General features: G+C 52.0%; 7 protein-coding genes across 16 annotated transcripts in view; 1 reads left to right on the top strand and 6 right to left on the bottom strand.

Annotated features, from left to right (window-relative positions):
* The first annotated feature begins 11,573 nt into the window (after nucleotides 1-11,573).
* On the top strand, nucleotides 11,574-22,122 carry LOC100382372 (uncharacterized). 5 transcript variants are annotated; one of them, XR_004851803.1, is made up of 16 exons: nucleotides 11,574-11,904; nucleotides 12,011-12,277; nucleotides 12,423-12,467; nucleotides 12,609-12,657; nucleotides 12,753-12,862; nucleotides 13,097-13,173; nucleotides 13,279-13,329; nucleotides 13,411-13,475; nucleotides 13,843-13,997; nucleotides 14,106-14,146; nucleotides 14,217-14,271; nucleotides 14,434-14,490; nucleotides 14,823-15,019; nucleotides 18,815-18,992; nucleotides 21,200-21,343; nucleotides 21,419-22,122. XR_004851803.1 is itself a non-coding variant. In NM_001175117.1 (13 exons), the coding sequence occupies exons 1-13, from the start codon at nucleotides 11,800-11,802 to the stop codon at nucleotides 14,967-14,969; spliced, it is 1,224 nt and encodes a 407-aa protein (NP_001168588.1). In that variant the 5' UTR covers nucleotides 11,731-11,799; the 3' UTR covers nucleotides 14,970-15,162. The 5 variants fall into 5 exon arrangements, 1 of the variants encoding a protein (NP_001168588.1); XR_004851801.1 differs by lacking the exons at nucleotides 18,815-18,992; nucleotides 21,200-21,343; nucleotides 21,419-22,122 and adding an exon at nucleotides 16,297-18,030; XR_004851802.1 differs by lacking the exons at nucleotides 18,815-18,992; nucleotides 21,200-21,343; nucleotides 21,419-22,122 and adding an exon at nucleotides 17,701-18,023.
* On the bottom strand, nucleotides 16,392-20,745 carry LOC103635937 (uncharacterized). The gene is made up of 5 exons (XM_008658307.2): nucleotides 18,860-20,745; nucleotides 18,017-18,240; nucleotides 17,725-17,914; nucleotides 17,223-17,614; nucleotides 16,392-17,037 (listed from the first exon to the last, which is right to left on the bottom strand). Exons 1-5 carry the CDS (start codon nucleotides 18,978-18,980, stop codon nucleotides 16,648-16,650), a joined length of 1,317 nt encoding a protein of 438 aa, XP_008656529.1. The 5' UTR covers nucleotides 18,981-20,745; the 3' UTR covers nucleotides 16,392-16,647.
* Nucleotides 21,998-24,828, bottom strand: LOC100281576 (uncharacterized). The gene has a single exon (NM_001154495.2). It carries the CDS (start codon nucleotides 24,514-24,516, stop codon nucleotides 22,243-22,245), a length of 2,274 nt encoding a protein of 757 aa, NP_001147967.2. The 5' UTR covers nucleotides 24,517-24,828; the 3' UTR covers nucleotides 21,998-22,242.
* Nucleotides 24,829-25,024: 196 nt separating this feature from the next.
* Nucleotides 25,025-30,749, bottom strand: LOC118473142 (disease resistance protein RGA4-like). The gene has a single exon (XM_035961812.1). It carries the CDS (start codon nucleotides 30,567-30,569, stop codon nucleotides 27,282-27,284), a length of 3,288 nt encoding a protein of 1,095 aa, XP_035817705.1. The 5' UTR covers nucleotides 30,570-30,749; the 3' UTR covers nucleotides 25,025-27,281.
* Nucleotides 30,750-35,135: 4,386 nt separating this feature from the next.
* On the bottom strand, nucleotides 35,136-36,002 carry LOC100501334 (disease resistance protein Pik-2). Its single transcript, XM_020542283.3, has one exon. It carries the CDS (start codon nucleotides 35,614-35,616, stop codon nucleotides 35,176-35,178), a length of 441 nt encoding a protein of 146 aa, XP_020397872.2. The 5' UTR covers nucleotides 35,617-36,002; the 3' UTR covers nucleotides 35,136-35,175.
* A 1,890-nt stretch (nucleotides 36,003-37,892) lies between these two features.
* LOC103635938 (lipid phosphate phosphatase delta) lies at nucleotides 37,893-38,756 on the bottom strand. The gene is made up of 3 exons (XM_020542341.1): nucleotides 38,419-38,756; nucleotides 38,157-38,252; nucleotides 37,893-38,041 (listed from the first exon to the last, which is right to left on the bottom strand). Exons 1-3 carry the CDS (start codon nucleotides 38,470-38,472, stop codon nucleotides 37,919-37,921), a joined length of 273 nt encoding a protein of 90 aa, XP_020397930.1. The 5' UTR covers nucleotides 38,473-38,756; the 3' UTR covers nucleotides 37,893-37,918.
* Nucleotides 38,757-67,907: 29,151 nt separating this feature from the next.
* Nucleotides 67,908-68,358, bottom strand: part of LOC103635939 (E3 SUMO-protein ligase SIZ1) — a 12,188-nt gene continuing 11,737 nt past the window's right edge. For all 6 annotated transcript variants that reach the window (XM_008658309.4, XM_020542446.3, XM_008658311.4 and 3 more), the window contains one exon: nucleotides 67,908-68,358. This exon is cut by the window's right edge and continues 52 nt beyond it. The gene's annotated coding sequence lies outside the window, so the exon portion shown is untranslated.

The following is a 68,358-nucleotide window of genomic DNA, read 5'->3' on the forward strand; positions in this document are numbered from 1 at the left end:
ACGATGTATATGAACGACTTGAAACATCTTAAGGGTAGAAGCGACGTAGCTGTTGGATGTTCCAAGCGTTGCTGTAGACCTCGCCTTGATCGTTGGCCAGCTTGTATGTTCCGGGCTTCAAAATCTTGGCGATGATGAACGGCCCTTCCCAGGGAGGAGTAAGCTTGTGGCGCCCTCGGGCGTCTTGCCGCAGCCGAAGAACCAAGTCTCCCACCTGGAAGTCTCAGGACCGGACCCTTCGGGGCTGGTAGCGTCGCAGAGACTGCTGATACCGTGCCGAGTGCAGTAAGGCCACGTCCCAAGCTTCTTCGAGCTGGTCCAGTGAGTCTTCTCGGCTGGTCTGGTTGCTTCGGTCATCGTACGCCTTTGTCCTCGGGGAACCGTATTCTAAGTCTGTGGGTAAGATAGCCTCGGCCCCATACACTAGAAAGAACAGCGAGAAACCCGTGGCTCGGCTCGGCGTCGTCCTCAGACTCCAGACCACCGAGGGTAGCTCTTTCATCCACCGCTTGCCGAATTTGTTGAGGTCGTTGTAGATCCTCGGTTTAAGTCCCTGCAGAATCATACCGTTGGCACACTCCACCTGCCCATTCGTCATGGGGTGAGCTATGGCGGCCCAGTCCACACGGATGTGGTGGTCCTCGCAGAAGTCCAGGAACTTCTTCCCAGTAAACTGCGTGTCATTGTCGGTGATGATGGAGTTCGGGACCCCAAAGCGATGGATGATGTTGGTGAAGAACGCCACTGCCTGCTCGGACCTGATGCTGGTTAAGGGTCGGACCTCAATCCACTTGGAGAATTTGTCGATGGCAACCAGCAGGTGCGAGAAGCCCCTGGGTGCCTTCTGCAAGGGACCAACGAGGTCCAGACCCCACACTGCAAATGACCAGGTGATGGGTATTGTCTGTAGGGCCTAAGCGGGCAGGTGCGTCTGTCTCGCGTAGAATTGACACCCTTGGCAAGAGCGTACAATCCTAGTGGCGTCGGCCACCGCGGTCGGCCAGTAGAAACCTTGTCGGAAGGCGTTTCCCACGAGGGCTCGAGGTGCTGCGTGGTGACCGCAAGCCCCCGAGGTTATCTCTTGCAATAGCTCTTGTCCTTCGGCGACAGATATGCATCGTTGGAGAATGCCCGGGGCTGCGGTGGTAGAGCTTCTTTTCATCCCCTAGTAAGACGAACGACTTGGCGCACCGCGCCAGTCGCCGAGCTTCGGCCTTGTCGAGGGGTAGCTCTCCTCGGTGGAGATATTGCAGGTACGGGGTCTGCCAGTTCGGGTTTGGCGTGACCCCATTCCGCTCCCCCTCGACACGCAGGGCCTCACCTTCGGCGGCCGAGGGTACCTCGGGCTGGGCCGAGGCCTCCTCGGGCTCGGGCGTGTCGTCGATCTTGACGGAGGGTTGATGTATGTCTCTAGAGAAGACGTCCGGGGGAACCGTTGTCCACCCCGAGGCTATTTTCGCCAGCTCATCCGCAGTCTCGTTGTACCGTCGAGCGATGTGGTTGAGCTCCAGGCCGTAGAACTTATCTTCCAGGCGCCGAACTTCGTCGCAGTAGGCCTCCATCTTCGGGTCGCGGCAGTGGGAGTTCTTCATGACTTGGTCGATGACAAGCTGCGAGTCGCCACGAGCGTCGAGGCGCCGAACCCCTAGCTCGACGGTGATGCGCAGCCCGTTAACCAAAGCCTCATACTCGGCCACGTTGTTTGATGCCGGAAAATGGAGGCGCAGCACATAGCGGAGATGTTTCCCGAGGGGTGAGATGAAGAGCAGGCCAGCACCTGCTCCCGTTTTCATCAGCGACCCATCGAAGTACATGGTCCAAAGTTCCGGTTGGATCGGAGCTGTTGGCAATTGGGTGTCGACCCATTCCGCCAGGACATCCGCCAAGACTTGGGACTTTATGGTCTTCCGAGGAGCGAACGAGATTGTCTCACCCATGAGTTCCACTGCCCACTTTGCTATCCTACCCGAGGCCTCCCGGCACTGGATGATCTCCCCCAGGGGGAAGGATGACACCACAGTCACCGGATGAGACTTGAAGTAGTGTCGCAACTTTCGCCGCGTCAGAATTACTGCGTACAGTAGCTTCTGAATTTGCGGGTAGCGGATCTTGGTCTCGGATATCACTTCACTGATGAAGTAGACCGGCCTCTGGACGAGCAGCGCATGCCCTTCTTCTCGTCAATCGACTACGATCGCGACGCTGACCACCTGAGTGGTTGCGGCTATGTAGATCAAGAAGGCTTCTCCTGTAGCAGGGGGCACCAAGATGGACACATTTGTAAGGAGCGCCTTTAAGTTTCCGTGGGCTTCCTCGGCCTCGGGGGTCCAAGTGAAGCGCTCGGCCTTCCTTAAGAGGCGGTACAAGGGTAACCCTTTCTCGCCGAGGCGCGAGATGAAGCGGCTCAGAGCCGCAAGGCATCCCATGACCCTTTGTACTCCTTTCAAATCTTTGATAGGCCCATGTTGGTGATGGCCGCGATTTTCTCCGGGTTGGCCTCGATGCCCCGCTCGGTGACGATGAACCCCAGGAGCATGCCTCGGGGGACTCCGAAGACACAATTCTTGGGATTGAGCTTCACGCCATTCGCTCTCAGACACTTGAATGTCGTTTCAAGGTCAGAGGCTTTCCTCGTCTTAAAAACAATGTCATCGACGTAAGCCTCGACCGTTCGGCTGATGTGCTCTCCGAACACGTGGTTCATGCACCTTTGGTATGTTGCACCTGCATTCCTCAAGCCAAATGGCATAGTAGTATAATAGTACATGCCAAAAGGTGTGATGAAAGAAGTCGCGAGCTGGTCGGACTCTTTCATCTTGATTTGGTGATAACCTGAATAGGCGTCGATGAATGACAGGGTTTCGCACCCAGCAGTGGAGTCCACAATTTGATCGATGCGAGGCAGAGGGTAGGGAACCTTCGGACATGCTTTGTTTAGACCAGTGTAGTATACGCACATCCTCCACTTCCCACCTTTCTTTTTCACAAGCACAGGGTTAGCTAACCATTCGGGATGGAATACCTCTTTGATGAACCCTACAGCCATGAGCTTGTGGATCTCCTCGTCTATGGCTCTGCGCTTTTCTTCGTCGAAACGGCGCAGAAGCTGCTTCACTGGTCGGGCACCGGCTCGGATATCCAGTGAGTGCTCGGCGACATCCCTCGGTATGTCGGGCATGTTCGAGGGACTCCACGCAAAAACTTCGGCGTTCGCACGGAGAAAGTCGATGAGCATTGCTTCCTATTTGGGGTCGAGCTCGGAGCCGATCCGGACTTGCTTGTAGGCGTCGTTGCTAGGGTCGAGGGCAACGGACTTAACCGCCTCAGCCGGCTCGAAGTTGCCGGCGTGGCGCTTCGCATCAGGCACCTCTTGGGAGAGGCGCTCTAGGTCGGCGATGAGGGCCTCGGACTCGGCGAGGGCCTCAACGTACTCCACGCACTCCATGTCGCATTCGTACGCGTGTCGGTACGTGGATCCGACGGTGATGACCCCGTTGGGGCCTGGCATCTTGAGCTTGGGGTACGTGTAGTTGGGGATGGCCATGAACTTGGCGTAGCACAGTCTCCCCAGCACCGCGTGGTAGGTTCCTTGAAACCCGACCACCTCGAACGTGAGGGTTTCCCTGCGGAAGTTGGAGGGAGTCCCGAAACAGACAGGCAAATCGAGTTGCCCAAGGGGCAGGACGCGCTTTTCAGGGACGATCCCGTGAAAGGGCGCCGCACCGGCCCGGATCGTGGATAGATCGATCCCCGAGAGCCTGAGGGTCTCGGCGTAGATGATGTTGACGCTGCTGCCTCCGTCCATGAGGACCTTGGTGAGCCTGGCGTTGCCGATGACGGGGTCGACAACGAGCGAGTACTTTCCTGGGCTCGGCACGCAGTCGGGGTGGTCGCCTTGGTCGAAGGTGATGGGCTTGTCAGACCAGTCTAGGTAGACTAGCGCCGCCACCTTCTCCGAGCAGACCTCCCGGCACTCCTGCTTGCGGTGCTGAGCCGAGGCGTTCGCCACTTGCCCACCGTAGATCATGAAGCAGTCGTGGACCTCGGGGAACTCCTCTTCCTTGTCGCCCTCTTTCTTGTTGTTGTCTTGGCCTTTGCCATCTTCCGCCGGGGACCTATCCTTATGGAAGTAGCGCCGAAGCATGACGCATTCCTCAAGGGTGTGCTTGACGGGACCCTGGTGATAGGGGCACGACTCCTTGAGCATCTTGTCGAACAGGTTGGCCCCTCCGGGAGGCTTCCGAGGGTTCCTGTGCTCGGCGGCAGCGACAATATCTGCGTCGGCGGCGTCACGCTTCGCTTGCGACTTCTTTTTCGCCTTCTTCTTCGTGCCACGCTGGGCGGACGCCTCGGGGATGTCTTCCTGCTGGCGTCCCTGAGGCTGCTTGTCCTTCCAGAAGATGGCTTCGACCGCCTCCTGACCAGAGGCGAACTTGGTGGCGATGTCCATCAACTCGCACACCTTGGTGGGAGTCTTGCGGCCCAGTTTGCTCACTAGGTCGCGACAAGTGGTGCCGGCGAGGAACGCCCCGATGACATCCGAGTCGGTGATATTGGGCAGCTCGGTGCGCTGCTTCAAAAACCGTCGGATGTACTCTCACAGGGATTCCTCTGGCTGCTGGCGGCAGCTTCAGAGGTCCCAGGAGTTCCCAGGGCGCACGTACGTGCCGTAGAAATTTCCAGCGAAAGCCTTGACCAGGTCGTCCTAGTTGGAGATCTGTGCGGGAGGCAGATGCTCCAGCTAGGCCCGGGCAGCGTCGGAGAGGAACAGGGGGAGGTTGCGGATGATGAGGTTGTCATCGTCCGTTCCTCCCAGCTGGCAGGCCAGTCGGTAGTTCGCAAGCCACAACTCTGGCCTCGTCTCCCCCGAATACTTGGTGATGGTAGTCGAGGCCCGGAACCGAGCTGGGAATGGCGCCCGTCGTATGGTCCGGCTGAAGGCTTGCGGACCTGGTGGTTCGGGCGAGGGGCTCCAATCCTCCTCACTATCGTAGCGTCCCCCACGCCTGGGGTGGTAGCCTCGGCGCACCTTCTCGTCAAGGCGGGCTCGACGGTCGTAGCGGTGGTGCTCGTTGCCGAGGCGATCCGGGGCTGCAGGCATCGCGTCCCGCGTGCGCCCGGTGTGGACCGAGGCCTCCCGCATGAGTCGGGAAGTCGTTGCACGATGTTCCGGGGGGCACCCTTGCCTTCGGGAGGCAGAGCTTTCGGCCCGTCGAACCGCGATATCCTCCAAGAGATTCTTGAGTTCTCCCTGGATACGCCGCCCCTCGGTGGTGGATGGCTCCGGCATTGCTCGGAGTAGTATCGTCGCCGCGGCCAGATTCTGGCCAACCCCGCTGGAGGCCGGGGGCAGCCTTGCCCTGGCATCGTCAACGATACGGCGCTGGACGTCCCGGGTCTGATGACGCGCTTCTCCGACGAGTGCCCGGCCTGCCCACTCCTGCTCGATGTTTTGCCGGAGCTGCACAAGTTGCCCTGCTTCCTCGTCGAGCTTGGCCTGCATCTCGCGGATTTGCTCGAGCTGTGTGTCCTGACCCCCCGCAGGGACTGGGACCACAGCTAGCTCCCGCGGGATGTCAACGTGAGAAGCAGGCCCAGGGGGATCGTCATCCTCCGATATACCGAGGTGGTTGCCTTCGTCACGACCCCCCAGATCGACGTGGAAACATTCGCGACTTGGGCCACAACCTTCGTCGTCAAGGTTGTGGCCATCATCAGAGCAACCGGAGAGGCAGTAGTCACATGCGATCATGAAGTCTTGCATGGCACTGGGATCACGGATCCCGGAGAAATCCCAACCGGAGTCGGGACCGTCCTCTTCCTCGGAACCCGGGGGCCCATAGGTTGAGACGGCCGCCAGTCGGTCCCAGGTTGACCACATATGGTACCCCGGAAGGTTAGGGTATGCCTTTATGAAAGCGCTCACCGAAGCGGGGTCGCTTGGTGGATCGAAGCTGAATCTAAAAGGCACAGGGTGGAAAACGGACGGTACCTCTTGATCGATGGACGGTGACGAAGTCGCGTCAGGGACGGACTGCACCGTTATCTCAGGTACGAGGCTAACGCCCAGCAAGCCCTTCGCGAGTGTGCTGGCGTCATCTGCCCGCTTAGGGTTGGCACGTTGCAGGGAAACGACATTCGTCGTTGTCTTAGGTGCGAGGACAACGCCCGACATGTCCCCCGCTGGGGTGCCGGCGTCGTCGACTCGTTCGACAGCCGACGAGGTGCCGCCTCCTGCCTGGCCACGGTTGCCCCGCCTCCTCCTCCTGCGGCGAGGAGGGTGGCAGGACAAACCCGGATGCTGCTCTTCTGCCACGGGGGGAAGACGTCGTCGAGTTCGTCGCTGCCGGGCGAGCTGACGACCGTCGTGGTTGCTGTCGCGCTGCGGGGGGAGGAGTACCATGTCGTAGCTGCCGTCGAGGGACATGAACTCGAGACTCCCGAAGCGGAGCACCGTCCCGGGCTGAAGAGGTTGCTGAAGACTACCCATCTGGAACTCAACGGGAAGTTGTTTGTTAACACGCAGCAGGCCTCTACCTGGCGCGCCAACTGTTGGCGTTTCGGACCCGGGGGGTCCCTGGACCGACGAGTAAATTTGTCGCTGCGTGCCCCAGCCCAGATGGGTTGGCGCAAGATGGAACACAAGAGGGAAACGTGGCTCGTGTTATCTCGCACCAGGGGGGTGCTCGTAGTAGAGGTTACAAGCGTTCACAAGAGAGAGAGAGCCTGTTCGTTAGCTCGTTCCCCCGCGCGACCCTCCCGCATGAAGGCCCTGGACCTCCCTTTTATAGATGCAAGGAGAGGGTCTAGGTGTACAATAGGGGTGTAGCTAGGCGCTAACGTGTCTGCCAGGGAAGTGCCTGAGCCCTGTGTACATGCCAACGTGGCTGTCGGAGAAGTGCTTGAGCCCTGCGTAGGCGATAACGTGGCTGTCAGAGAAGTGCCTGAGCCCGCTGGGATCCTGCTGACGTCTCCTTGCTTCCGTAGGGGGCTGAGAGCCACCGTCGTCATGGACGCACGCGGGGAGCCATCATTACCTGTTACCGGGACGAGCCAGATGGGACGCCAGTCTTGTTCCCTCGCAGCCTCAGCTAGCTAGGGGAGGGTAATGATGTATCCCTTGTGGCGCGGTCGGTCCGAGCCCAAGGTCGGGCGAGGCGGAGACTTCTCCTGAGGCCGAGGCCGGGGTCGGGCAAGGACGCGATTCCTCCCGAGGCCGAGGCTGAGGCCGAGTCTTGGGGTCGGGCGAGGCGGAGACCTCCTCCCGAGGCCGAGGCCTAAGGTCGGGCGAGGCAGAGCTTCCTGTTGCGCCCGAGGCTGAACTTGTTGTTGTCAGCCTTGCCTGGGTGGCTGGCACAGCAGTCGGAGTGGGGTGAGCGGCGCTGTTTTCCTGTCAGATCGGTCAGTGAAAGGGTGAAGTGACTGCGGTCACTTCGACCTTGCTGACTGAGGCGTGCGTGTCAGGATAAGGTGTCAGGCGATCCTCGCATTGAACGAGCCTGCGATACGGTCGGTTGGAGAGGCGATTTGGCCAAGGTTGCTTCTCGACGAAGCCTGCCCGAGCTGGGCCTCGGGCGTGCCGAGGGTGTGCCCACTGTCTGAGGAGGCCCTCGGGCGAGACGTAACTTCGTCCGGGACTACAGTTCCCGTCCGAGGCTGGGCTCGAGTGATGCGAGATCGCGTCCCTTGGGTAGACGAAGCCTTGACCTGAACCGTGCCCATTAGTCTTTGGGGTTTGTGCTGAGGGTGGTTACCAGTCGTGTTTAGGAGTGTTGGGGGTACCCCTAATTACGGTACGCGACAAATATGGATCAAAATATGGAGTGATTGCTAAAGTCAGGCATCAATAAAAACGGGATGCACTCTATATAAATTATGCTACTTTGTAGCAATTACTAACGTTTAAAACCAACAAATAACCTTTCATTTTACTGTTAGTGTGACAAATCATTGTTGCTCCATCCAATTCAGCAACCTCAAACATCATGGAGTCCATTGCGCCAATATGGTCTCAAAAACGACCTAATGCTTGCAAGAGCCAAGAACGTCGTGTCGTGCTTGGGCTGTAGCCTCGATTCGTAGTGCTGGCCCGGCCCGACACGATTATATATATTTATTTTACAAAAAACGTATATACATATATATAATTTGTATTCAATATTAGAATCATTTGACTATGATGTTCTACATGTTAGACAGCTTCACCCAGTCTCCCGCCCTTCTTCGATCTATTAGGGCATGGGTTCGAACCCCACCTCCTGCACTGTTTTTTAATATTTTACGCTGATTTAATTAAATGGGCCGACGGGCTAACAGGCTGGCCCGACACAATCAGCAGGCCGACATGACGTGCCTGGGCCAGAGTTGTGGCCCGCGGGCGTCTGGCCCATGCTGGGTCGTCGTTTGGCTATCTATAGACGTGCAACGAATTAATTTAAAATAGTTGTAAGGGGTTATTTGTAAAAAGATGACGCGAGACGACTGTTGAAACTGTTGCTTCAAGTATAGTATAGATAAGCAACCAAACGCCCCCTAAGTAGCACACCTCTTAGGCTGTCCGCAGCCGTTTCCCCTAAAATTTTCCCCCTAAATCTTACTATACAGCCACGTCAGCAAAATTCCATCTCTTATATTTACTCGTCCCGCAACCGTTCCCCCTAAATTTTACCCTAAATATCACTCTACTCATTAAATATACATTTCCCTATAACTAACATAACCAACTTCTTTTTTTATTTTTATTATTTTCTTTGAACACGTATTGATTACCAGATCATACTTGTTGAACAAAAAAATTATTTTTTATTATTCCTCTTAATTTAGACATACTATGTAAAAAATCAAATATTATATTATTTAATTGTAATACTTCTTACATCATTACATTTAACATTTCATTGGTACCATGCTAAAATTAATTAACATTTGCGGTATGCGAAAATTTTCCATTAATATTGGCACGAACTAGTCTCAAGCACACTTACGTTGGAAGACAAACCGTCCAGTCGTACGGTCCAAGCCACGACTGTCTTACAATGCAAGACACCGTTGGCTTTCATAGGAAGCCACGGTTGGCTTTCAATGGAAGCCCTCATCTCCCCCCGCCCTTTGCTCTCCCCTATATATATTCAATCAACCTCTTCCATATTGTTCGCCCATTCTTCAGAGTGAATGAAGTTATCCATAGTTCGGTATGTCTCAGAGTCATACGGAAGATGAGTTTGGTTCGAGTGATTCGAGTGATAGTGAGGACGAAACTCTTTTGCTTGTCAACCTACTAACCCTCAACATTGCGGCTCAACGCCATCACCGCCGACGGTCGGGTTTACCCCGCCGTGTCATTCACAGAGATCATTTCGCGGGAGAAAACCTCATCCAACATCACTACTTCGGCGCTAACCCAGTGTATCCACCCCATGTGTTTCGTAGAAGGTACGCACTTCATAAATTTGTCATAGGTTATGATTTGTTCAACTTTTGACAATTATGCAATACCATTTTTTTAGGTTCCGCATGAGTAGCCCTTTGTTTCTCCGCATTCTGCATGGTCTTCAACAACACGATATTTACTTTACACAAAGAGTTGACGCAACTGGTATGCCCGGACTAGGACCATTACAAAAAGTTTGTGCGGCGATGCGGATACTTGCTTATGGGTTACCTTCTGATGCGGTAAAACAAAGGGCTACTCATGCGGAACCAGTTGGCGCCTCGAACGGGAGAGAAGACGACCGCGAAGGTTCCGGTCGGTGGCGCGGGCGGAGTCTTCCGCGTGAAGCAGTGGAGGGGGAGTGCACAGTGACGCCCTGCATCTGGCGTGAGAGAGAAGAGGGTCGCGGCGGAGGGGGGCGCGTAGTGGCGAGCGCTGCGGCTTCAAGGGGTGAACAGTATCCCCTATTCCATGTACAGTGATAGGGGAGGGGAAGGGGGAACGCTGCAGTCAGCCTTAAGTCCAATCCAAACCTCATCAGGCAACTCTTGGGACACATCCATCCGCAACGCTCCGTGCTTCTCTTTTCGGCCGGTGAGCCCAATACCTGGTCGGCCCATTCTGTTGTGACGGCATGCATGATTGGCTTGACGGCCTGTTCATTTGATTTTAATATGTTCCTATTTCTATTAATTGTATAATGTTTTTGTCTTTATAAATTACAACCATAGCAGTTTAAGCGGTAGCTGTAATTCGAAGCGAATAGCTCCGATGGGCACAGACCACGGATGGGGCACATGAAAAAATTGCATGCACACAAACACTAAACTAGAAACTTAACTTTACTAGTCAGTTGCCCGTGCGTTGCGACGGTTTACATATAAATTATTAATAAAAAAATTTAAGATTTTTTATTAACTGTCTCCGCTCTCCATATATTTTTTTTTATTTAGCTAACTGATCTTATTATTTACTACATCCAATATGTATCGATACAACACGACCAATGAAGTGAGCGATTAGAAAAGAGTTCACAACGAGTGACCGAACAAACAGAGATTATAAAATGACATAATTCCAGCATAATTTATATGGAGCACATCCAGTTTGTATTGATGTCTTACTTTAGCAATCACTCCATATTTTGATCTATCTTTTTTACTGTTAGTGTGACAAATCATTGTTGCTTCATCCAATTCAGCAACCTCAAACATCATGGAGTCTATTGCGCCAATATGGTCTCAGAAATGACCTAATGCTTGCAAAAGCCAAGAACGTCGTGTCGTGCTTGAGCTGTTGCCTCGGCCCGACACGATTATATATTTTTTACTTTACAAAAAACGTATATACATATAGACAATTTATATTCATTATTAAAAACATTTGAGTATTATATTCTACTGGTTAGACCACTTCACCCAATGTCTCCCGCCCTTCCCCATCAAGGCATGGGTTCAAACCCCACTTCATGCACTATTTTTTAACATTTTACGTTGATTTAATCAAATGGACCGACGGGCTAACGAGCTGGCCTGCGTGCGTCTGTCCCGTGCCGGGCCGCCGTTTGGCCATCTATAGGCGTACAACGAATTAATTTAAAATAGCTGTGAGGGGTTATTTGTAAAAAGATGACGTATGACGACCGTTGAAACTGGTGCTTTAAGTATAGTATATAGATATATAGAAATATGGTTTCTACTGTTTATACAATATTTTTGTCTCTATTATATTAGATGAAAGCTGTTAAGAATAAATCTGGCGCCATGTCTGTGCATGGCTGCATGGTGGTGTGGTGGTCGAATATGTGTCTCATGTTCGAGTCCTTCAGGAATAGGAAGAGCTAGCGCATCTGAATGAGTGTTTTGAGTTGTGCATTCGAAAGTGTTTAAAGGGATAAATATAAAAAATCTCAAGGCATATGTATCTTTACGAAGACATTATATCTTAACTCTATGCTTCAGACAAAGAACTAATTGATTAGTCAATTTAATTTATACGATGAATATTGCAATATATAGATTTTAGATCTAACAATTATATTACATTATATTTTATTATATTTTAGTTGTCTCTAATTTCGCATGGTGGGGCATCATCGGGTCTTCAGCTATGTTAGATGAAGCCTGCCTGCCTGTGCGTGGCAGACACGCAGGCCACGGATGGGGACACAGAAAAAAGCGGCAGAATGGGCAGCACGTGATGCGATCAGCCATCATCAATCCGCCGCCGCGCCGCCTACAGCTCCTCCCGAGACGGGAGGCGAAGGAAGACGAGAACTAGACGCCACTCCTACAGTTTTACGTTTACCCATCACCACCAGTCCAGCACCGAGCACCGACCAGATCAACCAGGCCCGCCCCGACCCGAAGATGCAGCGGTGGCTCCCGGCGCTCCTCCGCCGCGCCGCGCCCGGCGGCGGGGCGGCGCGGCTCTTCGCCTCGTCCTCCCTCCTCTTCGACGACACGCAGGAGCAGGTGCGTTACGCGCTCGCTCACCTAACTTTTCCACTCGGCGGGCCCAACCGCCATTGCCCCTTGCCCGTTGCCTGATCGACCCAATTCCTGGCCCGCCCTCTGCCAGTTCAAGGAGAGCGTGCGCAAGTTCGCGCAGGAGAACATCGCGCCGCGCGCCGCGGCCATCGACGCCTCCAACCACTTCCCGCGGGACGTGGACCTGTGGAGGCTCATGGGGGACTTCAACCTCCACGGCCTCACCGCGCCGGAGGAGTACGGCGGCATGGGCCTCGGCTACATGTACCACTGCATCTCCATGGAGGAGATCACCAGGGCCTCCGGCGCCGTCGGCCTCTCCTACGGCGCGCACTCCAACCTCTGCATCAACCAGCTTGTGAGTCGTACACCCGTACTCGTGGCTGCTCCACCGCCCTGCTTGTTTTTGCCCTCGCACGCCGCGTTAACCACACCACTTGGGCGGTTACTTATTACTACTACCCATGCGTAGCGTAATGCTGTTTATGTGTTCTCCGTTGCAGGTCCGGCACGGCAGTCCCGAGCAGAGGCTCAAGTATCTGCCCAAGGTGCTGTGCTCTCCTCGGATTTGCTTTGTTCTATCATTATGTTTCGCCAGGGCCATAGTTTTCTTAAGAACGATGAAGATGCTCACTGCTAGTATATGTCTGGCGGTTTTATACTCATGCATTTTTGCCTTCTCTATGAAGCTCATCAGTGGGGAGCATATCGGGGCACTGGCAATGAGTGAACCCAACTGTCAGTACCATTCCATTCCGCTTCCGTTGCTGTTCTGTTCTTCGCCAGAAGTACGATAAGGTTCCTTCTGACGCGTTGCTGAAATGTAATTTCAGCTGGCTCTGATGTTGTCAGTATGAAGTGCAAAGCTGAGAAAGTGGACGGCGGCTATGTCCTTAATGGGAATAAGATGTGGTGCACCAATGGGCCGTCTGCTCAGACGCTGGTATTTTTCCCGCAAGGGGGAACTTTTTACATTCATCCCCCTCTGCTTTCGGCACACGTGTCTGTTTCACCAGTTTTTATCTGTGCTAGTTTCGTATCAACCTTTTGGTGCTTCACTGCGATTCCTCACTTTTGCCACTCCACAATCGCATCCTCTTTGTTGGAAGAGCTACTTGTCTTGTTTCTCTTTGCAGCCATAAAACCTTGCCAATTCATCCATGTTGGGGTTTTACAGGTTGTTTATGCAAAAACAGATCTAGCTGCGGGATCAAAAGGAATAACTGCATTCATAATCGAGAAAGGGATGCCCGGGTACAGAACCACTCCATTATCTTCATTGGACATGATTGAGCATGAACACATGCGTTTCTACAGCTTTCTGGTCATGTTACTGATGGTCCTTGTTCACGACTACAGGTTCAGTACTGCTCAGAAATTGGACAAACTTGGCATGAGAGGAAGCGACACGTATGATGTTTCTACTTGCTCATGAAACTTATGAAAAGAAATGGTGAAATCGGGGCCAATTTAACTCCATCTAATCTGCAGATGTGAGCTTGTTTTTGAGAACTGCTTTGTGCCACGCGAGAATGTCCTCGGTGAAGAAGGCAAAGGTATTGCCTCCTGACTGTTTTGAAGCTCATTCACGTGTGTCAGATATTTGCTCTGTTGTTTAAGTTGGTTGCCTGTGTGGTACATGGCCCAGAGATTGGAACTATAGTAGCATCTATTTCTGAAGGCAAAGATATTCTGCATTTCTGCACATGGGAAACTGCAATAGTTGTATCTAATCATCCAGAACTAGTTTCTAAACTCCCTATAGAACTAGGAAGAGTTCTTTAACTTTGTGCCCACCTTTAGTCTCAACGCCTTCTCTTTTTGCAGATGTTTATTCCACGATTTTCTAAACCCCATATAAAACTAGAAAGATTTCTTTAATTAGATGGTCACCTTTGATCTCTATGCCTTCTCTTGTGGCAGGTGTTTATGTCATGATGTCAGGGCTTGATCTGGAAAGGCTTGTATTAGCTGCGGGCCCTATTGGCCTTATGCAGGCATGCCTTGATGTTGTACTTCCATATGTTCGACAGAGGGAGCAATTCGGGCGTCCAATTGGTGAATTTCAGTTCATACAGGTAAATCCTTGTAGTTTCCATATGTCTTCTGTTTTCCCGTGCTTCATGATGCAATAGTTTATTAGTACCGACATGGCACTAACGATAAAGAGGATGCTTGTAATGCAGGGGAAAATGGCTGATATGTACACCTCATTGCAGTCATCAAGGTAAGACCTTGCTCAATATTTTCCTTACAAGTTTAGACATCTTATCACTACAACTTCATTTTTCCATCAGATCATTTGTATACTCGGTTGCTAGGGACTGCGATAATGGCAAAGTTGATCGCAAGGTAACCTTATAAATTTATGATATATCTTTTTTGTTCCTCTAGAGTTCTGTTTTCGCATTACCTGCATGTAGTTCTGCTGACAAAGGCAAATAAGCGACTAGTTAGATGTATCTTATGGTAAACTCTCTCCATCTTTGTCTCATATATATTTTTTTTAATCAGGATTGTGCAGGGGTAATTCTCTTTGCTGCTGAAAATGCAACCCAAGTGGCACTTCAGGTAAAACCCTTATCTTCAGTTAATTGTGAATTGTGTTGACCCATATTGTTGTGTTATTTTCTCATGAATTCCTAAGGATGCAACTGAACAGCAGGCACCTGTTCTGTTTTCTCCCATGGGAAAATAATAGTTGACCTAGGAAATTCTGTATTATTACAGTTATCATAAAGCTCTTTTTTTACAGTGTTAAATGGTTATTACTGGACCGATTTCTTCCAATAAAAACATTTCATAAATCATAACAGGATTTTTTAAATTTTGAACTAATATTTTGTAGTATGCACCATTTTTATATGTTCCACTAACTCTTCATAACTCTTTCACTATGGCAGGCGATCCAGTGTCTTGGTGGAAATGGGTACATAAATGAGTACCCAACTGGTCGTCTCCTGAGAGATGCAAAATTGTTTGAGATTGGTGCTGGTACTAGCGAGATAAGAAGAATGATAATTGGCCGTGAGCTCTTCAAAGAGGACTGAAACTTCTATTTTGCAAGCCAGATACCAGTGCATATTGTTAACTGGGGGAGGTGAGCGAGATTTAGATATTTAGCAAATTACCCCTGTGGTTCAATGCTTTTGTATAACTGCAGACATACATCAAATAAAGTTCACTTCCTTGTACTTGCTGCTTGCAGTGGCTCATTTTTCCTGCCAATAAAGGTTTTTTGTTATGACTCTGACTTATGCAATGTTGGTCAGTTGTATTTTACTATATTAGTATAGACAAGACAGTAACATAGATGTTTCGAGAAGTGCGGTTGAGAGGTATTGCTTTTATAAGGAATCTTTACATCAAAAATATTTTAGTAGCTTCTCCACTTTTAAAGCTACATCACATCGGCACAGGTTAGTTGAGGTGGTGAATTTGATATTCAGGATTTTATTCCATAACTGGTTTCAAAGTTAACATTGATAGCCATGATAATATATGATACACAGCACTCCTGCATGTTCGATAAATAAAATAGTCACGTAATATGAATCTATCATTTGGGGGAGGAAACATGAAAGTACAAATTAGGATACAGCTACTGATCAGAATATTCTGAAAACACAATTAAGAACTGCATACCGCTTCTCTTAACAAAATGACATGTAGCGCTCTTGCGTTGTTCGAGAAAAAAAAGAACTGCACACTTCTTTAAAGATTGATGATGTCTGAGCAGTTCTAGTTTTTCGGTAATGTATCATTATATGAAGCTACAAGAGACTGTCTAAACTTTGTTGCTGTATAGTGAATAATGAATCACTCTCTCAAGCTTTATGGTTCTATTGACTCAAGTACCTTGGTGGACATTAGCAAAGTGTTAATATTGATGCTGCAGGTCAGGGCCTGCTTAGAGTGAGGGGTTTAGGTCTCTAGGATAAAAACTCCTGGAGCAATGCTCCCTTCCCAAATAAACTCTTCAGTCTTTTGAAAAAAGTTGGCTGGTAGTAAGAGATATTCGAAGAGAGACTGAAGCTTTCACTGTCACTTGCCCACTTGAGTTTTTTTAATGCTTTTGTTAGACAGCTGTATGCGGCCTGGGCTTGGTTTCCATAGCCGGCCGGCCCTGTTTAGAAGGATAGGATAGAGAGTGATTTGGGGAGGAGTCTATCAATCAGGATCCTGTCATATCCCTTGATTGAGTAGGTTTTCTTTAGCCTCCTGACCTCCTCCCCTATATATGTACATGTATTTCACCTCTATCAATACAATCGATTAGTCCTTCCAGACCACCTCACTTACAGCTTTGAACCATTGTAACTAGATAGAATTAGCGTAACAGTATAACCTCATTCTGTTCTCTTACTTTCTCTACAGATGTTAGATAGAAGTGTAACGGCTAAGACGATCGTAGACCCAAAATTGGTCTTTATGATGGAATAAGAATTCCTTCCTGATCCAACACATATATGTTAACAGCAAATACGTTATGGACCCCTTACATCTTTATGGGAGAACTTCATTTACAAACTCTCAGCTATGTGGGACAATTTGGCCCTAAGGCTTATGCAAAATTGGAGGGTTACAAGTTAGACGGTGAAGCATAGGCCTGACGCAGTAGTAAGAAGCCTCCCTCTAAGCCAAAGGTCTTGGATTTGACGTAGCCTAGTGCACACTGGTCTGTCCTTTTACAAGTCAGAAGGTAGCCTAGTGCACAACAAAGGTGTTTCACAATCTGCTGGCTTCTGGAGGGGATACTGTACCTTGGCTTTGAGCCTTCTGTTTCTGCCTCAGTGAGCCCCACTCAATGGCCTCGGCTACAGCTTTTTGACGATTGTATGCATCCTTATCTTGCTTAGCGCTACCGGTTAGTGAGGGATCTCCAACTTTCATTTGGAGTATAGGGCCAGATTTGTGTTTATAGCCAGCAGGCATTTCTGCAAGGAATCCCAGGGCCACAACAGCATCACTCATGTAAGGCCGGACTGAGGCTTCCTCTTGTAGGCACATTGCTGCCACACCTACCGCCTGGCTCAAGTCTTTTTCTGGGTACTCACCTCTAAGATGAGGGTCTACTAGCTCATTGTACCTCTTCCTGTCTCTCAGCATGGGCTTGACCTGTTGATCATACATGAATTTGTCAGAAAACCTTGTGCTGGAAGTCTTCTTTGGCTAATTTCTAACTGATGCTTTAGTATTTATTTGCATGTGTTCCATTGCAGTTGTCAGTTATATTATATAATTATTATATGGGCAAGCATGTTCTGAGTGTATATGCAGAGTAATAGAATAGAAGTGTGTACCCAGTTAACTAGGATTTGTTCACTTGCTGGCCTGGAGGTGTCCACTGCTCTTCTTCCTGTGATCAACTCTAGTATGAAAACCCCAAAACTGTACACGTCAGTCTTGACAGTTAGTTGGCCTGTTCTTATGTATTCCGGAGCGCAGTACCCATATGTTCCCATCACCCGAGTGGAGATGTGTGTCTTTCCCTCGACTGGACCAAGCTTTGCAAGCCCAAAATCTGAGAGCTTAGGGTTGTACTTCTCATCAAGGAGGATGTTGGGGGACTTGAGATCCCGGTAAATGACAGGTGGGTTCGCCTTCTCATGGAGGTATTCAAGCCCTTTAGCAGTTCCATGAGCTATCTTCATCCTGAGATACCAACTCAGCGGCACTTGTTCAGGAGTGCTGTCTGCAATGCCAATTCAAATTTGAACATTTAAGTATCTTGCACACCATATTATAAAATTATGTAACACTGACATCTGAATGTGTTAGTGCAGACAAAAGGTTACCACTTACCAAGCAGGTGATCTGCAAGTGAGCCAAGTGCCATGTACTCGTACACCAGAAGCCTTTGATCTCCATCTGCGCAGTAGCCGACCAAATTGACTAGGTTTGGATGGTGCAATAGACTGAGCATAAGGACCTCAACTAGGAACTCTCTGTTGCCTTGATACCCATTCAGGTCTAGTTGCTTGACAGCAACAAGCTGTTCATGGAAATCGAAAACAAGTCAGCCACTGACTACTGTAGATGAATTAGCAAGTGTATGTACCTACAATTTTGGAATGCCTTTCTGTGTGGTGTGTACCTGTCCATTTTCAAGCTTGCCCTTGTATACCCTGCCAAAGCCCCCTTCTCCAAGAAGGCAGTCGGAACGGAAGTTCTTTGTGGCCGTGGCTAGCTCACGGAATGTGAACGCTTTTGCGGTTTTGGCAACGGAACAGCTTCCTTTAGGAGGCTCAATGCTTGCTGCCGTTTCAGATGATGGCTTGTGCTTGTGCTTTGAAGTGACCAGTGATGGCCTGATGGACCCTGCAAAGGTGAGTGGTAACCTGCTTTAGACATAAATTTCTATTTTCTGGCATCTGCTCATTTATTTCTGGTTCTTCCTGTCATCTGTTGAGCAAATTTGAAGGGTTTGTATATGGATATGTTATATCACTGAAAGCCATTTTCATCCATAACAGTTAAGAACTAGACATGAATTGCAGCAGTATGTATAACACCAAAATGCATGGTACACTGGCAGGGAAACAGATAGCGCACAATATAATTGCTACATAGATTTGGTTCAGAGGAATATATGCTTAGTCCAGAGGGAATACAGTGGCACAGGGGGTCTGGTTTCGTCCTCAAACAAAGATACACTGGATGGCCTAAAAGCATCTTCAGGAAACCACGTACCCTGGTGCAGTATATATGTAGATTGTTTAATCACAGGTATCCTGCTGTAAAACTGATGTGCAGAAAGAACAGGACGCATTGGGGGGATTGCAGATTTTGGATCTCTATACTTCTGCACTGTATTTAATCTGTTGCTTAATTGTTTGGTCTGTTCGCCGACATGGCTCCTGGGGTATAATCTTTTTTTTTTTTGTGCTACCAGTTTGAACAGTGCAAAACATGCTAATTCCTGGGAGGAACGTCTTACCAGATTCCCTGGGAGGCGCTTCATTCTGGCTCGGGGCCGTCTTCACAACCGCAACCTCCCTGGATTCAATCCTCCTGGGCGGCATCTTGTTCTCTTTCTTGAAGCATCCAAAGCAACTCATCTTCTCCCAACGGTACGTGTGAAACCTTGGATCCGTGTTCCTTCTCCGCTCTTGCAGTTGGTAAACCTCTCCCCCTCTCAGGCTCTCTCTAGAACGCACAGACCAATCTGCAGACCTCGTCGTGTTGACGATGGGAGCACCGGTGGTGGGTAGAGTCTATATGCCGCATCCTCCTTCCTCCCTCCCTCCCTGTGCTGATGATCTCGCATACAGTCTATCGATCGTTGTTGGTGCTTTGTGCGCGGTAAATGTGATCTCTGTGGGGGGAAATGTGGTCAGACGGGATGAGCATTTGCTTCATGCCTTTGCGCGGAGGAGGATTTGCTGAGCTAAGAATAGACTAGGTGTGGGGTGGGGGTTCCTAAACTTAGAATTTCTTTGCGTCTTCCAGGATCTGTGTCCCAGCTAACCGCTGGATATGATGTCTTCTTGCCTTGGAAAGTCACAACTCTATCTAGTCTAGAGAAAAAGAAAAAAAAAACACCGCTGGATTGTTTCTTTTTGATAGAACACATACTGAGACTGCATGTCTTGCATTGGAACACGTACACGTTGGGTTTTTACTCTTGCAGCCCTTAGAATTTAGGCCGGTGATAAACTGGCTGCCAGTTGAGCTGAGCTTGGTAAGCTCTAGAGCCTCAGACGTTATTGCTCTTGCTCCGATTCTGTCGTTATTTTTAGGTTTTGACCTGAATCATGGTAAAAGAAGAAGAAATTTTAACCGAATTCGATCGGCTCAAGGGACATGTTGTCTTTGTCTGGTCGGAGTACATTGCACGACTTGGTACTCCTTTCTGAATCTCTCTGATCCAGGCCTGCAGGACATGTGAGAGGCTGTGCAGTGGGCTAGTGAGAGACTCAAACAGATAAATATGCCGAGAACTCTCTCGCCGGTGGCCCTGGACCTGAAGCGAAGCGGACCCCATGTCCCCATGCACCCCACCAATCCATGCTCGCGTGCCATTAAGCGCGACCGTGGAGTGAAGCTGCGGGCTGTGGCTTTGCTTGCCCTACCATACCTGCCATGCCATGTCCTTGCATGCTTCATGTTGCCATTGGCGCGTAGCTAGATACGTACATGGCAGGCAGGAGCAGAGCAGGACCGGCGTCCGGGCGGGACTTGGACTGTTCCTGCTGCAATCACACACAGATCAAGCACTAGAGATGTCCCCAACACGGGGAGCAAGGGAAACGAGAGAGATCAGGGACGGGGGGACTCGTCCAGACTCCAGAGACCGTTGCCATCCCTAGCCCACGCCTGACGCCCCACGGCCCGCTCCGATTTCTTATCTTTCTGACTGCAACTACCGTTCGTTGAGAATGAGAAAGGGGTGAAATGAGTGAACACCTTTTCCTTAGACTAGACTCGCATCCCCTGGCCGTAACCATGGCAGTTACCCACTGGAGGCTGGAGCTGTACGTAGAAATCCTTCGCGCCTTTTGCTGAGACACACACACACACACACACAAAAAGGAAGAACAAGAAAGGCACTAGGAGTACTGGGAGCAGCGGTTAAAAGGCAGGGCAGGGCAGGGCACCAGCTAATTTGGGCCCTTCATTGCCCTTTTGGGGTCTGAGCGAGCGTGAGGCTGCAGTGACAGCGACGCTACACCAACAGCTAGCTCCATGGCAGATTCCTCTTGCCCGTCCCCGCCTCAGTTTCTGACGTTGCTGCACCTGCACCACACAGTTCACTCTAGCAGCTTGTTCGCTGCGGCTTGCTGCGGCTGCAATCCGGCTGCGGCTGCGGCTTCTACAGTATTTTTCTCTCTATGGATTGCAGCTGCAGCAGTCCAAACAGCTGCAACAGTGTCGGCTTGTAGCCAGCCGAACACGCCCGGACGATGGAGGAGCCGAGCGTCCGATGAGACGCGATGACTTGTCGCGCTCGCGCCAGGTACGACAAGTGTTCCTACCGTTCGCATTGCAGGCTTGCGGCAGCTCGTACACACGCACTAACTGTGAGTTGAAATAAAATCCAATACGTCTTTGCAATTGGACTCTTTTGTATTATCGCTAGGTACCACTACTTTGTTAACAATATATCATGGTATGTAAACAGATTTTGAAGCCGAAATTTTGAAAGTAGGGTGAAAAAAGAGAGAAAAAAATGTTTGGCTTTAAGTTGAGTACACGACACATGGCACATATGTTCAGGACAAATAAAACAAGAGATCAATACTGTTATATTACATGAAAACATGGGACGACATCACAGATCCATCCAGCCGCCGGCAGGCCCACGGGACAGCGACGTGCTGGGATCGGTCGAGCTCACCTAATGATTTGTGCCTTCGGACGTGGACAACTCGCACGCCAATGTTGCCATGCGTTGCGTGCTCGATCACAGTGGCATCAGTAGGTGAGCGTCGTCACTACCCACTACTACTACTACACTATTCCTAGTGGCCGCCGCCTTTAATTTTTCTTCTGGCAGCACAAGAGGCGTGTGCTCGTGCTCGTGGACGTGGAGTAAGAGTAACGGCGGCGCCGGCCTCTGCCCGTGACTCCCGGACCCGGTTGGTGACATGCACGCATCATCGACGGCCGCCATGGATGTCAAAGCAGTGCAGGCGCTGCCCACTAGCAAGAGACGGGAAGAGGATGCTTTCCTTGGCGTGCGCCACAGCCACCAAGCTCATCTTGTTAAGCTATCCTTTCCCCTCTGCACAGGTGGACAGATAGGTACAGATGATATACAATGGAGTACTCCTAGTATATATGCCAAAGGGGCATAGGTTGATCCTTGTGACGTCACCACAGTTGGAACAGAAAAGAGAAAAGACATCCTTTTTTGTTCTCTCAAAGTCAGAGAGAGAGAGAGAGAGAGAGAGTAAAATCTTCAATCCCAATCCGTGAGAAAGACCGTGGCCTGGAATTATTTCCATGCTCAGAGCTCCGATCAACAAAAGATAGTGGGTGGGGGAGGGGGAAGGCGCCGTTCTGATCCAGCTTCAGTTGATTGGCAGCTCGAGGAGGAGGATTGGCTGATCTGAGATGGTCGAATGAATCATGTGAGATCCGAATTATTATCTAGAGAAATGTACGTAAAATGTAACAAATGGGAGGCTCGATTTGATGAGGACTGAGGAGTCCATTGACTGCTGCTACTAATTCTATGTACTACTCAATGCATACATACATGCTGTTCTTTGGAGGCACCGTCGATGGTGCATTGCTTAGTTGCTTCGATGCATGATTTCAGAAAGTAAAACTCTATCTAAGCTACCCTCCGCCGGACGCCGGCAAGGTTCAGCCAGGTCACCTGGCGTCGCCGGCGGTGCTGCTGAACCCGATGTCGTGGCCGCCCCTCCGCAGCGTGCTGGTGAGCGACGACGAGCTGAGCGAGTCCGAGGACGAGTCCGACAGGGCGAGCCCCAGCATGGCGTTGTAGTCCGACACGCTGTCCTGCAGGCTGAGCAGCAGCTGCTGGTTGTTAGCGCTGCTGAGGCTCATGGACGGCCGGGCCGCCGGCACGAACGGCGGGTCCGCCTCGCCGCCCAGCACCTGCACCACGGCGCGCATCCCGGGCCGCAGCGCCGGCTCCGGGCTGGAGCACGCCAGCCCCAGCAGCAGCACGCGCCTCGCCTCGCCCTCCTCGAACTCCCCGCCCAGCCGCGGGTCCACCGCGTCCAGCAGCCGGGCCTCCCCGTGCAGGCTCCACACCCACTCCACCAGGTTGCCGCCCTCGGCCGTGCCGGCGGCGCCGATCGGCCGCCGCCCGCACGCCACCTCCAGCGCCAGCACGCCGAAGCTGAACACGTCGGTGCACTCGGTGGCGCGGCCCGTCAGGAGGTACTCGGGCGCCAGGTACCCCATGGTGCCCGCCGCCGCCGTCGCGTCGGGGGACTCGCCGTGCTCCGCCTGCCGCGCCAGCCCGAAGTCCCCCAGCCGCGCGCGGTAGGCCTCGTCCAGCATCACGTTGCTGGACTTGACGTCGCGGTGGACCACGCGCCGCTCGCACTCGTGGTGGAGGTACGCCAGCGCCGACGCCACGCCGGCCAGGGCCTCGCGCCGGTGGCGCCACGGCAGCACGGGCGCCGACGCGTCGAACAGCGCCCGGTCCAGGCTGCCGTTGCGCATGTAGTCGTACACCAGCAGGATCTCCCCCTTCTCGTAGCACCACCCCTGCAGCCGGAGCAGGTTGCGGTGCCGGAGCCCCGCGATGATGGACAGCTCCGACAGGAACTCCGACCGCGCCTGCTCGCCGCTCGCGTTGCCTCCGCCGCGCGCGCCGGTGCTGCTGCAGCGCTTCACGGCCACCATGGCGCCCGTGTCCGGCACGATGCCCTTGTACACGGTGCCGAACGCGCCGTTGCCGATGACGCGGGACGCGTCGAAGCCCCGCGTGGCGGCGCTCAGCTCCTTGTAGCTGAACTCCCGCGGGGACCGCGCCAGCGCCGCCGCCGACGCCACGTTGCTGTCGCGCTTGGTGCCCACCGCCAGCGCGGTCTGGCGCCTCCTGGCCTTGGCGCGGCGCGCCAGCACCCAGACCGCCACGCCCGCGAACGAGGCCGCCACGAAGGCGCCCGCCGTGGCGGCGCCGGCCACGGCCGCGTGCACGGGCGGGCGCGGGCCGGCATTCCTCCCCGCTGCGGCGCCCGACGGTGCGATCGAGCCGGCCGGCGCAGCGACACTGCCTGTCGGCGGCGGCGGCGGCGGCGCCGTCGTCGTCGTCACTCCCGGGAGCACCTGGTTGGAAACGGGAGGCGGGAGCGCAGGGGACTCGGGCGGCGCCGAACGTGGGGACGGGGCCGGCGACGCGGTGGAGAAGCTCCACCACTCGATGGCGTGCGCCTCCGTGCTCCCCTGCGTGGAGGCGGAGAAGCCGACGAACGCGGCGTCCTTGACGTCCTCGCTGAGGTCGAGCGGCGCGGACAGGACGGGCCTGGGCGGGCGCTTGGGTGCGTAGGACACGAAGACCTCCAAGGTACCGCCAGAACCGGGGGAAGCAGAGGGGTGGTAGTCGATCCAGGCGTTGACGGTCCTCCCGCTGGCGAGGACGACGCCGGCGGCGCCGAGGTCGGCTGCGGCGGCGGAGACCATGGAGCCGAGATCCAGGGCGACGTGGTTGCCGTTGGGGTCGGCGAACTGGGCGTCCATGAGCGTGTCGAACTCGACGGCGGCGGCGTCGGTGGCGACGGACACGCCGATGTAGGCGCCCGCGTCGCCGAGCGTGGCCCCGTCGGTGGCGAGCACGAAGGCCAGCCCCCCGCCGACGGAGGACGGGTTGAGCGTGGCCACGGTGAAGGCGAACTGCGTGGAGAAGCCCCCGCGGAGCGGCACCGCGGTGGCGTAGAGCGCGCGGCCGGCGCCCGAGGTCGGGACCGGGAGGTCCCGGGAGAGGCGGATGGTGCCGTTCTTGAGGTGCGCGTCGCCCAGCAGCCTCAGGCTTCCGAGGGTCAGCGAGGCGTAGTCGAAGCGCACCGCGGCGGCGTGGTCAGCGAGGAGGAGGAGGAGGAGGAGGAGGAGGAGGGGGAGCGCGGCGGCGGCGGCGGCGGCTCGGGCCATGTTGGCGGACGCGAGCGCCGGCATTGGTTGCGCGCATCAGCCGCGGAGCACTGGTTCTGCTGCTGCCCCGCCCGTGAAGCGATACGTGGCTGGGACTGGGATGGCAGGGAGGAGCTGGCGCTGGCAGTGGCAGGGTCGGGGAGATTGGGTCATTGGGGAGCGTGCGCGAGATTGGTGAGGTGAGGGACGGGACGGACGGTAGGGTGGAGAGAGAGAGAGAGAGAGTGGCCGGCCGCTTTAGGGACGGGGAGGAGGGAGGGATGCTGGGACACGTGCGCAACGCAATGGAGGAAGAAGAGTGTGGATGGAGTAGCGAGCGCCGAGCGAGCATGACAGTTGTGTGAGGGAGTGGGTGGGCTCGCGGTGGCAGCCATGTCTCCTCCTCCTCCTCCTCGCGTCGCGTGGTGGTGTCTTGCGGTTTGGACGGACACGAAACCCCGGGCAAGGCGGGAGTGGCATGCTCGCTCGCGAGCGTGGCATGGCGTGGCAGCGGCGCGGACAGAGAGGCAGGCCAGCTAATGCGGCGCCGACTGCACTGCACTGCACCGCGGTTGCCCATCCCCCCAGCCGCCGCCCGCCGGATTGCCCACTCTGATCAAACAAACGGCCAAGCGTGTAAACCAAGTCGCCGGCCGGTGGATTCCGTTGGCACGTCACGTCGCCGGGATCTCGGCCGTTTCGTTCCCAATGGGGCTGTAATAAACGTTCGGCCGTTCCTGCTGTGCTGTGCTGGTGTCAGGTCAGCTGTGCGCGACGCAGCCAGCGTTCCTACTCCTAGCTAAGCTACCAGCCTGGCACGGAGGAGGGAAAAAGCTTTGGTTGACCGTTGCTAGTTGCGGCGGGTCGACGGAGGAGGCACGCAGCCGGGGGCGGCGGCCATGGCAGTGGCGCTAGGCAGCTAGCTGAGCGAGGTGGCATCAGCTCAACAGCCCGGGCACGGGAATGAGATCGAGATACGGATAGAATAATAGACAGTTTTGCTTGATCCGTTGATCCTCTTGGCTCTGAAACCCAAACACGCTCGTCGATTTGAAGCTTTGCTACTGGTCCCTGAACCCTGAGCTACTTGTATAGTACTATACTGAATTCATTTTCTAGACTACTGCTAACACCGGTACACGATCGATTTGCAAACAAAGTAGTACGAAACTAAATTTGGTGATTACCGCTGCCGGCGGTAATAAATAAATAAGTAAATGTAAAGATTCTACGACCACGACCACGTGCCTGGTTTCCGACCGTCCCACGGTCCCACTCCCACACACACGCACCCACGTGCAGCTAGCAAGAGGAGTCTGGGAGAATATGCGATATGAAGTGAAAATGTCGTTTGAGATGACACCTAGCTTTAGTGATTTTGTGTAGCCAGGTAAGGTTCGCACTCGTCTACTGTAAAGTTTACTGCAGAAACAATTTACTGCGCCGCCTTATTGCACTCGTCTTCAGTAGGTCCTCTTCAACCTCAAACGTGGAGTTGACGCCTTTTTTTCTACTGCACCGGTGTACCGTACCAAAAAAAAGGACAAATGAGGTGTATGGTGGGGCCGCGGTGGATGTGTGTGTGTGATATATATTGATTTAAAAATATGATAGTTTATATAGCGTTGAGATATAGAGTAGTTGTGGACGCGAGAGTTTTGCTAGGTATTTAAAAATGTTGATGGCGCTGCTGGAACAACACTTTGGGTTTGGGGGTCCATGTCAAGGCACCATTGGGCAAAACATCATGTTTGGACAGTCGGTTCAGCAGGAGCCTATTTGACCCAACTCCGTCCGATGGAAGAAAAGGGTTCGTTCAAGCAAAACAGCAACGGGAGAACAGGATCTTGTTTATCCTGCAGCGAAGCGTCCGCAAGGAACGCGTGGCTGGTCGGTATTTGTGGCGGCGTGCCGGCGCCACATGCCGACATGCACGCGCGTGCCACGCAGGCCTCGTCACATGCCGTTTTGGACGTGGTCGCCGCTTGCTGGCTCGTCTGCTTGACGAGAGTGACAGCGAGAGAGAGTCACACAGCTCCCAGGGCTTCCTCCGAGCCGTCGTCGTGGTCGGCGGCGGCAATCGCAGCAGCCAACACCACGCATGAATCGCTCACTGTCACTGAGAAATAAAATGCTCAGCCCGTGATGGCTGACGACGAGGATGCATCTCCGGCCAACTGTCGGCCTATCTTGCTTGCTTGAGTATTCTGGCCCTCGTGTCCGGTGGCCCATTTACGGCTGCGTGCAGCCCATGGAGTCGATGTCCCAGTTGCCCAGGCCCAGCTACCCCAATCTCGAATCTGCCGTAGCGAGGCTCCGACGATGGCGACGGCGGACGCTACTGAGCTACGCCGCCGCGGTGGACGAGCTGGAGGAAGAGGAGGTGGTGGCGCCGCACTGTCTCGACCTCCGCGCACGCCTAATAAGACTGCTCGGTGCCGCTGTCCGTGCAGATCATTCGGTTTCTATCCGTCCTGTGTTCTTGCTTCTTTCATTGATTGGGGGCGAGTAGTTAGTTCATCCGTCTTTCGTTCCTGTTTCTTACTCCCCTGTTCCACAGTAGACAAGTTACAATCTTTTTTTTTCCCTTTCTGAACCTGTCATGTGTTCTTGCAGTTTGAAGTCCAACCATATAATATAGCACAAGGGACATTAATAAGTAAGTCAAATGTGCACACAAGCCAAGCATACGCACTTATTACATCAACCCATGCACGCAAGGGTTCAGAGGAAAGCCACACAGTACACAGATCATCGGCACAACCAACCATTGCCGTCAAGCTCGAGCACACATGTACAACAACAAGTAATCAGACGCACGCGCAACGCAAACCACATGGGCACCAACCCTTGTTCTTCCAAAAGGATGAAGGGGATTTCCCGACATCGTCGTCTTGGTTCCCTTCTTCCTTGTCTTGATTTTCTGACTTGTAGTGTGTAAAATGGAGTCTATCTTTAAGCCTGTTGACGGCTACTTTTACCTCTGCAGGGACAGAGTCACCCTCGACCTTGAGCTCGAGCTCCTTCAATCGTACAAGGTTGCCGATGCCGGAGAGGGACTCTATGTTGGTGACGAGCTTCTCGAGCTTAGGACAAGATCCGGCGGCGAAGCTGATCTTGGCTTTCTTGGAGCACTCCACGATAAGAAGGTCGAGGTTTAGGAACTCATTTTCTTTGAAGGCAAGCTCCGTTTGGTCAGTGAACGTGTCCAAGAGAACCAAACAGCGTATGGATGGCTTCTTGCCAAGGATTTGTAGATCATCTTGCTCTAGCATTTTACCACGGAGAGTCACCTTGGTTATTCGCCTACCCTGCTCAAGCAATGAACCCAGCGTGTTCTTGTTGTCAATGGAAGTGGTGGTGGTGGTGGTGGTGCTGTTTCTGAGCTCAAGCTCCTCCAGTTTCTCAAGGTTCTCAACTCCAGAAAGCTTTAGGCTGGCGGTGACGGGCAAAAGCATCTTCTCAAGCATAGGGGTCGCTCCATGAGCAAAGATGATGTGGGTCATATTGGAACCCTCAACAAGAAAGCACTTGAGATATTTGAATTCGTCCTCCTTGAAGGTGAGCTCAGTGTCCTTGTATGCCTCGTGCCGGAGCTTGAGATAGTGTAGTTTTGGCAGATGGGCGAGGACCTCCAGACCGTCCTGCTTCAGCATGGTGCTTCTTAGAGTCACCTTTGTCAGCTGATTACTTTTTTCAGTCAGCAATGGAAGAAGCTGCCACCCCATCTGTGTGATTCCACTTATGCTTAGGCTCTCAAGTTGGTCCAGCGTACGTTCAAGGCTATGAGCTGATGGTTGTGAGTTTCTTTTGGGTGGCGTGGCCTCACCTCTGACAATAGGAAGAGTGATTGACAGAGACCGGAGGTTCTCATGCAAGTCATCGATTGCCTTAAGCAAGGGCTGGAGGTAACTATCCTTGTTGATAACCACACCAAGCTTCCTCAGGCATACAGGAAATCCTCTTTTCAGATCTTTCTTATGACGCGGCATGACACCAAGCAATACCTCCATGCCTTCCATTTTCCCAATCTTTTCAGGAAGCTCGACACTTGGTAGAGTTGGGTCGTCAATGCAACCAGCCAGCAGCCGCTTCAGCTTTAGGAGCCGGAGGTATCTCGTTGCAGTCTTGTGCACATTGTTGTGGCGGATATCCAGTACTTCCAGCTCGTGGAGGCGGTTGATTTCTCCTGGCAGCTGCGTAACATTTGTGCTCCTTAGGTTCAGGTACTTGAGCAGTAGCAGGTTGCAGCAGACGTCCTTGAGGTAACTCGTGTTCTTCGTACCAACACACTTGCAGCCTTCTAGATCTAGCACCTTGAGCCGGGAAAAGTGGTACTGTTTGGGGAGAACTTGCAGGAAATCTCGGATCTTCTCGGAGGCGCGGAGTCGGACGTCACTGAAAATGGAGAAGTGCTGGGCCAAGTGCTGTGACAGGCGAGTCTCCACTATGTGCTGTTTCTTGGCGATCATGGTAATGAATCCATGAACCCGATTGCCCACGATGCAGCTCTTGGCCTTCCCGGTACCACTGATCTCAGCAGGATCGACAAGCCCCCGGTCGATGAGGGCTTCGAAACATCGATCGGACTGACGAACCGCGGCGTTCCAATCATCCCGGTTGATCAGACCTTCGACAACCCACCGTGCTACCAGCGTCGACCTCCTGATGCTGCGTCCTGGAGGGAAGATGGCCAGGTACAGCAAGCAGGACTTGTACTCTTTGGGCAGGTCATTGTAGGAGAACTTGAGCATCTTGGCAGCAACGCCTTCGAACGACTTGGGGGAAACTGCCTGAAGGCTGTCGCGCAGCTTGGTCAGTTCTTGGTTGCTCCGTTTGGGTCTGGCGTAGAAAGAATGCGCCAAGATCTTCATGCAGAACTCGAACTGCTCGCACTCCCCCAGGATGTCACGGATGATCTGGGGATCGCTGTATTCTTCGTTCTTGTCTTCACTCATGAGATGGCTTGTAAACTGGAGCACAATGTCATGGTAGAGGCCAGCAAGGGAATAGTCCAGAGGCTCCCCTTGTCGGAAGCTGTCTATAAGCTCCTGCTGCCGGAGGCTTTCTTTGGCCTGCTGGGTGCTCCTTGTGGTGGTGACGGTCAGTACACCGGCAACATGTTTCTCCAGGCGGGTGAAAGCGTATCTATTCTCGTCCCAGTTGGATTCATAGATCTTGTCGCCGATTCTGAGGATAACAACCAGAGGCCTCTTGTCGTCCTCGAAGTGATTCTCGATGATCTTGCGTACGATCCACCCCGTTTCCATCTGCTCTTGGACCGTCTTCTTGATCTCATCGATCTTCTCCTCGGTTTCGGTGGCAACATCTTGTGGGACTTTGCTGATCATGCCTTGGATCTTGACATGCCCATGGCGCCTTTTGCTGTTGCTGGCCTTCGTTGCAAACACCTTGTGTATGACATATCCATATCTTGCATCATAGAAATCAAACTTCTTGGCCGTCTTCTTCTCCGCCTCCTGTTGCGGCAGATGCTCTGCCTCTATGTACTTCTTGAGACTCTCTGCTGTTATCCGGAGGATGTGGGCGTGCCATGCTGCCAGTTTGCGCATGGCTTTGCCCCTCGCTTGGTCTCGCCGGGCAGCTTGCTGTTGCAGCACCAGCAGCTCGAAGAGCACGGATATGGGCTTCTCTTCCAGCTCCTTGACGTCCCTGATCCCTTCCAGCAGCTGCAACAGAAGTTGCTCATCTTGAATGCCCCTCTTCACCTCGTCAAGCTTGCCCATCACATTCTGAATGTCCTGCTGGATCTCAGTTTCGCCGAGTAGACTCTCTTTTCCATGGCTGATCTCCCGTTTGCTTCTGTAGAGGAGATACTGCTTCACCAATGTGTCTGGGCTTCCTTCTAACGACCCGAGTTGCGGCGGCGATGACGCTCGATCCTGCTGGAGCTGGCACAGGATGTAGTAGAGGATCTCCTGGGGCCGCAGCGGCTCGAAATCCATGTGCACCTGCGGAATGTCCACCAAGACGCTGCGATGCCCCTGGGCCAAGGCCCTGCGTGCGAGAGCGATGACCTCCTGGTCTGCCTCCGGCGCCACGACGGCGGCGGAGTGCATGACGTCGCCTCTCTCCATCACTTGCTCCGTCCACTCGACTAGCTTCCCCTGGAAGTAGTCGTCCAGAGCCCTATGCTTGAATAGGACTGCTCTTCGATGACTTGCCAACGCCGACCCATCGGCATCAGGTTGGTCGTCGTCTTCGTCGCCGGCGGCATAGGCAGCCTCCGTCGTCAGCGCCCCCTCCTCCGCCGGGGGCGGGAGGAGCGGGGACAGGACCTGTTAGGATTTATGGGCTTGGCCCAATTAAGAATTTCTAATAATTCCAGGAAAATCTCAAAAGCCCATATAAGTGGATGGCAAAGGGATAGGTGGAACCAATAGCACCATATTGCTAGCTCTTGTGGAGTAGAGCTAGCTTAAATATGGAAGCCACACTCACTCACCAAGTCATGGATGAGAGGAGAGAGTGTGGAGAGCCACACGCGCGCGCGCGCTCGCTCGCCTCGCCTCGCCTGGCCTGGCCTGGCCTGGCCGGGCCGGGGCGAAGGGCGCGGGCGCACGACATGCGCGTGAATGGTCCGCCGAAATCCGGCCCCTCGCCTTGCAAATGTTCCGCTTTTCTTTGTTAGATTTCAATAATAAGTCTGTGAACCATATTTGTGCAAATGTTGATGATCTTGCGAGTATTTGGCATTCTCGTTTGTGTCATATTAATTTTGGCTCTATGTCTCGGCTTGCAACCATGAGTTTAATTCCGAATATCACCATAGTCAAAGGTTCTAAGTGCCATAGTTGTGTGCAGTCGAAGCAACCTCGAAAGCCTCATAAGGCTGCTGAGGAGAGACACCTGACACCACTAGAACTCATACATTCTGATCTTTGTGAGATGAATGGTGTGTTGACAAAAGGTGGTAAGAGATACTTCATGACATTGATTGATGATGCGTCTAGATTTTGCTATGTATACTTGCTAAAAACTAAAGATGAGGCTTTAGACTACTTTAAAATCTATAAGGCTGAAGTTGAAAACCAACTAGAGAGAAAGATCAAACGTCTTAGATCAGATCGTGGTGGCGAGTTCTTTCCCAAAGTCTTTGACGATTTCTGTGCAGAACATGGCATTATTCATGAGAGGACTCCTCCCTATTCACCCGAGTCAAACGGGATTGCTGAAAGGAAAAACCGTACGTTGACTGACCTGGTGAATGCCATGTTAGACACTTGTGGTTTATCTAAGGCATGGTGGGGGGAGGCAGTCCTGACTTCATGTCATGTTCTGAATAGAATTCCTATGGGCAAAGAAGAGAAAACCCCTTATGAGAAGTGGGTTGGGAGAAAACCATCACTTTCATACTTGCGCACTTGGGGGTGCATGGCGAAAGTCAATGTACCAATTAATAAAAAGCGCAAGCTTGGTCCAAGGACAGTGGATTGTGTCTTTCTTGGATATGCTTCGTGTAGCATAGCATATAGATTTTTAGTAGTTAAATCTGAAGTTCCTGATGTGTATGTTGATACTATTATGGAATCACGTGATGCTACTTTCTTTGAGCATATATTTCCAATGAAAGACATTCATAGCAATTCTAGATACTCTTCTGAGATAATTCCTGAACATAATACACCTATTGAGAGTTTTGAACAGCCACATGAAATTGTCCTAGAGGAGGATGACAATGATGCTCCTAAAAGGAGCAAGAGACAAAGGGTTGAAAAATTCTTTGGTAATGATTTCATTGTGTACCTTGTGGACGATACTCCTACTACCATTCCAGAAGCATTTGCATCTCCAGATGCAGATGATTGGAAAGAAGCAGTTCATAATGAGATGGACTCTATTCTTTCAAATGGTACGTGGGAAGTCACTGATCGACCCTATGGATGCAAACCCGTGGGTTGTAAGTGGGTGTTTAAAAAGAAGCTCAAGCCTGATGGTACAATTGAAAAGTACAAGGCTAGGCTTGTGGCTAAAGGCTATACTCAGAAAGAAGGAGAAGACTTCTTTGATACTTACTCACCTGTTGCTAGAATGACCACTATTCGAGTACTACTTTCTTTGGCTGCCTCGTATGGTCTCCTTGTTCATCAGATGGATGTAAAGACAGCTTTTCTTAATGGAGAGCTGGACGAGGAAATCTATATGGAACAGCCTGATGGATTTGTAGTAAAGGGTCAAGAAAGCAAGGTGTGCAAGTTATTGAAATCTTTGTATGGTCTGAAGCAAGCACCAAAGCAGTGGCATGAGAAGTTTGACACTACTCTAACGTCTGCAGGCTTTGCCATTAATGAGGCAGACAGGTGTGTATATTATCGCTGTGGTGGGGGCGAAGGAGTTATATTGTGCTTATATGTTGATGATATATTGATATTTGGCACAAACATTGGTGTGATCAATGAAGTCAAGTCTTTTCTATCAAAGAGTTTTGATATGAAAGATCTGGGAGAAGCTGATGTGATTCTAAACATCAAGCTGATTAAGGCAGATGGTGGGATTACTCTCTCGCAATCTCACTATGTTGAAAAGGTTTTGAAGCGATTTGGCTTCTCTGAGTGCAAACCTTCTCCAACACCTTATGATCCCAGTGTGACACTGCGAAAGAACAAGAGAATTGGTTTAGACCAATTGAGATACTCTCAGATTGTCGGTTCACTCATGTATCTTGCTGGTGCAACAAGGCCCGATATCTCGTTTGCTGTGAGCAAATTGAGTAGGTTCATGTCAAACCCCGGGACTGATCATTGGCATGCACTTGAGCGGGTTATGCGCTACCTGCAAGGTACAATGAGTTATGGAATTCACTATTCTGGTCAGCATGCAGTACTTGAAGGATATAGTGATTCGAACTGGATATCTGATGCAGACGAGCTTTATGCCACCAGTGGTTATGTCTTTACTATTGGTGGAGGTGCGGTATCATGGAGGTCATGCAAGCAGACCATTTTGACGAGGTCAACCATGGAAGCCGAGCTAGCTGCACTTGACACAGCAACCGTTGAGGCAGAATGGTTGCGTGAACTCTTGATGGACTTGCCGGTGGTTGAGAAACCAATACCAGCTATCCTTATGAACTGTGACAATCAGACAGTGATTGCTAAAGTGACGAGTTCTAAGGATAATGGAAAGTCATCAAGACATGTCAAAAGACGATTGAAGTCTGTCAGAAAGTTGAGAAACTCCGGAGTTATAAGTGTGACTTATATTTCAACAGATAAAAATCTGGCAGATCCTTTTACCAAGGGACTACCACGTAATGTGATAGAAATCGCATCGAGAGAGATGGGTATGAGACCCGAATAAAGTTGCCATGGTGGAAACCCAGTCTATGTGATCGGAGATCCCGTGAATTAGGTCCTGGGAAGAACAAGCCATTGGTGAACTGAGGAGAGTAACTTTTGACCCTCTCTAAGTAAAGATGCAATACTCTCAAATGCTGTAAGGCAGGTTGGCTTTGTGCCTTAATGTGTTCTGTTGGCTTGTATTAGCGAAGATGTTGTCCTGCAGAACATTCTTTGAAAGAACACACCTATATGAGTTAGACTGTCTAACGTCGCAGTCTATGAGATTTGGGTGATCTCTAGTAAACTCATAAAGAGACCTTGGAGTACGACGTATATGCTCCACCCGAGAAGGGGACTACTGGTAGCCAAGTACTGGTCATGACTTCAAGTGAAACCCATTCACGCAAAACTTGCAATTCAAGGCATAGTCCATTGTCCAAGTTGTGGGTTGGTGTAACTTGGAGTTCTAGGCGGAAGTTCAACTTAACAGTCTCTGCTGAAAAAACTAGTATATTAAACGGTAGTGAACAGTGGCGAAAACTGCAGATGGGCATTTGAGATCTGGTGGGGGATTGTTAGGATTTATGGGCTTGGCCCAATTAAGAATTTCTAATAATTCCAGGAAAATCTCAAAAGCCCATATAAGTGGATGGCAAAGGGATAGGTGGAACCAATAGCACCATATTGCTAGCTCTTGTGGAGTAGAGCTAGCTTAAATATGGAAGCCACACTCACTCACCAAGTCATGGATGAGAGGAGAGAGTGTGGAGAGCCACACGCGCGCGCGCGCTCGCTCGCCTCGCCTGGCCTGGCCTGGCCTGGCCGGGCCGGGGCGGGGCGAAGGGCGCGGGCGCACGACATGCGCGTGAATGGTCCGCCGAAATCCGGCCCCTCGCCTTGCGGGGGCGCGGCTACCTTTTGCCGTTTGATTTTTTGGTTTCTTGGCTGTTACGCTTATCCTAACCGATCGCTACAAAATCTCAACTGATTGCGAGATTTTCGTGGGCGGATAAGCACGGGGGGTCGCGGACTCGACCCTATAAAAGGAGCCCGGCAGCCAGCCTCCAAATCATCCCCAGATCCCAATTCGCTTTCGCCTCTCTTCATAGCTGAGCCGCCTTTTAGTTCCCTTCATCCCGACCGCAGAGGTGCATCTGCGATCAGGAGAGCAGGTCTCCGGAACCCTTCGTCTTCTAGATCCTGCACCGGGAGAGGGCGAATAAGGTTTTTGGGAAGCGTCTTCACGCGACTGCTCGTGATCTTCTGACATCGTCGACTCAGCTGATCCTGGCGCGCGCCAACAATCAGTAAGTCTAATCAGTACGCATCATCTGATTTGGCTTTTATTTCAGTTCTTCTGATTTGGTCATGATTTATATTCGGAATTTAGATTGGAATTTGTCTAATTATTCAACAGGACCTTCACGTCATACCGCATCCTCCGCTCGCCGACCTCCCGCGCCCGGTCCTTGAGCACCCGCAGCTGGCCGGCGGCGTCGTGCTGCGCGAACATCTTCCTCACAAACCATGGAGGCCACAGGAGGTAGCGCAAGAGGCCGCTCCTGCGGAGGTGCACGTCGGGGTTGCCGCGGTACACGTACTTGTCGATGCAGTTGTTGCAGTCGTTGGCGAGGATACGGACCTGGTTCATCCACGTGCGCACCTGCACGCCGTGCTCGCCGCCGGTGTGCGACGTGCGGGCCAGGTGCACCAAGAAGCTGTTCATGCTCTCCATCTCCTCCTTGATGAACTGCACGTCGCCACGGACGCCGCGCAGCAGCCGCGCCTCGTTCCCGATCACGCCCAGCAGCGAGCTCACGGCGCCCGACGCGAGCTCAGCCATCGCCGCCCGGCACTCTCTCCGCCGCCCGGCTCGCCGGCAGCTGCTGGCTTAGCGTGTGGCTTCTTGCTCTTCTCAGTACGTTTACATTACAAATGGAACTTTTTGCATGCATGCCAGCATGTGTTGCTGGGTAACTTGGCATTCTGGCAAGGATAGCTCTTGCATTGCAACCCGGCAATATTCTACATAAGTACGTATATATCAAAGTAATATTATCATATTTTAAATAATAATATCGCCTGCTCTTTTTCTTTTTTCTGCTTTCGTGCAGAATGCCGTGGAGAACAGGGTCACACATATACCTTTCCTAAGTACTTGTGCTTCTAGTAATATAACATAATATATAGTACTCGTAAAGCAAATTGCTCGGCCTTGGCTAGTTACTACCTCCCCATCCAAAAAATCATTTTAAATTAAAATATATAAAATTTAATTAAATATATAAGAAAAAAATATTAATATTAATGACAAAAAGTAAACGTACAATGAAAACATATATTAAAAATCCAATGTTACTTGTTTAATAACATAAAATATCGATATTTTTTAATCTCTTTTAGAGCAATTCTAGTAGAGCCCCCAAATTAAGCCCTTATTTTTACTTTTGATAGCTTAGAGAGACAAAAACTACATTTTGGCGGGGTGACTATTAGTGTGCACCGGACCAAAGTATTAGAGAGGGTGAATTGGGCGCAGAAGGCTTTGGCGCACCAGACTTGTTTACTAGAGAAGCTGTTTTTTAAGAATAACTAGGTATATGCCCGTGCGTTGCTACGGAATCGACATGATAGAATACACTGATATGCAAAAGCACTAATTGTTATTCTATAGTCTATTAGCATGTTAAGGATGTTTGCATTAAGAGTTGATTCATTATCAACCACTGCATGCTTGTCCAATTGGTTGTCAATTTGTACTTGATTTTTCTCCTTCGAACAATCCATTTTGGCACTATTGTAATATTGAATTCCTACGTTAATAAATTTGTTACAATCATAGCAATAGCTTTTTTTAACTATTGCGAATAGAGGATTAAACATTAAAAGAATAGACGTCGATATTCTATATTTATATTGAGATTCTAATGGATTTATCAAAATCTACTTGCTGTTGTTCTATATTTCCTGAACTAAAAGGTTGTATTTTTTGGCCATCCATTGGTGAAACTATAAGTATATCTTTATTGTAAAAACATGTTCCTAAAACGTTTGCAAACTGTATTTGTTTGCTACATATAAACGTTGTTTGCCCTTATGTTGCGAGAAAGATAATAATCAAAGACTAACTTTGAAGCCAGATACATTGAAAAAATGCTCTTGTGGTCCGAGACGAGACATCGATACCTTGGTGTACACACAGAGAATGGAATCTACAGTGTCGGTCATCGTTGTCAACTATATGGCGGCAGTGCTATGGGCAGCTTCCATGCCTGGCCACATTGGTAGATCCACCCCATATTTTTGTTTGATAACGATGCTCTCTGCAGATAAACTTAAGTATATTTGTGCATATTTACCATCTCAGGGTAATCAAAGAACGACAGCTGGATGATTTTAGCTTTTCATCACTGGATTAGAATCAAAATTATATGACCAGCAATAGGTTATCAAGTATCAATAGTTACATCACTAGATCAACAAACGAGGAGCTCACAAACAAAATTGTGCTTCACAAGACATGTCTAGTTTCCTACAGCTGTTATATGAAAGATGTGAGTAGGGAAAACACCATAGAACACTGCGTGGGAGCCAACTACCATATTCATGCCCCAGTTTCACCCGTTACTCAAAAAGAAAAATGAACTGGCTAACTCAAGATTCTGCAATTCCTTTAAAGCTCAATCAACTCACAACAATTCACGGTATGGGTTACAACATAAAAAAAATTCAAACGACCATGCATAACCAAAATCACCAATCTCCAATTCCTTGGCTGAACACCAACAGGGATCACTGCTGGAAAACCCGCAGCAAATTTGGGGTAAGAGAGCTAGAGATAAACCCGCAGCAACTGTAAGACTGCCATGTTCTCCGTATGTCAGGACATAGTGTAACAAATATCTGCATTGATCAAAAAGCAGCATCAGCCAACAATTCCTTTTAAGCTTCCCCTACCGAAATAAGAGCAGGAACATACATACCCCGTCAAACAAACAGTGTTGAGAGCATGCGATGACGGTAGCCCATATTATATGGCATTTTCCTTCTCATCTTCTATAGTTGTCACTCTTCTAATGGGCAGAGAGCATGGCCGAGGGGCTGACACCATATCCTGCGTTCAGAAAGATCGAGAGTGTCAGTGATTAAACTAAAGCGTGTACCTTCAATTGTATACAAGCAGATGGCAAAACCTTGACAGAGTTGCCGAGGTAGTCATAGAAAGCCATGAGGAGGGTCATCTGCCTAGCCAGCCTGCCGTGTCCACTCTGCAAGATATAGATTTTTTTCAAAAAAAAAAGAATTTAGGATCAAAGGGAATTAGTACCGAGAATACAGAAAGCAAGGCAATAAAACCAGTGGGACATGAGAGAGAAGGCATACCCAGAACAGGAGAGGGAGGAATCCCGTGTAGAAGGGCACGAAGATAACACATGACAACACAGAGAAGAAATTGTCCAGCATCTTGTGCTCCAACTTCTGCAATGATTCAACACATGAGAAACACCGAAGACAATTAAACCTACGAAACTAAAACATCGTAGTTTTTTACAAGACAACCATTCCATTCAAGTTTGATGTAAGACAGTAAGAGAATGAACCTTAGTCAGGTTCATCTTAAATTTACTAAGCAAGTTAATCCTACCAGCACCGAAGTTAATTCATGGTAGCAGTTGATTTGAAGAACAAGTCCAAGCATGAATTCTCCACTACAAAAGACCAGATAGGTTAATTCAATTCAGAAACAAGGAGAGAACAAGAAAGATTGCAACCATCTTATATAATTCTGTGTGCTGCATATAATCGTTTCAGGTCACCTAAATTGACTTTGGAAGATGCATTTCCAACAGCATGGATAGCTAGAACAAACAAAAGTCGATGATTTCTCAGACCAAACAAAAGTCGACAGTAGACTTGTGCAATTCATGGGCAATATTGGGTAGCTAGAACAACAGAAGTTTGCTTACCCTCCATTTTGCAGCACAGAATTTGCAGAAGGACGCAGACGGTGGCAACACCTAATTTATGATGAGCCTTCTTATGTACACATCATCCTTCTTTAATGACACGTGAAATCTTGATGACTCGGTAACTGCCATCATCTGAGGAACAAGTACCCACAAGATTAGACTGGCTCCTAATCTGCAGCTAATATTGTACAACTTGCATTATCAAAAGACAGATTCCAAGGTTCTAGAGAAACTCAAAGCGAAGAATCGAGCAAGACAAATTTCCAAGCTTACAGAAGTTTTGGTGTACAAATTTCCAGTAAAACAGCTAGTAATCTTGAGAACCTTACCAGTCCTATGCACCGGCCGACCCATGGACAGTGATGATCAAACCGCTCCACATAGTTATTGCAAAACAGACAACTTCATTAATGGCATCCAAACTGAAATGGTAGGATTGCAAATCGTAGGATCATAAATAATAGAATTGCAAAACCATAGATTTGCTAAATAGAATTGTAGAACCAACCTGATCAACAAGCACCTGCATCCCACCGGCCTCCATGGTGGACCCTTCCACGTGGTCATAGGCCACGGCCAGCGGTAGCCACTCCCCGCACGCAATCATCCGCTGGCATTGCGCCAGCGTCTCCACGTCCTCCCTCCCAGCACTTGCATCCACCGGTGACAGGCCTCCAGCACCGCGCAGTTCACAGACCGTTTCAGTTCACAGCACCGCACAGTTCACAGACCGCACAGTTCACAGGCCTCCAGCACCGGTAACAGGAACTGACTACTTGAATAAAGTCAGGGCTTCAGTTGATACCTGGCCAATGTCAAATGCCTTTTGTTTCTCTTTTGATTCCACATACTGACCAATCCAAATGAAAACTTCACCATGTGTGTCAAGTATCATCATGTCTTCAGTTAACAAATCATCTTGGGAAAAGTTGAAGATCTCAGTAACCTAAATAATCCCATAAAATCAGATGTCAATTTTGCAAAACAAAATATAGATATAAGAAGAGCAAGTGTAAGAGGACCGACCTCGAGTCTCCCTAGTTAATGACAATAATCATAGCATAAACAAAACCAAACAATAAAATGACAATTAGATCAGAAAGTTGTATAATAAAGATATCCCAAAAATGAATGAAAGGAAACAAAAAATCCATACAGATATACAACTGCATGAAAGTATGTACAAAATCTACAGCAACTGGCCGTTCTTGAATGAGAATGTATACAAGTGAGGCTCTTTAGTATCAATTCAAAAAATACTATATCAGGATAAATGTGATCTCAAGTATGAAATCAAAAAAATAATATTCCACGACCGCACATCCCAGATGAATAAATAGGAAATATGAAGGGTTAAGGCAGATGAATAAATAGGAAATATGAAGGGAGTATTAACTGTAGCAGTCACCCAAATATGATTACAGATCTAACTGTAGCAGGATAAATATATGTTGTTGCTAAATGAATTGTTACTTACAAACTAATTTTTGTTTTCAATGCTGACTGATTTACATTTACTGTCAGTTGGATCAGGTAAGCCAATTTTTATTTTGCAATGATTGAGACTGAGCATAAAGGAAATGCAATTTAGAAGCACAAGCAGATATTCAGACATCAGTGAAGTAAGGGCTTCACTGATAACCTTAGAAACTTTTGATGAAGTAAGGGCTTCAAGCTCATATCATTTGTAAATTCAGAGGAAGACACCTTGTACCATTGAACCATGATGGACTTGTTAGTTCCACTTGTAATAGTAAGCCAAGTTTTATTTTGCACCATCAGAATCAAGCATGAATAACAGTTGAACATGTGGATGAGCATTCTCTATTAGATCATGCTTCCACAAAAAAAGGAAAGCACCAATTAGTTTTTGTTTGAAACATAAGCCCGATGGAATATCCAGGTTTTCAATACTCACTTTTCAGATGCACAGTGGGCTGCATGAGCAATCTGGGATGTGCGGTCGTGGGCTCCTCGTGCATCCCGTTCACCGTCGGCACGTCCTTGGCGAGCCCGTTCATCGTCAACACATGCCCATTCGTCAGTAAAATGTAAATAAAACTCTGAGAAATGGGGCAGCTATCTCCCAAACTTGCTCGGTTGACGTATGATAAAAATCTATGTGCAGTGTATTACTTAGTCGATAATGCTATCTTTTATTACCTCGAGTTTCATTAGAATAAACAACCAAACATTATATTGGTGTTGAAACTAAAACCATGGCAGTTCGTGTTTTATCGAAATTCAATTAGATTTTCCTCCATTAAGCTCTCTGACAACCATGACATCAACACCTGTAGCTACCTCTTTCTTCAGAGTGAATGCGTCTACAAACTACAAAGAGCATGAATTAATAGGGGGAAAAGCAACTATAAAAAAGACAGTCAAGTAACATTAGCTAGAAAATGTGAACTCAACTGTGCTACACAACTCATGTTCCTCTATCATGCTAACATGGCACGACATTTTTCAAGGAATTGCCTCTTGGCAATGGGGAGATCTAGCATACAATGTCTAGTCGTGCGACCAAACGTCGTCCCTTGCCGCGGGGTCCCGGCTGCCTCCTGCCCTGGCGCCCATTGTATTTTATTATATTGTTTTCGTAGCAACGCACGGGTATATACCTAGTTATATCATATTATTGTAATGACATTGAGCTTCAATATAAAAAACACATAAACAATGGGCACTGTGCAATGCTAGATCTCACTACCAGAATCAAGTTGCTTAGTGTAGTGTCATCAAATGGGTCTGCTGCTAACTAATAGAAAATTAAGGAAAAAAACATAAGATTGTCAACTGTTGTCACATGATTCTCTATAATAATAAAGTAGGGAACGGTGTTGTTCTAATTGCGTTTTTACGAAATATAAAGTTTGACGATTCTGATTGGACCATGTATTCTTGCAGCATAAACAGAAACAAAAAAATAAGAAAAATAATGCAGGAAGAGAATGGCTCGTACCTGTTGGGAGCGCCAAGCCGCTCCACCGCCGTCGTCGTAGCCATCGCGGTGGACGCCCTCTTCACCATGGAGAGCTGTGAAGCCAGGGGAAGGGATGGAGAAAGGAGGAAATATCAGGAGGAAAGGGTGAGAAAGGTGGAGAGCTGTTGTTGGGCTGCTCACCCGCCCGAGATTTCTCTTGGCTTCACGCTGTTGGCCGGAGCCCCGGCACCAGACCTCGCCCAGTGCCCGGGCCGCCGCATAGGGGTGGAAACGAGCCAAGCCGAGCTCGGCTCGGCTCGGCTCGTTGCGGCTCGTTCACGCAACGAGCTCGGCTCGGCTCGGCTCGCTCATCCGGCGAGCTCGGAAAAGCGGCTCGGCTCGGCTCGCTCTAGGCTCGCGAGCCGGCTCGCCGAGCCAACGAGCCCAACTATAAATTTAAATCTGTTCTCTAAATTATAATATAAAATCTTAAAAATATTTTAAATAACATATTTTAAATTAGTAAAATAGATATATCACTAATATAATATAGAAAATAGATTATTTTTGTATAGTAATCTCAAATAACATAAATTATTGTCTACTTTGTACTAATATTATATGCTAATTAAGATTTTATGTAACAAATTGTTGTTGGATCGAGCCACGAGCCAGCTCGCGAGCTGCACCGAGCCGAGCCGAGCTGGCTCGCTCTTTTCACGAGCCACAAAAACAGGCTCGGCTCGGGCTCGTTCTGAGCGTCGAGCCGGTCCGAGCCGAGCCGAGCTGCTGCGAGCCCGAGCCAGCTCATCGAGCTCGAGCTTTTTTTCCAGCCCTACCGCCGCATGCCCCTCTTTGCCCGCGCGAGGTCTCAGAATCCCGAGGGGGAAAATAAAAGAAAAGATGATGACTACCTCTGCCTCTTACTACCTGGACTTGGCCCTGGACCACATCAGCGGCGTCCACGGCAGGTCGGTGGCGTTGGACCCCTCCCCAGCCCCTGCGGCACGGTCACGGAAGAAGAGCATGCATGCGGAGGACGCCTCGGGCGCGCGTACCAGGTTCCGAGTGGCCTTGATGCTGGTGAGGTGGCAATCGAGGTAGTAGCAAATGTCCTCCGTGGTAGGACGATGGACGGCGGCGTCCCCGTCGAGGTGGAGGCGGACAGGGTGGATTTGGAGGAGCACGAGGAGGCCGTGTTGGAGCCACGCGACACGGTGGGCGTGCGTCACCGGATCCATCTCCCTCCTCTCTTCCATGGGCATCACGGGGATGTGCGGGCGGGCATCGCGTGGAGGTTATGGCCAGGGCGGGTATCGGTTGGGGGTGGAGATCAGGGCCAAGGAGGGCGGGATGCGGTGGCATGGTAGCGTGTGTGGATTGGAGGAGCGCGGGCAAGGATGGAAGGGGCGGGCTAGGACGGGCGCGACGGCTATGCTCGGCTGCGGCCTCCTCCTCCTCCGTCTACGGCCTCAACGACCGCGTCCCTTCTCGGGGCTCAGGGGGCGGGGGCATCGCGGGAGGTCGCGGGCGGGGCACGGAGCCTGGGATCCGGGGCCGCCCCACCCACCGCCCTCGCCGATCCGCCATCAACACCGATCCCGTCGATGGAAGGTGAACGGGGCGGCCACGTTGACGGCGGGGAGCAGAGATCGAGGAGCGTTGATGGCGGGGAGCGTAGATTGCGGATCGAGGATCTCGGATCGAGGGTGCGTCGGCCGCGCTGCTAGGGCTCCGGTTCGCAGGATTGGCGTGGATGGCGGCTCTGCGTCGCATGGATGGCAGGGAGCAGAGGGGCGGTGGGTGGGCAGAGGGAACCGGCAGAACAAGCACCTGTGCACGCCTACACTACACAATTAAGTAGTAGTAGAGATAAGAAGAGAAGTAGTTCGCACGCACCGGACCACAGTCCTTGAGCACTGGACCCACAATAGACCCAATGGTTATATGGGATGGACCAACGGTCGGCTGATGTGGTGCCTACGTGGTGGGTCTGGTAGTGCACTGTATCGGTCCGATATACTTTGACAACTAACAACTTTCCTATAACGGCTACTGACGAGATAGATGATTTGCGTCGGACCAGGCACCATTTGAGACACCCGAAACAATGCAGTTTTGGGTATTGCATTCTAACGGCTATGTGAGGGCTTGGGGCCGACCCAATCAGTGTGTTACATATCTAAGTCATATGCATAGAGCAACATATCCAAGTCATAAAAGTGATTCAAGTGCCACAACTGGGTAGAGAAGCTAGTGGTACTCTTGCCTTGAGCTAGTGCACTTGAGAGACAAGTTGTGAAGTAGTGTTATGATCATTGAGCTTTGGAGTTGAGACTCCCATTGATTTGTAAAGCGAACAAGAGCCTCCAAGTTGTGGAGTTCCTTGCGAGACTCAGTATCACTTGAGAAAAGAAAAGATGAGCTCTTGTCCTTAATCTCATCCAATAGTCTGTTAATGTCGTCCTTAATCCTTGTGCATAAATCCGGACAAAATGGTAGTGGTCTTTGCTTGAATGGCCACAATTCAGGCTTAATTAGTAACCGATGCTCAACTAACGGCTTACACCTGGTATTTCAGTATAGCTCCAAGCAAAATAATCAGCAAACTCACGTAATAATCCGATTATTTTTTCTTACAATCGGATTTCAGTATAGCTCAACTAACTGCACGAAGAAAGAGGAAAGGGCAAGTGAGGTCAAAATCCTAGTCTGGGTGACTAAAAAACTAAAGTTAAGTTCATTTTAATCACCTTGTTTGCTTTTTTAGAACTAAAAGTGACTAAAGTTCAGTCACTAAACTTTTGTCACCCTGTCGGCGTTTCGAGACCGGGGGGTCCCTGGGCCGACGAGTGAGAATGTCGCCGCGTGCCCTAGCCCAGATGGGTCGGCGCGAGGCCGAGCGCGAAGGGGGGAAGAAGGCGTGAGAGAGGTGGAAATCCCGCGACCTTCGTGTTCGTCCCGCGCCCAGGTCGGGTGCGCTTGCAGTAGGGGGTTACAAGCGTTCTACGCGGGAGGGAGCGAGCGGCCTCACGCGAGCGCCAGTCCCGTCCTCTTCCCCGCGCGGGCCAACCCTCTGTAAGAGGGCCCTGGTCCTTCCTTTTATAGGCGCAAGGAGAGGATCCATGTGTACAACGGGGGTGTAGCAGAGTGCTAACGTGTCTAGCGGAGGAGAGCTAGCGCCCTAAGTACATGCCATCGTGGCAGCCGGAGAGGTTTTGGCACCCGGTTCGTGTGGTGTCGTGGCCGTCGGAGGAGCGCTGAAGCCTGGCGGAAGGATAGCTGTCGGAGCTGTTGAGTCCTTGCTGACGTCCTCTTGCTTCCGTAAGGGGGCTGAGAGCCGCCGTCGTCATAGAGCGTGCGGGGCGCCATCATTGCTTGTCTGGCGGAGCGAGCCAGATGGGACGCCGGTCTTGTTTCCCGTAGCCTGAGTCGGCTTGGGGTAGGGTAATGATGGCGCCTCCTGTTGACGTGGCCGGTCCGCGCCCTAGGTTGGGCGATGTGGAGGCTCCTCCGAGGTCGAGGTCGAGACTGTCTTCCGAGACCGAGGTCGAGTCCGAGCCCCTGGGTCGGGCGAGGCGGAGACCGTCGGTGGAGGCCAGGGCTGAGTCCGAGCCCTGGGTCGGGCGGAGCGGAGTTCGTCGTCTTCCGGGGCTGAGCCCGAGTCCGAGCCCTGGGTCGGGCGGAGTGGAGTTCGCCGTCTTCCGGGGCTGAGCCCGAGTCCGAGCCCTGGGTCGGGCGGAGCAGAGTTCGCCGTCTTCCGGGGCTGAGCCCGAGTCCGAGCCCTGGGTCGGGCAGAGCGGAGTTCGCCGTCTTCCGGGGCTTAGCCCGAGTCCGAGCCCTGGGTCAGGCGAAGCGGAGTTTCCTATGGTGCCTGAGGCCGGGCCTGGCTGCCTGTCAGCCTCGCTCTGTCGAGCGGCACAGCAGTCGGAGCGGCGCAGGCGGCGCTGTCCTTCTGTCAGGTCGGTCAGTGGAGCGGCGAAGTGACTGCGGTCACTTCGGCTCTGTCGACTGGAGGACGCACGTCAGGATAAAGGTGTCAGGCCACCTTTGCATTAAATGCCTCTGCGATTTGGTCGGTTGGCGTGGCGATTTGGCCAGGGTTGCTTCTTGGCGAAGACTGGGCCTCGGGCAAGCCGGAAGTATGTTCGTCGCTGGAGGGGGGCCTCGGGCGAGACGGAGATCCTCCGGGGTTGGCTGCCCTTGCCCGAGGCTAGGCTCGGACGAGGCGTGATCGAGTCCCTCGAATGGACCAATCCCTAACTTAATCGCACCCATCAGGCCTTTGCAGCTTTGTGCTGATGGGGGTTACCAGCTGAGAATTAGGAGTCTTGAGGGTACCCCTAATTATGGTCCCCGACAGTAGCCCCCGAGCCTCGAAGGGAGTGTTAACACTCGCTTGGAGGCTTTTGTCACACTTTTTTTTGCAAGGGGACCAGCCTTTCTCGGTTGCGTTTTGTTCCGGTGGGTGCGCGCGAGCGCACCCGCCGGGTGTAGCCCCCGAGGCCTCGGAGGAGTGGTTTGACTCCTCCGAGGTCTTAATGCCTCGCGCAATGCTTCGACTGGTCTGGTCGTTCCCTCATGCGAGCTGGTCATAGCCCGGGTGCACGGTCGGGTCCCAAGTTCTTGGGCTGGTATGTTGACGCTGTTGAAAGTCGCCTAGAGGGGGGGTGAATAGGGCGAAACTGAAATTTACAAATATAAACACAACTACAAGCCGGGTTAGCGTTAGAAATATAATAGAGTCCGCAAGAGAGGGTGCAAAACAAATCGCAAGCGAATAATGAAGTGAGACACGCGGATTTGTTTTACCGAGGTTCGGTTCTCTCAAACCTACTCCCCGTTGAGGAGGCCACAAAGGCCGGGTCTCTTTCAACCCTTACCCTCTCTCAAACGGTCCCTCGGACCGAGTGAGCTTCTCTTCTCAAATCACTTGGGAATCAAACTTCCCGCAAGGACCACCACACAATTGGTGTCTCTTGCCTCAATTACAAGTGAGTGTTTGATCACAAGAAAGAATGCCAAAGAAAAGAAGCGATCCAAGCGCAAGAGCTCAAATGAACACTACAAATCACTCTCTCTAGTCACTAAAGCTTTGTGTGGAGTTGGGAGAGGATTTGATCTCTTTTGGTGTGCTTTGCAATGAATGCTAGCTCTTGTATAGTGGTTGGAAGCTGGAAAACTTGGATGCCATGAATGGTGGGTGGTTGGGGGTATTTATAGCCCCAACCACCAAACTAGCCGTTTGGTGAGGCTGTCTGTTCGATGGCGCACCGGACAGTCCGGTGCACACCGGACATGTCCGGTGCGACAGCCACGTCACCAAAGCCGTTGGGTTCCGACCGTTGGAGCTCTGTCTTCTGGGCCCGCTTGGATGTCCGGTGGCGCACCAGACATGTACTGTTGAGTGTCCGGTGCGCCAGCATGGGCGTGCCTGACCTCTGCGCGCGCTGCGCGCGCATTTAATGCGTCGCAGGTAGCCGTTGGCGCCGAAATAGCTGTTGCCCTGCTGTTACACCGGACAGTCCGGTGTACACCGGACAGTCCGGTGTACACCGGACAGTCCGGTGAATTTTAGCGGAGCGACTGAAGTGAATTCCCGAGGCTGGCGAGTTCCTGAGGCCGCTCTTCCTTGGAGCACCGGACATGTCCGGTGTACACCGGACAGTCCGGTGAATTATAGCGGAGTCGCCTCGGAATTTCCTGAAGGTGACGAGTTTGAAGTCGGAGTCCTCTGGTGCACCGGACATGTCCGGTGGCACACCGGACAGTCCGGTGCGCCAGACCAGAGGTGCCTTCGGTTGTCCCTTTGCTCTTTTGTTGAACCCAATACTTGGTCTTTTTATTGGCTAAGTGTGAACCTTTGGCACCTGTATAACTTATACACTAGAGCAAACTAGTTAGTCCAAATATTTGTGTTGGGCAATTCAACCACCAAAATTAATTAGGGACTAAGTGTAAGCCTAATTCCCTTTCAATCTCCCCCTTTTTGGTGATTGATGCCAACACAAACCAAAGCAAATATAAAAGTGCATAATTGAACTAGTTTGCATAATGTAAGTGCAAAGGTTGCTTGGAATTGAGCCAATATAAATACTTACAAGATATGCATGGATTGTTTCTTCATTTTTAACATATTGGACCATGCTTGCACCACATGTTTTGTTTTTGCAAATTATTTTTGTAAATCCTTTTCAAAGTTCTTTTGCAAACAGTCAAAGGTAAATGAATAAGATTTTGCGAAGCATTTTCAAGATTTGACATTTTCTCCCCCTGTTTCAAATGCTTTTCCTTTGACTAAACAAAACCTCCTTCAATTAAATTCTCCTCTTAGTGTTCAAGAGGGTTTTGAGATATCAAGTTTTGATAATACTACTTGCCCCCCTTTTAGAACACAAAGAGATACCAATTTGAAATTTACCAATTGAAAATCATTAATTTTAAAATTAGGGTGTTGGTGCGGTCCTTTTGCTTTGGGCCAATACTTTCTCCCCCTTTGGCAGGAATCGCCAAAAACGGATACTTGGAATGAAATATAGGCCCTTGATCCTAACTACTTTATCCCCTTTGGCAAACAAAACATATGAGTGAAGATTATACCAAAGACGGAGAGTAATGCGGATCGACGGCGAAGGATGAGTAGTAGAGTGGAGTGGAAGCCTTTGTCTTCGCCGAAGACTCCTATTCCCTTTCAATATACCTATGACTTGGTTTGAAATACACTTGAAAACACATTAGTAATAGCATATAAAAGAGACATGATCAAAGGTATATTTATAAGCTATGTGTGCAGATTAGCAAAAGAAATTCCTAGAATCAAGAATATTGAGCTCATGCCTAAGTTTGGTAAACGATTGTTCATCAAGTGGCTTGGTAAAGATATCGGCTAATTGATCTTTAGTGTTAATGTATGAAATCTCGATATCCCCCTTTTGTTGGTGATCCCTAAGAAAATGGTACCGAATGGCTATGTGTTTAGTGCGGCTATGCTCAACGGGATTATCCGCCATGCGGATTGCACTCTCATTATCACATAGAAGAGGAACTTTGGTTAGTTTGTAACCGTAGTCCCGCAGGGTTTGCCTCATCCAAAGCAATTGCGCGCAACAATGGCCTGCGGCAATGTACTCGGCTTCGGCAGTAGAAAGAGCGACCGAATTTTGCTTCTTTGAAGCCCAAGACACCAAGGATCTTCCCAAGAACTGGCAAGTCCCCGATGTGCTCTTTCTATTAATCTTACACCCTGCCTAATCGGCATCCGAATAACCAATCAAATCAAATGTGGATCCCCGAGGGTACCAAAGCCCAAACTTAGGAGTATAAGCCAAATATCTCAAGATTCGTTTTACGGCCGTAAGGTGGGATTCCTTAGGGTCGGATTGAAATCTTGCACACATGCAAACGGAAAGCATAATGTCCGGTCGAGATGCACATAAATAAAGCAATGAACCAATCATCGACCGATATACCTTTTGATCGACGAATTTACCTCTCGTGTTGAGGTCGAGATGCCCATTGGTTCCCATGGGTGTCTTGATGGGCTTGGCATCCTTCATTCCAAACTTGGTTAGAAAGTCTTGAGTGTACTTTGTTTGGCAAATGAAGGTGCCCTCTTGGAGTTGCTTGACTTGGAATCCTAGAAAATACTTCAACTCCCCCATCATAGACATCTCGAATTTTTGTGTCATGATCCTACTAAATTCTTCACATGTAGATTCGTTAGTAGACCCAAATATGATATCATCAACATAAATTTGGCATACAAACAAATCATTATCAAGAGTTTTAGTGAATAAAGTAGGATCGGCCTTGCCGACTTTGAAGCCATTAGCAATAAGGAAATCTCTAAGGCATTCATACCATGCTCTTGGGGCTTGCTTGAGCCCATAAAGCGCCTTAGAGAGCCTATAGACATGGTTAGGGTACTCACTATCTTCAAAGCCGGGAGGTTGCTCAACATAGACCTCTTCTTTGATTGGTCCATTGAGGAAGGCACTCTTCACATCCATTTGATAAAGCTTGAAGCCATGGTAAGTAGCATAGGCTAATAATATGCGAATTGACTCAAGCCTAGCTACGGGTGCATAGGTTTCACCGAAATCCAAACCTTCGACTTGAGAGTATCCCTTGGCTACAAGTCGAGCTTTGTTCCTTGTCACCACACCATGCTCATCTTGCTTGTTGCGGAAGACCCATTTGGTTCCTACAACATTTTGATTGGGACGTGGAACTAAATGCCATACCTCATTCCTTGTAAAGTTGTTGAGCTCCTCTTGTATCGCCACCACCCAATCCGAATCTTATAGTGCTTCCTCTACCCTGTGTGGCTCAATAGAGGAAACAAAAGAGTAATGCTCACAAAAATGTGCAACACGAGATCTAGTGGTTACCCCCTTATGAATGTCGCCTAGGATGGTGTCGACGGGGTGATCTCGTTGGATTGCTTGGTGGACTCTTGGGTGTGGCGGCCTTGGTTGTTCATCCTCCTTGTCTTCATCATTTGCATCTCCCCCTTGATCATTGTCGTCATCTTGAGGTGGCTCATCTCTTGGATCTTCTCCTTCATCATCTTGAGTCTTGTCCTCATTTTGGGTTGGTGGAGATGCTTGAGTGGAGGAGGAGGGTTGATCTTGTGCATGTGGAGGCTCTTCGGATTCCTTAGGACACACATCCCCAATGGACATGTTCCTTAGCGCTATGCATGGAGCCTGTTCTTCACCTATCTCATCAAGATCAACTTGCTCTACTTGAGAGCCGTTAGTCTCATCAAACACAACATCACAAGAAACTTCAACAAGTCCTGAGGACTTGTTAAAGACTCTATATGCCCTTGTGTTTGAGTCATATCCTAGTAAAAAGCCTTCTACAGTTTTAGGAGCAAATTTAGATTTTCTACCTCTTTTGACAAGAATAAAACATTTGCTACCAAAAACTCTAAAATATGAAATATTTGGCTTTTTACCGGTTAGGAGTTCATAGGATGTCTTCTTGAGGATTCGGTGTAGATATAACCGGTTGATGGCGTAGCAGGCGGTGTTGACCGCCTCGGCCCAAAACCGATCCGGTGTCTTGTACTCATCAAGCATGGTTCTTGCCATGTCCAATAGAGTTCGATTCTTCCTCTCCACTACACCATTTTGTTGTGGGGTGTAGGGAGAAGAGAACTCATGCTTGATGCCCTCCTCCTCAAGGAAGCCTTCTATTTGTGAGTTCTTGAACTCCGTCCCGTTGTCGCTTCTAATTTTCTTGATCCTTAAGCCGAACTCATTTTGAGCTCGTCTCAAGAATCCCTTTAAGGTCTCTTGGGTATGAGATTTTTCCTGCAAAAGAACACCCACGTGAAGCGAGAATAATCATCCACTATTACAAGACAATACTTACTCCCACCGATGCTTATGTAAGCAATCGGGCCGAATAGATCCATGTGGAGTAGCTCAAGCGGCCTATCGGTCGTCATGATGTTCTTGTGTGGATGATAGGCTCCAATTTGCTTTCCTGCTTGACATGCGCTACAAACCCTGTCTTTCTCAAAATGAACATTGGTTAGCCCTAAAATGTGCTCTCCCTTTAGAAGCTTATGAAGATTCTTCATCCCAACATGGGCTAGTCGGCGGTGCCAGAGCCAACCCAAGTTAGTCTTAGCAACCAAGCAAGTGTCGAGTTCAGCTCTATCAAAATCTACCAAGTATAGCTGACCCTCTAATACTCCCTTAAATGCTATCGAATCATCACTTCTTCTAAAGACAGTGACACCTACATCAGTAAATAGACAGTTGTAGCCCTTTTGACATAATTGGGATACGGAAAGCAAATTGTAATCTAAAGAATCTACAAGAAAAACATTGGAAATGGAATGGTCAGGAGATATAGCTATTTTACCCAAACCTTTGACCAAACCTTGGTTTCCATCCCCGAATGTGATAGCTCGTTGGGGATCTTGGTTTTTCTCATATGAGGAGAACATCTTCTTCTCCCCTGTCATGTGGTTTGTGCACCCGCTGTCGAGTATCCAACTTGAGCCCCCGGATGCATAAACCTACAAAACAATTTTAGTTCTTGACTTTAGGTACCCAAACGGTTTTGGGTCCTTTGGCATTAGAAACAAGAACTTTGGGTACCCAAACACAAGTCTTAGAGCCCTTGTGTTTGCCCCCAACAAACTTGGCAACTACCTTGCCGGATTTGTTAGTCAAAACATAAGATGCATCAAAAGTCTTAAATGAAATGCTATGATCATTTGATGCATTAGGAGTTTTCTTCTTAGGCAACTTGGCTCGGGTTGGTTGCCTAGAGCTAGATGTCTCACCCTTATACATAAAAGCATGGTTAGGGCCAGAGTGAGACTTCCTGGAATTAACTCTCCTAATTTTGTTCCCAGGATAGCCGGCAGGGTACAAAATGTAACCCTCGTTATCCTAAGGCATGGGAGCCTTGCCCTTAACAAAGTTAGACAAGTTCTTAGGAGGGGCATTAAGTTTGACATTGTCTCCCCTTTGGAAGCCAATGCCATCCTTGATGCCAGGGCGTCTCCCATTATAGAGCATACTTCTAGCAAATTTAAACTTTTCATTTTCTAAGTTATGCTCGGCAATTTTAGCATCTAATATTGCTATATGATCATTTTGTTGTTTAATTAAAGCCATGTGATCATGAATAGCATTGATATCAACATCTCTACATCTAGTACAAATAGAAGTGTGCTCAACGGTAGATGTAGAGGGTTTGCAAGATTTTAGTTCTACAACCTTAGCATGCAACATATCATTCTTAGTTCTAAGGTCGGAAATAGTAGTATTGCAAACATCAAAATCTTTAGCCTTAGCAATCAAATTTTCATTTTCTACTCTAAGGCTAGCAAGAGAATCATTCAATTCCTTAATCTTAGCAGGCAAATCATTATCATTTCTAAGATTGGGAATTGAGACATCACATACATGAGAATCAACCTTAGCAATTAATCTAGCATTTTCATTTCTAAGGTTGTCAATGGTCTCATGGCAAGTGCTTAGCTCACTAGACAATTTTTCACATTTTTCAACTTGTAGAGCATAAGCATTTTTAACCTTAACATGTTTTTTATTTTCCTTGATTAGGAAGTCCTCTTGGGAGTCCAAGAGATCATCCTTCTCATGGATGGCACTAATTAATTCATTTAATTTTTCTTTTTGTTGCATGTTTAGGTCGACAAAAAGGGTATGCAAATTATTTTCCTCATCACTAGCATTATCATCACTAGAGGATTCATATTTAGTGGAGGATTTAGATTTAACCTTCTTCCTTTTGCCGTCCTTTGCCATGAGGCACTTGTGGCCGATGTTGGGGAAGAGGAGTCCCTTGGTGACGGCGATGTTGGCGGCGTCCTCGTCGGAGGAGTTGGTGGAGCTCTCGTCGGAGTCCCACTCCCGGCAAACATGGGCATCGCCGCCCTTCTTCTTGTAGTACTTCTTCTTTTCTCTCCTTTTTCCCTTCTTGTCGTCGCCCCTGTCACTGTCACTAGATATAGGACATTTTGCAATAAAATGACCGGGCTTACCACATTTGTAGCACACTTTCTTGGAGCGGGGTTTGTAGTCCTTCCCCCTCCGTTGCTTGAGGATTTGACGAAAGCTTTTGATGATTAAAGCCATCTCCTCATTGTCGAGCTTGGAGGCGTCAATTGGTTGTCTACTCGGTGTAGACTCCTCCTTCTTCTCCTCCGTCGCCTTAAAAGCCACCGGTTGTGCTTCGGACGTGGAGGGTTCGTCAAGCTCGTTGATCTTCTTTGATCCTTTAATCATGCATTCAAAGCTCACAAAATTCCCGATTACTTCCTCGGGAGTCATTAGTGTATATCTTGGGTTACCACGAATTAATTGTACTTGAGTAGGGTTAAGGAAAATAAGCGATCTTAAAATAACCTTAACCACTTCGTGGTTGTCCCACTTCTTGCTCCCGAGGTTGCGCACTTGGTTCACCAAGGTTTTGAGCCGGTTGTACATATCTTGCGGCTCCTCCTCTTGGTGAAGACGGAAGCGACCGAGCTCCCCCTCGATCGTTTCCCGCTTGGTGATCTTGGTGAGTTCATCACCCTCGTGCGCGGTCTTGAGTAGGTCCCAAATCTCCTTTGCATTCTTCAACCCTTGCACCTTGTTGTATTCCTCCTTGCTTAGAGAGGCGAGGAGTATGGTTGTGGCTTGAGAGTTGAAGTGCTCGATTTGGGCCACTTCGTCTGTATCATAGTCTTCATCCCCTACGGATGGTACCTGTGCTCCAAACTCAACAACATTCCATATACTTTTGTGGAGTGAGGTTAGATGAAATTTCATTAAATCACTCCACCTAGCATAATCTTCGCCATCAAAGGTTGGCGGTTTGCCTAATGGAACGGAAAGTAATGGAGTATGTTTAGATGTACGAGGGTAGTGTAAGGGGATCTTACTAAACTTCTTGCGCTCTTGGCGCTTAGAAGTTACGGACGGCGCATCGGAGTCGGAGGTCGATGTTGATGAAGTGTCGGTCTCGTAGTAGACCACTTTCCTCATCCTCTTGTGCTTGTCGCCTTTCCGATGCGACTTGTGTGAAGAAGATTTTTCCTTCTTCTCTTTGTGGTGAGAAGAAGAGGATCTTTTCTCCTTCCGTTTGGAGGAGTCCTTCTTCTTCTCCTTCCTCTTGGTGCGGGACTCTTCGGATGAAGTGCTCCCTTGGCTCGTAGTGGGCTTGTCGCCGGTCTCCATCTCCCTCTTGGTGTGATCTCCCGACATCTCTTCGAGCGGTTAGGCTCTAATGAAGCACCGGGCTCCGATACCAATTGAAAGTCGCCTAGAGGGGGGTGAATAGGGCGAAACTGAAATTTACAAATATAAACACAACTACAAGCCGGGTTAGCGTTAGAAATATAATAGAGTCCGCAAGAGAGGGTGCAAAACAAATCGCAAGCGAATAATGAAGTGAGACACGCGGATTTGTTTTACCGAGGTTCGGTTCTCTCAAACCTACTCCCCGTTGAGGAGGCCACAAAGGTCGGGTCTCTTTCAACCCTTACCCTCTCTCAAACGGTCCCTCGGACCGAGTGAGCTTCTCTTCTCAAATCACTTGGGAATCAAACTTCCCGCAAGGACCACCACACAATTGGTGTCTCTTGCCTCAATTACAAGTGAGTGTTTGATCACAAGAAAGAATGCCAAAGAAAAGAAGCGATCCAAGCGCAAGAGCTCAAATGAACACTACAAATCACTCTCTCTAGTCACTAAAGCTTTGTGTGGAGTTGGGAGAGGATTTGATCTCTTTTGGTGTGCTTTGCAATGAATGCTAGCTCTTGTATAGTGGTTGGAAGCTGGAAAACTTGGATGCCATGAATGGTGGGTGGTTGGGGGTATTTATAGCCCCAACCACCAAACTAGCCGTTTGGTGAGGCTGTCTGTTCGATGGCGCACCGGACAGTCCGGTGCACACCGACATGTCCGGTGCGACAGCCACGTCACCAAAGCCGTTGGGTTCCGACCGTTGGAGCTCTGTCTTCTGGGCCCGCCTGGATGTCCGGTGGCGCATCGGACATGTACTGTTGAGTGTCCGGTGCGCCAGCATGGGCGTGCCTGACCTCTGCGCGCGCTGCGCGCGCATTTAATGCGTCGCAGGTAGCCGTTGGCGCCGAAATAGTTGTTGCCCCGCTGTTACACCGGACAGTCCGGTGTACACCGGACAGTCCGGTGAATTTTAGCGGAGCGGCTGAAGTGAATTCCCGAGGCTGGCGAGCTCCTGAGGCCGCTCTTCCTTGGAGCACCAGACATGTCCGGTGTACACCGGACAGTCCGGTGAATTATAGCGGAGTCGCCTCTGGAATTTCCCGAAGGTGACGAGTTTGAAGTCGGAGTCCTCTGGTGCACCGGACATGTCCGGTGGCACACCGGACAGTCCGGTGCGCCAGACCAGAGGTGCCTTCGGTTGTCCCTTTGCTCTTTTGTTGAACCCAATACTTGGTCTTTTTATTGGCTAAGTGTGAACCTTTGGCACCTGTATAACTTATACACTAGAGCAAACTAGTTAGTCCAAATATTTGTGTTGGGCAATTCAACCACCAAAATTAATTAGGGACTAAGTGTAAGCCTAATTCCCTTTCAGCTGTCAACGGTTTGGCCGGAGCCGGGTTTGTGAGAGCAGCCCCCGAGCCTCTGCATAGGGCAAGAGGACGGTCAGGGACAGACTCGACTTTTTTACATACGCCCCTGCGTCGCCTTTCCGCAAGGAGGAGGGGGGGAAAGCGCCATGTTTCCCTCGGAGGGCGCCGAACATGGTGTCTCCGGTGAGCTGCTGGCGGGTAATCCGAGCGGACGTCCGTGCCCCATTTGTTAGGGGTCGGCTAGAGGCCCAGAGGCGCGCCCAAAAGTACCTGCGGGTGATCTGTCGGACCCGGTCCCCTGTCGACGGGGTCCGAGGGCTCGATGCCTCCCTCTGATGGGATTCCGTTACAAGATCGTTCCCGCTGGTCTCGGAAATGTCCTAGGGTACCTCGGGAGCGCAACCCGAGCCTTGGTTATGTATCGAACGTACCCATGGTCATCCCTCGCTCTGTGTCTGAGGCGGTCGTGAACCCTTCGAGGGCCAGCCTTCGAACCCCTGATCAGTAGTGGGCGCGGAGCCCGAGTGGCCTGAGGCGGCCGTTGAACCCTTCCGAGGGGCCGGCCTTCGAACCTCTGACCAGTAGTGGGTGTGGAGCCCACGCGCTCTGAGGCGGCTGTCGAACCCCTCCGAGGGGCCAGCCTTCGAACCCCTGATCAGTAGGGAGGCTCGGAGCCTGTTTCCTTCACGGAGAAGGATCCTTTTCGGGGTATCCCCCTTTCCCGGTCCCTGTTGTAAGAGAGAGAAAGAGGAGAAGGAAAAGGATACGAAATCGAATGACGCGGCGTACCTTTTTTGACGCGGTCATTATGGCGGAGGCGAAGCGTCGCTCGCTTCCCCTGCCAGAGGCGCCGCTTGTCCCACTGCGGAGTTAATGCGACGGGGCGAGTGGTTCGCGGGGCGACCGTTGCGCGTGCGCGAGCCGTTCGAGGAACGGAACACGGGCGTGCCGTCTTCACGCCGTGAGAGAGGGTTCTCTCACTACCCCAGGATGGGACGTAAGCCTGGCTGACGACGTGACCGCTGCTCCCGCCCGCCTGCCACCGCCATTACTGTCGGCCCATTTTTGGTCGCATTGACCGTCGCGCCAGGCTGGCGCTGCTGGGTCACGCGCTGGGTCGCCTCGAGTCGCGGTACTGATTCCGCAATCGAGGAGGCGCGGTGGTGGCACGAGTGGCGGTGCAGTTGCTTGCACGTAGCGACCGGCGCGCCGGTTGCGTGATGCGTGGGCGTGGGCTTCCATGCTGGGCGCGTTGGAAGTCGGAGAGGTGCGCCCACTTGGCGCGGTTGCATGCCGCCTGCATGGTTGCCCGCCCTTTCACCCGCTGGTCTGGGCGAAAGTGGAGGGACGCTTGTAACCGCTGGACGGTTGCATGCACCGCGCGCGGCGGTTTGGCTTCTTCTGCCCTGGGCCAGCTTGCATGACGCGTGGGACCCTGCCCCCGCGCCGTAGGGGGAGGACCTTGGAGCGTGTTGGAGAAGACTCAGTCCACGACGGCTGGGGACACAAGTAGGGAGAGTCGTCTTTAAAAGGAGGGTGACCCCCTTGAAAGGCGACCATGTCTTCGCGCTCCCTTATGCATCGTGTCTTTCCACCTTCCGAGCCCCCGGATGGGGGACTCCCGCAGTCCTTCCGCCTGGTCGTTGGAGGAACGCAACTCCGTGGGAGTTGGTACCTTTCAGCCATCGTTCGGCTTCAAGGATTTTCATCATGCAGCCCGGCTGCACCCCTCCGCCGGCGGCCACCCAAGACGGTGACCTCCAGTTCGATGGCGGGGGAAAGCAAGCCGGGTTGCGGCCTCTGCCCCTCCCTCAGCCTCAAGGATTTTCATCATCAGTGCTGGGGAGGGGAGTGTGCCGAGTTGGGGTCGGCCCCTGCGTGGGCGGCGGCCCGCTCCTTCCCTCAGTGATCAGGGGGAAGGGCGTTCGCCGTTCGTGGAGCTGGCAGCTGCCGTGTGCCTGGCTCTCGGACCCGAGTGGCTTCGGAGCCGCTCCCGGCGCCGCCTTCCGCCACGGCAGCTGGAAGAGGTTCTTCCGCCGATGAGATAGCCGGGGCCGCCCACGGACCGACCTCCAACTCTACGGCCTTCTGCCTGTCCTTGCCTCACGAGTTTGGGCACGGGCGAGGGCCTCATGGCAGCAGCATCCGCCCTGAGGTCATCGCTGCTGCTGTTCGGCCCCCCGGAGCAGAAGTCGTCGTCGTCGCCGCTGCTGGAGCGGGCGATGGCGAGCCGTTCGTCGGTCTTCCGTTGCTCCGCAGGCCCCCCAATCGAGTGGGGTTGTTCGTACCTGTGGAGGTGGAACCGGAGTTCCGTTTGTAATGGCACCTTGAATGCCAGTGTTTTTGTTCATTGTGGCTGTCGGGGCCTGAACATGTATGTATTTTTGGCACGGAGCCATGTTTTTTCCTCATTTTCGAGCACTAAGACTCGCCTGTTGGTTGTCTGAACCGCTTCACCAAGCATGAGTTGCCCCGTGCAAAGGTGACGAGTGAGGTATCCGTATCCCGGAGGCGTAGGAGTCCCTCGGCTCGGTCGGCCTTGCTGTCCGAGACTTCTCTTGCTTAGTTAAAGGAACCCCTCGGCCGCTCTTCGATGAGCCGAAGCCAGGGGTAGCGGTGTCAGCATGGACAGAGGCAGAGTTGGCTCGAAAAGAAGACTTGGTCGGCCGGAGCCTGGCCGGGTCGTCCGTTAGCGGGACCGACGCCGGAGTTGATCTGCCGAGGCCTCGGGCCGGGCTGATGTCTTTGGGGGACAGCTGGCCGAGGCCTCGGGGTGATCAGCCGAGCCGCCTGCTCGAGCCGGATTTTTGGAGGAGACCCCGGCGGCGATGGCTCGGGCGTGATGATGAAGTCGTCCTTCAGAGTGGAGATCCTTGGACCGCGTCGCCGTCCGAGGCTAGACCGGACCTCGCCGAAGGTGTAGTTGACGCCGAGGGTGCTGCTGCTCCCTTCGACCGTCAAGATCCGAGCCTGCAGGATCGGATTATCTTGTAGCGTGTGTTTTCTGCGGCCGCCGAGGCCCAAACACACCATCGCTGTGTTGTAAAGCTGCACTTCTTTTCCTCTCGTTTCGAGTATCTAGACTTTTCCGTCGGTAACAGAATTGTCTGTGCGAGCGAGAGTTGCTTTTCACGGAAGGTGATGAGTGAGGTATCTGTATCCCGGAGGCGTAGGAATCCCTCGGCTCGGTCGGCCTTGCCGCTTACGCGCACTCTTGCCCGTCCATAGGGTTCTGTCACCGACGCAGTCGAGAAGGCTCGAAGAATCGCTTCGGCAGAGGAGCTTTCGAACGTGAAGACTTGTTCGGTCCGCGGAATCACTTATCCGAACGTGAGTTACTTATCGCAGAAGGTGATGAGTGAGGTATCTGTATCCCGGAGGCGTAGGAGTCCCTCGGCTCGATCAGCCTTGGCTGCTTACGTGTACTACGTCGTTTTCAGGATCCACTTTCGAATTAGTCGAAAAGCACGAAAGACATTCTGGCAGAAAGGATCTTTTTTCGAGGAAAAAATTCGACGCAGAGGGGGTTCCCCCCTTTTAGCCCCCGAGGGAGGGTCGGGCTTTGCCGAGGCAAGGCTGACCCTTCCTTGATGACTAAACTTTGCGTGGGAGCGAGGTATATGAACAACTTGAAAACATCTTAAGGGTAGAAGCGACGTAGCTGTTGGATGTTCCAAGCGTTGCTGTAGACCTAGCCTTGACTGTTGGCCAGCTTGTACGTTCCGGGCTTCAGAACTTTGGCGATGACGAACGGCCCTTCCCAGGGAGGCGTGAGCTTGTGCCGCCCTCGGGCGTCCTGTCGCAGCCGAAGCACCAGGTCGCCCGCCTGGAGGTCTCGGGACCGGACCCCTCGGGCGTGGTAGCGTCGCAGGGACTGCTGGTACCGCGCCGAGTGTAGTAAGGTCATGTCCCGAGCCTATTCCAGCTGGTCCAGCGAGTCTTCTCGACTAGCTTGGTTGCTTTGGTCGGCGTAGGCCCTCGTCCTCGGGGAACCGTATTCTAAGTCTATGGGCAAGATGGCCTCGGCCCCATAGACCAGAAAGAACGGCGTGAAGCCCGTGGCTCGGCTCGACGTTGTCCTCAGGCTCCAGACCACCGAGGGGAGTTCCTTCATCCATCGCTTGCCGAACTTGTTGAGGTCGTTGTAGATCCGAGGCTTGAGCCCTTGTAGAATCATGCCGTTGGCACGCTCTACTTGCCCATTCGTCATGGGGTGAGCCACGGCTGCCCAGTCCACCCGGATGTGGTGATCCTCGCAGAAGTCCAGGAACTTTCTGCCGGTGAACTGGGTGCCGTTGTCGGTGATGATGGAGTTCGGGACCCCAAAGCGATGGATGATGTTGGTGAAGAACGCCACCGCCTGTTCGGACCTGATGCTGTTTAGGGGTCGGACCTCGATCCACTTGGAGAATTTGTCGATGGCGACCAACAAGTGCGTGTAGCCCCCGGGTGCCTTCTGCAAGGGGCCGACGAGGTCCAGACCCCACACAGCGAAAGGCCAGGTGATGGGTATCGTCTGCAGAGCCTGAGCGGGCAGGTGGGTCTGCCTCGCGTAGAACTGACACCCTTCGCAGGTGCGGACAATTCTAGTGGCGTCGGCCACCGCCGTCGGCCAGTAGAAACCTTGTCGGAAGGCGTTTCCGACGAGGGCTCGAGGTGCTGTGTGATGGCCGCAAGCCCCCGAGTGTATCTCTCGTAGGAGCTCCTGGCCTTCGGCGATGGAAATGCATCGCTGGAGGATGCCTGAGGGGCTGCGGTGGTAGAGCTCCTTCCCATCTCCCAGCAAGACGAACGACTTGGCGCGTCGCGCCAACCGCCGAGCTTCGGCTCGGTCGAGGGGTAGCTCTCCTCGGTGGAGATATTGTAGGTACGGGGTCTACCAGTTTCGATCAGGCGTGACCCTGCTTCGCTCCTCCTCGACGCGCAGTGCCTCACCCTCGGGGGCTGAGGGTACCTCGGGCTGAACCGAGGGTGCCTCGGGCCGAGCTGAGGGTGCCTCGGGCCGAGCCGAGGGTGCCTCGGACTGAGCCGAGGGTTCCTCGGGCTGGGCCGAGGGTGCCTCGGGCTCGGGCGTGTCGTCGATCTTGACGGAGGGTTGATGCAGGTCTCGAGAGAAGACGTCCGGGGGAACCGTTGTTCGCCCCAAGGCTATTTTAGCCAGCTCGTCCGCAGTCTCGTTGTAGCGTCGGGCGATGTGGTTGAGCTCGAGCCCGTAGAACTTGTCTTCCAGGCGTCGAACCTCATCGCAGTAGGCTTCCATCTTCGGGTCGCGGCAGTGGGAGTTCTTCATGACTTGGTCGATGACGAGCTGCGAGTCACCGCGAGCGTCGAGGCGTCGGACCCCTAGCTCGATGGCGATGCGCAACCCGTTGACCAGAGCCTCGTACTCAGCCACATTGTTGGACGCCGGGAAGTGGAGGCGTAGCACGTAGCGTAGATGCTTTCCGAGGGGCAAGATGAAGAGTAGGCCTGCGCCGGCCCCTGTCTTCATCAGCGACCCGTCGAAGAACATGGTCCAGAGTTCCGGCTGGATCGGAACCGTTGGGAGCTGGGTGTTGACCCATTCAGCCACGAAGTCCGCTAAGACCTAGGACTTGATGGCCTTCCGAGGGGCGAACGAGATCGCTTCGCCCATGATTTCCACCGCCCACTTTGCGATTCTACCTGAGGCCGCTCAGCACTGGATGATCTCCCCCAGGGGGAAGGATGACACCACAGTTACCGGGTGAGACTCGAAGTAGTGTCGCAACTTCCGTCGCGTCAGGATCACCGCGTACAGCAGCTTCTGAATTTGTGGGTAGCGGATCTTGGTTTCGGACAGTACCTCGCTGATGAAGTAGACTGGCCTCTGAACGGGCAATGCATGCCCCTCTTCTCGTCTCTCAACCACAATCGCGGTGCTAACCACCTGAGTGGTCGCGGCGACGTTGATCAAGAGGGCTTCTCCGGAAGCGGGGGGCACCAAGATGGGCGCGTTCGTGAGGAGCGCCTTCAGGTTCCCGAGGGCTTCCTTGGCCTCGGGGGTCCAAGTGAAGCACTCGGCCTTCCTTAAGAGGCGGTACAAAGGCAGGCCTCTTTCACCGAGGCGTGAGATGAAGCGGCTAAGAGCCGCAAGGCATCCCATGACTCTCTGTACGCCTTTCAAGTCCTTGATGGGCCCCATGCTGGTGATGGCCGCGATCTTCTCCGGGTTGGCTTCGATGCCTCGCTCGGAGACGATGAACCCCAAGAGCATGCCTCGGGGTACCCCGAAGACACACTTCTCGGGATTAAGCTTCATGCCTTTCGCCTTGAGACATCGGAATGTCACTTCAAGGTCGGAAAGGAGGTCGGAGGCTTTCCTCGTCTTGACTACGATGTCATCAACGTAGGCCTCGACCGTCCGGCCAATGTGTTCGCCGAACACATGGTTCATGCACCGCTGGTACGTCGCGCCCGCATTCCTCAAGCCGAACGGCATGGTGACGTAGCAGTACATGCCGAAGGGCGTGATGAAAGAAGTCGCGAGCTGGTCGGACTCTTTCATCCTGATTTGGTGATACCCCGAGTAGGCATCGAGGAAAGACAGGGTTTCGCACCCAGCAGTGGAATCCACGATTCGATCGATGCGAGGCAGAGGGTAGGGAACCTTCGGACATGCTTTGTTTAGACCAGTGTAGTCTACACACATCCGCCATTTCCCTCCTTTCTTTCTCACAAGCACAGGGTTGGCAAGCCATTCGGGATGGAATACCTCTTTGATGAACCCTGCCGACATTAGCTTGTGGATCTCCTCACCTATGGCTCTGCACTTTTCCTCGTCGAATCGGCGCAGAGGCTGCTTCACGGGTCGGGCTCCAGCTTGGATATCCAGTGAGTGCTCGGCGACATCCCTCGGTATGTCGGGCATGTCCGAGGGACTCCACGCGAAAATGTCGGTGTTTGTGCGGAGAAAGTCGACGAGCACTGCTTCCTATTTGGGATTGAGCTCGGAGCCGATCCGGATCTGCTTGGAGGCGTCGCTGCTGGGGTCGAGGGGGACGGACTTAACCGTCTCCGCTAGCTCGAAGTTGCCGGCGTGACGCTTCACGTCTGGCACCTCCTTAGAGAGGCTCTCTAGGTCGGCGATGAGGGCCTCGGATTCGGCGAGGGCCTCGGCGTACTCCACGCACTCCACGTCGCATTCGAACACGTGTTTGTACGTGGGGCCGACAGTGATGACCCCTAGGGCCCGACATCTTGAGCTTGAGGTAGGTGTAGTTGGGGACGGCCATGAACTTCGCGTAGCATGGCCTCCCCAGTACCGCGTGGTAGGTTCCTCGGAACCCGACCACCTCGAACGTGAGGGTCTCCCTTCGGAAGTTGGAGGGCGTTCCGAAGCAGACGGGAAGGTCGAGTCGTCCGAGGGGCTGGACGCGCTTCCCGGGGATGATCCCGTGGAAAGGCGCAGCGCCTGCCCGGACCGAGGATAGATCAACACGCAGGAGCCCGAGGGTCTCGGTGTAGATGATGTTGAGGTTGCTGCCTCCGTCCATGAGGACCTTGGTGAGCCTGACGTCGCCGATGACGGGGTCGACGACGAGCGGGTATTTCCCCGGGCTCGGCACGTGGTCGGCTTGGTCGAAGGTGATGGGCTTGTCGGACCAGTCTAGGTAGACTGGCGCCGCCACCTTCACCGAACAGACCTCCCGACGCTCATGCTTGCGGTGCCGAGCCGAGGCATTCGCCGCTTGCCCACCGTGGATCATGAAGCAGTCGCGGACCTCGGGGAACTCTCCTGCCTGGTGATCTTCCTTCTTGTCGTCGTCGCGAGCCCTGCCACCCTCCACGGGTGGCCCGGCCCTGTGGAAGTGGCGCCGAAGCATGGCGCACTCCTCAAGGGTGTGCTTGACGGGCCCCTGGTGATAGGGGCACGGCTCCTTGAGCATCTTGTCGAAGAGGTTGGCACCTCCGGGGGGTTTCCGAGGGTTCTTGTACTCGGCGGCGGCGACAAGGTCCGCGTCGGCGGCGTCGCGTTTTGCTTGCGACTTCTTCTTGCCCTTCTTCTTGGTGCCGCGCTGAGTTGACGCCTCGGGGACGTCTTCCGGTGGGCGGCCCTGGGGCTGCTTGTCCTTCCGGAAGATAGCCTCAACCGCCTCTTGGCCAAAGGCGAACTTGGTGGCGATGTCCATCAGCTCGCTCGCCCTGGTGGGGGTCTTTCGACCCAGCTTGCTGACCAGGTCACGGCAAGTGGTGCCGGCGAGGAACGCGCCGATGACATCTGAATCGGTGATGTTGGGTAGCTCGGTGCGCTGCTTCGAGAATCGCTGGATGTAGTCCCGGAGAGACTCTCCCGGCTGCTGCCGGCAGCTTCGGAGGTCCCAGGAGTTTCTAGGGCGCACGTATGTGCCCTGGAAATTGCCGGCGAAGGCTTGGACCAGGTCGTCCCAGTTGGAGATCTGCCCCGGAGGCAGGTGCTCCAACCAAGCGCGAGCGGTGTCGGAGAGAAACAGGGGGAGGTTGCGGATGATGAGGTTGTCGTCGTCCGTTCCACCCAGCTGGAAGGCCAGCCGGTAGTCTGCGAGCCACAGTTCCGGTCTCATCTCCCCCGAGTACTTTGTGATAGTAGTCGGGGGTCGGAACCGGGTCGGGAACGGCGCCCGTCGTATGGCGTGGCTGAAAGCCTGTGGACCGAGTGGTTCGGGCGAGGGACTCCGATCCTCCCCGCTGTCGTAGCGTCCCCCACGCCTGGGGTGGTAGCCTTGGTGCACCCTCTCGTCGAGGTGGGCCCGACGGTCGCGGTGATGGTGCTCGTTGCCGAGGCGACCCGGGGCCGCAGGCGCTGTGTTGCGCATGTGCCCGGTGTGGACCGAGGCTTCCCACATGAATCAGGAAGTCGCGGCGCAATGTTCCGAGGGGTACCCCTGCCTTCGGGAGGCGGAGCTCTCGGCCCGTCGGACCGTGGCGCCCTCCAGGAGATTCTTGAGCTCTCCCTGGATTCGCCGCCCCTCGGTGGTTGATGGCTCCGGCATCGCGCGGAGAAGCATTGCTGCGGCAGCCAGGTTCTGGCCGACCCCACTGGAAGCAGGTGGCGGCCTCACCCTGACATCGTCGGCGATGCGGTGCTGGATACCCTGGGGTAGATGGCGCACTTCTCTGGCCGGAGGTTGGCCCGCCCATTCCTGCCCGACGTCCCGGCGGATCGGCTCAAGCGCTCCTGCTCCCTCGTCGAGCCTGGCCGGCACCCCACGGATTTGCTCGAGCTGTAGGTCATGGCCCCCCGCCGGAACGGGGACCACAGCTAGCTCCCGTAGGATGTCAACGCGAGGCACAGGCCTAGGGAGATCACCGTCCTCCGGCATACCGAGATGGTTGCCTTCGGAGGGACCCCCTAGATCGACGTGGAAGCATTCACGACTTGGGCCGCAGTCCTTGTCGCCGAGGCTGTGGCTACCGTCGGAACAGTCGGAAAGGCAGTAGTCGCATGCGGTCATGAAGTCCCGCATGGCACTGGGGTTGCCAAGTCCAGATAAATCCCAACAGAAGTTGGGCTCGTCATCTTCCTCGGACCCCGAGGGCCCGTAGGTCGAGACGTCCACGAGCCGGTCCCAGGGTGACCGCATACGAAACCCCAGAGGGTTTGGACTCGCCTCTACGAGAGCGTCCGCCAAAGCGAAGTCGCTTGGCGGGTCGAGGCTGAATCCAAAGGGCGTGAGATGGGAACCGGTGGGTACCTCTTGGTCGACGGGCGGTGACGAAGTCACGTCAGGGACTGACTGCACCGTCGTCTCAGGTACGAGGGTGACGCCCAGCAAGCCTTTCACGAGCGTGCTGACGTCGTTCGTTTGCTCGGAATTGGCGTGTTGCGGGGAGACGACGCTCGTCTTCGTCTCAAACACGAGGTCGATGCCCGCCGCGCCCCCCGTTGGGGCGACGGCGCCGTCGACTCGCTCGACAGCCGACGAGGTGCCGCCTCCTGCTTGGCCTTGGTTGCCCCGCCTCCTCCTCCGTCGGCGGGGGAGAGGGCGGGGTGAGCTCGAATGTTACTCTTCCACCACGCGGGGAAGACGTCATCGATTCCGCCGCCGACGGGCGGGCTGTCGGCCGCCATTGTTGTTATCGCACGTCGGGGGAAGGAGTACCATGTCGTAGCTGCCGTCGAGGGACATGAACTCAAGACTCCCGAAACGGAGCACCGTCCCGGGCTAGAAAGGTTGCTGGAGACTGCCCATCTGGAGCTTGACGGGAAGCTGTTCGTCAACACGCAGCAGGCCCCTACCTGGCGTGCCAACTGTCGGCGTTTCGAGACCGGGGGGTCCCTGGGCTTACGAGTGAGAATGTCGCCGCGTGCCCCAGCCCAGATGGGTCGGCGCGAGGCCGAGCGCGAAGTGGGGAAGAAGGCGTGAGAGAGGTGGAAATCCCGCGGCCTTCGTGTTCGTCCCGCGCCCAGGTCGGGTGCGCTTGCAGTAGGGGGTTACAAGCGTTCCACGCGGGAGGGAGCGAGCGGCCTCACGCGAGCGCCAGTCCCATCCTCTTCCCCGCGCGGGCCAACCCTCTGTAAGAGGGCCCTGGTCCTTCCTTTTATAGGCGCAAGGAGAGGATCCAGGTGTACAACGGGGGTGTAGCAGAGTGCTAACGTGTCTAGCGGAGGAGAGCTAGCGCCCTAAGTACATGCCATCGTGGCAGCCGGAGAGGTTTTGGCACCCGGTTCGTGTGGTGTCGTGGCCGTCGGAGGAGCGCTGAAGCCTGGCGGAAGGACAGCTGTCGGAGCTGTTGAGTCCTTGCTGACGTCCTCTTGCTTCCGTAAGGGGCCTGAGAGCCGCCGTCGTCATAGAGCGTGCGGGGCGCCATCATTGCTTGTCTGGCGGAGCGAGCCAGATGGGACACCGGTCTTGTTTCCCGTAGCCTGAGTCGGCTTGGGGTAGGGTAATGATGGTGCCTCCTGTTGATGTGGCCGGTCCGCGCCCTAGGTTGGGCGATGTGGAGGCTCCTCCGAGGTCGAGGTCGAGTCTGTCTTCCGAGGCCGAGGTCGAGTCCGAGCCCCTAGGTCGGGCGAGGCGGAGACCGTCGGCGGAGGCGAGGGCTGAGTCCGAGCCCTGGGTCGGGCGGAGCGGAGTTCGCCGTCTTCCGGGGCTGAGCCCGAGTCCGAGCCCTAGGTCGGGCGGAGCGGAGTTCGCCGTCTTCCGGGGCTGAGCCCGAGTCCGAGCCCTAGGTCGGGCGAGGCGGAGACCGTCGGCGGAGGCGAGGGCTGAGTCCGAGCCCTGGGTCGGGCGAAGCGGAGTTTCCTATGGTGCCTGAGGCCGGGCCTGGCTGCCTGTCAGCCTCGCTCTATCGAGCGGCACAGCAGTCGGAGCGGCGCAGGCGGCGCTGTCCTTCTGTCAAGCCGATCAGTGGAGCGGCGAAGTGACTGCGGTCACTTCGGCTCTGTCGACTGGAGGACGCGCGTCAGGATAAAGGTGTCAGGCCACCTTTGCATTAAATGCCTCTGCGATTTGGTCGGTTGGCGTGGCGATTTAGCCAGGGTTGCTTCTTGGCGAAGACTGGGCCTCGGGCGAGCCGGAAGTATATTCGTCGCTGGAGGGGGCCTCGGGCGAGACAGAGATCGTCCAGGGTCGGCTGCCCTTGCCCGAGGCTAGGCTCGAGCGAGGCGTGATCGAGTCCCTCGAATGGACCAATCCCTGACTTAATCGCACCCATCAGGCCTTTACAACTTTGTGCTGATGGGGTTACCAGCTGAGAATTAGGAGTCTTGAGGGTACCCCTAATTATGGCCCCCGCCTTTACAATTTTGTGCTGATGGGGGTTACCAGCTGAGAATTAGGAGTCTTGAAGGTACCCCTAATTATGGTCCACCCCAAACCAAATGGACCTAACACCTCATTTAATGAGTAATTTATATACTTGTTGAACTATACGCTATTTATATTTAGAGTAATATGTAAATAAACCATGCATGGTTAATTTTAGGTTTTGTATTCTCGGTGCTCCATGATGGCTTCTCGCTAAAAGTGACCACCTACAATTAGCAACCTGCATTCTACTGTTAGAAATTCTTTTGGGCGGGACGGTTTTGCTCAAACAGGCCTAAGCCTACCGATCAGCTGGCATCAAGACACATTTGTGCGCAGGGTGATTTCGTCATCCATGCTCCGACAACGCGCTGCCATGTTCTGAAAGAAGATAAGTTCTTCATACCAGTACTCCATCCCAGCACCTTTCAATCAGAAGGGTTCACAACACCGATACAATCCACCACCACCTGCAAAGGACACCAGAATAATACAGCATGATGCACAAAGAAACCTGCTAGACACCAAGGAGATTGATTGCCCTCTGCTAGACACGACTTCGGCATGGTTGGTCCCACCACGGAAGCGGCAGCAACCACTTCACCACAGGAACAGATGAAGGGTCAGTAGCTCCGACTGAAAACCGAAGGGCTCTGTTCATTGACCGCCGCTTCATCAAGGAATAATTTATTTTCCATCAAACATCAGGGTCATAAACATCTAAATTAACACCCGAACCCTAAATACAATGATGGTACACACAAAACATTCACATGTATTTGTCTTGTGCCAAGTGATGGCCCCCTATTCCTTATACCCAGTAAATGTCAGGGAAAATGTACAGCCT

This window comes from Zea mays, chromosome 8 (assembly GCF_902167145.1).
Source record: "Zea mays cultivar B73 chromosome 8, Zm-B73-REFERENCE-NAM-5.0, whole genome shotgun sequence".
Lineage (NCBI taxonomy): Eukaryota > Viridiplantae > Streptophyta > Magnoliopsida > Poales > Poaceae > Zea > Zea mays.

What these genes read in the sequence shown, in the direction of transcription:
- LOC100281576 (NM_001154495.2), bottom strand. Translation starts at nt 24,516, where the DNA reads ATGCCGGCGCTCGCGTCCGCCAACATGGCCCGAGCCGCCGCCGCCGCC.
- LOC118473142 (XM_035961812.1), bottom strand. Translation starts at nt 30,569, where the DNA reads ATGGAGAGAGGCGACGTCATGCACTCCGCCGCCGTCGTGGCGCCGGAG.
- LOC103635938 (XM_020542341.1), bottom strand. Translation starts at nt 38,472, where the DNA reads ATGCTTGGACTTGTTCTTCAAATCAACTGCTACCATGAATTAACTTCG. An exon ending in ATGAATTAACTTCGGTGCTG is followed by an intron (nt 38,253 to 38,418) that starts GTAGGATTAACT and finishes GAATCATTGCAG; the next exon opens with AAGTTGGAGCACAAGATGCT. An exon ending in TCCTCCCTCTCCTGTTCTGG is followed by an intron (nt 38,042 to 38,156) that starts GTATGCCTTCTC and finishes TATATCTTGCAG; the next exon opens with AGTGGACACGGCAGGCTGGC.
- LOC103635937 (XM_008658307.2), bottom strand. Translation starts at nt 18,980, where the DNA reads ATGAGTTGCTTTGGATGCTTCAAGAAAGAGAACAAGATGCCGCCCAGG. An exon ending in ACTTGCAGATCACCTGCTTG is followed by an intron (nt 17,615 to 17,724) that starts GTAAGTGGTAAC and finishes TTGGCATTGCAG; the next exon opens with ACAGCACTCCTGAACAAGTG. An exon ending in AACAAATCCTAGTTAACTGG is followed by an intron (nt 17,038 to 17,222) that starts GTACACACTTCT and finishes TATGATCAACAG; the next exon opens with GTCAAGCCCATGCTGAGAGA.
- LOC100382372 (NM_001175117.1), top strand. Translation starts at nt 11,800, where the DNA reads ATGCAGCGGTGGCTCCCGGCGCTCCTCCGCCGCGCCGCGCCCGGCGGC. An exon ending in ACCTCATTGCAGTCATCAAG is followed by an intron (nt 14,147 to 14,216) that starts GTAAGACCTTGC and finishes TTTTTCCATCAG; the next exon opens with ATCATTTGTATACTCGGTTG. An exon ending in ATGGCAAAGTTGATCGCAAG is followed by an intron (nt 14,272 to 14,433) that starts GTAACCTTATAA and finishes TTTTTTAATCAG; the next exon opens with GATTGTGCAGGGGTAATTCT.
- LOC100501334 (XM_020542283.3), bottom strand. Translation starts at nt 35,616, where the DNA reads ATGGCTGAGCTCGCGTCGGGCGCCGTGAGCTCGCTGCTGGGCGTGATC.